The 72,089-nt window shown below is 42.6% G+C and overlaps 1 protein-coding gene across 1 annotated transcript; it reads right to left on the bottom strand.

Moving 5' to 3' along the window:
• Positions 1-22,445: 22,445 nt before the first annotated feature.
• Positions 22,446-69,015, bottom strand: LOC129695535 (trimeric intracellular cation channel type B-B-like). The gene is made up of 6 exons (XM_055632538.1): positions 68,814-69,015; positions 36,600-36,756; positions 31,275-31,459; positions 30,810-30,897; positions 29,532-29,649; positions 22,446-24,527 (listed from the first exon to the last, which is right to left on the bottom strand). Exons 1-6 carry the CDS (start codon positions 68,935-68,937, stop codon positions 24,303-24,305), a joined length of 897 nt encoding a protein of 298 aa, XP_055488513.1. The 5' UTR covers positions 68,938-69,015; the 3' UTR covers positions 22,446-24,302.
• Positions 69,016-72,089: the final 3,074 nt, after the last annotated feature.

The following is a 72,089-nucleotide window of genomic DNA, read 5'->3' as shown; positions in this document are numbered from 1 at the left end:
TTATTACTAACCATAATTTACCTGCATTTTTGCTCCTCCCCTTTTCATTGGTGAATTTTAGAGTGCACCCAGCAGCCTAATGTTTCTTCTACGATTGCTTAATACAAACAATGCAGATTCTGTCTTAATCAGTCTGAAGGGCGTCCTGACCCGAAACATCACCTACCCATGTTCTCCAGGGAAGCTGCCTTATCCGCTGAGTTAATCCTGCATTTTATGTCTTTTCCAGATCCCTGCTCCCTCCTCTCTCCGGAACTGTAAATTTCTCCTCAAATAGTACAGTTACCCCACCTTCTTTCTTTCATTCCCTAACCCTCCTGAACACTTTGTATCCAGAAATGTGTTAATGGTTGTCTGTCCCCGTTTGAGCCATATTTTTGTAACAGCCATATTTCACATTTTCACAGTTATCTGTACCTGTATTTCCTCTTCCTTAGGCCTCAGTCTGCACAGTCATATATACACAAGTAAAACAATACATTTTTACAATAATGGATGCAAATTGCAGTACAGTTAAGAGTGCTGGTTGCAGCAGATATCCCCTTGAATAATACCCTAAGGATTATAATGCCATCAGATCCATTCAGCTGTGGCACAGGCAGCCAGCTACAATTGTCAATGCAATTGGATGATCTTGCAGTTTTGCTGAAATTATTTGATTTGGCCACTGTGAATAACATCTCTGTATGGTAACAGTTGATACCAAAGTGAAACCAGCTTTCACAATAACAAATTAATGTCAGATGAGGCAGTTGCAACTTGTGGCTTATAAATGTCTGACACAACCAATTTAAAAATAATTCTTATCTTTAACTGCAACAGTAGTCACTTACAAAGGACCGTTGATGTAAAACACTTAAAGGTCCCTCCCAGAACCGTTATCAAAGGAAATATTGACAATTTAGTCAAGAAAAGAGGCATTAGTGGAGGTGGCCATAGCTTTAGTTAAAATTGCAGCCCTTTATAGAGAAATTTCAAGAGGCTAAAATTAAGGAAGCTGAAGGCACAGTCCCCAATGGTGACAAGATAAGAAGCCGAGGGCCACAGAAACCCTGAAGGATTCCAGGACTGTCACAGAGCATGGAAACAGGCACAAATCTTACACTAATCCCATTTTATTCTCCCCACCTTCCCATTCATTTACCCCCCATCTCCACCACCCCATTTCACCACTTACTTACACACCAATTAACATATCAATCTACGCATCCTTGGGATGTGGGAGGAAACCAGGACACCCAGTAGAAATCCACGTAGTCACATTGAGAACATGCAAATCCAGGCAGCAGCACCAGGACTGAACCCGAATCACTCTCATGTAATCCCAAGCATGCAACTCCTAGTATGCAAGCCCGAGCTTGCAACCCCGAGCATGCAAATCCTGTTATACTACCTGCCTCAACTATCTCATCTGGCAGCTCATCCCTTATGTCCATCACCCTCAGAGTGAAAAAGTTGCCCAACTGATTCCTATCAAATTCTTCCCCTGTCACCTGAAACCAATGTTCCTTACCTTAGTAAAATGTTCTGAGCATTCACCCTATCAATTCCCCTCATGGTTATACTTCTATAAGATTACCCCTTAGCCTTCTGCGCACCAAGGAATAAAGGCCTGGCCTGCCCAACTCCCTGTAGCTCAAACCCTCCAGTCCTGGCAACATCCTCATCAATCTTCCCTGTACTCTTTCCAGTTTAATGGCATCCTTCCTACAGCAGGGCGACAAAAACTGAACACAATACTCCAAATGCAGCCTCACCAATGTCCTGTACAGCTGTAACATATCATCAAAACATGACTTTCCTTTAATATGTCTGTTTTGATTCTGCCTAATTCTATTATTATTTTTCAAGTGACCTCTTATCATTTCCTTAATAATAAATTCTAGCACTTTTCTTTGTACTGGTGTACGTACAGTGCCGTCCATAATGTTTGGGACAGACCCATCATTTATTTATTTGCCTCTGTACACAATTTGAGATTTGTAATAGAAAAAATTACATGTGGTTAAACTGCCCCATGAGACTCTTTGGGCAGCTTTTAATTTCTTACAGGTCCCAGAGGTCATCACAAAGCTGGTAAAAGCTTACTTCCAGGACCTCCAGTTCTGCGTCACAACACAGGACAACACCACCGCCTGGCAGCACCTTAAGGTAGGCATAATGGCAGGCTGTACCATTTCTCCTCTGGTTTTCACCATGGCAATGGAGCTCATCATTCGAGCATCACGATGGGTGGTCGGAGGGGAACGCTTGAAGAGTGGGCTGTGTCTTCCTCCAATCAGGGCGTACATGGATGACATGACCACAATAACAACAACAAAAGCATGCACCAAACGCCTGCTGGATAAACTCCACGAAACCATCAAATGGGCACGAATGGAGATTAAACCCAGCAAATCCTGCAGTATTTCCATCGTCAAAGGCCGGCTCACTGACGAAAGGTTCCGCATCAATAACGAGACAATACCAACTATCCTGGAAAAGCCTGTCAAAAGCCTCAGGTGATGATACACCACATACCTCAAGAATGCGGAACAGATGGAACAACTCAGGCAGGATACAATCAGTGGCCTCAAGCAAATCAACAACACTGCTCTCCCAGGGAAGCTGAAGCTTTGGTGCCTTCAATTCGGTCTACTGCCCCGACTATTGTGGACAATTACCATCTATGAGGTCACTTTATCCCATGTCAACCAGCTGGAGAGACTGGTGAACTCACAAGTGAGGAAGTGGTTTGGGCTACCGAGATGCCTCAGCAGCATAGGGCTCTATGGGAATGGAGCCCTCTCACTGCCAGTCTCAAGCCTGGTGGAGGAATACAAATGTGCCAAAGTGAGGCTGGACATGACATTAACAGAATCCTGGGACCCAATAATAAGAGGTGTTGCTCCAACCCTAGCAACAGGGAAGAAATGGACTCCAGCAGCAGTGGTACTGGACGCAAAATACGCCCTCCAACACCAGGACATAGTGGGCCATGTCCAACAAGGCCAAGGGGGCTTTGGCCCGGGAGCAATGAAACCTACCTGGCAAAAGGCTACTCTAGCTGAACGTCGGCACCTGGTGGTGGAGGAGGTGCGCCACCAGGAAGAAGCAGCCAAGTGTGCCAAAGCCATATCCCAAGCCAAACAAGGCCGCTGGATGACGTGGGATAGTGTTGAGAGGAGGAAGATCACATGGAGAGAGCTATGGATCATGGAGTCAAATAAGTTCAGCTTCATTATCAGAGCCAGATATGATGTCCTTCCCTCTCCCACAAACCTAAATCTTTGGCTGTGAGAGGATCCAGCCTGCCCCCTGTGTGCAATTCCAGCAAACCTCAAGCACATCCTGGTCGGTTGTATGACCAGCCTAACACAAGGCAGATACACCTGGCAACACAACCAGGTGCTGAGGTGTTTGGCAGCTGAACTCGAGTGCAAGAGAATTACCACCAACGCCATGCCTTTCAATGCCCAGATAACATCCCCGCAAATACCATCCTTCATCCGGGAAGGAGGGAAACGGAGGACTAACCCCTCCCTCTCAACTCATGCCCACTGAATGCAGCCAGGGACTGGGAAATGCGTGTTGACCTAGGCCAGTGGCTTTCGTTCCCAGTTGAAATCGCAGTTACCAACTCCTGTCGGCGTGTTTTCATCATTGAGCTGACGGTCCCATGGGAGGAGGCTGTGGACGAGGCTTATGAAAGGAAAAAGCTTTGATATTCAAACCTTGCAGCAGAGGCAGAGGTGAGAGGTTGGAGTGTAAGGGTGTGTCCAGTGGAGGTGGGGTGCAGGGGCTTTGTAGCCAGTTCCACCGCAAGGCTCCTGAGGGAAGTAGGAGTCAGAGGGCAGGCACAAAGGAGGGCAATAAAAGAACTTGCCAATGCCGCCGAACGGAGCAGTCACTGGCTGTGGCTGAAGAGGAAAGATGCTGTCTGGGCTGCCATGTGACCATCTAGAAGCTAACAATAGGACACACACCCAGGTCTGATCAACCTGCGGTGGGCCTGCCTCGACTGAGGGTGTCTTGTGATAAAAGGCCAAAACACCCAGTGATGTTGAGGTACACAACTGAAGATGTGTCTGATTGTTAGCAAATTCACCTAGTGGTCATACCCAAGAATGTCAATTGTAGTGAAATCTTAGCGATTGTAACACCCAGTCCTACTAATCAATCTGCACATTGTCAGGTTTTTATACATTTTAGTTTCACCATTGCATCAATGTTTATACATAGTCCTCCCATTTCAGGGCACCATAATGTTTGGGACACAGCAATATCATATAAATGAAAATAGTCATGTTTCGTATTTTGTTGTATATCCTTTGCATGCAATGACGGCTTGGTATGCAATTCATGGACATCACCAGTTGCTGGGCGTCTTCTCTGGTGATGCTCTGCTGGGCCTGCATTGCAGCCATCTTTAGCTTATGCTGGTTTTTGGGGCTAGTCCCCTTCAGTTTTCTCTACAGCATATAAAAGGCATGCTCAATTGGGTTTGGATCAGGTGGTTGATTTGGCCACTCAAGAATTGACCATTTTTAGCTTTGAAAAACACCTTTGTTGCTTTAGCAGTATGTTTGGGATCATTGTCTTGCTGTAGAATAAAGCATCGGCCAATGCGTTTTGAGGCATTTGTGTGAACTTGAACAGATAGGATGTGTCTAGACACTTCAGGATTCATTATGCAACTACCATCAGCAGTTGTATCATCAATGAAGATAAGTGAGCCATACATGCCCAGGCCATAACACCCCTACCACCGTGTTTCACAGATGAGGTGGTATACTTTGGATCTTGGGCAGTTCCTTCTCTCCTCCATACTTTGCTCTTGCCATCACTCTGATATGTTAATCTTCGTCTCATCTGTCCACAAGACCTTTTTCACAAACTGTGGTTGCTCTTTTAAGTACTTCTTGGCAAACTGTAACCCGGCCATCCTATTTTTGCGGCTAACCAGTGGTTTGCTTCTTACAGTGCAGCCTCAGTATTTCTGTTCATGGTCTTCTGCGAACAGTGGTAATTGACAAATCCACACCTGAAGAGTGTTTCTGATCTGTTGGACAGGTGTTTGGGGATTTTTCTTTATTATAGAGAGAATTCTTCTATCATCAGCTGTGGAGGTCTTCCTTGGCCTGCCAGTCCCTTTGCGATTAGTAAGCTCACCAGTGCTTTCTTTTTTCTTAATGATATTCCAAACAGTTGATTTTGGTAAGCCTAAGGTTTGGCTGATGTCTCTAACAGTTTTATTCTTGTTTCTCAGTCTCACAACGGCTTCTTTGACTTTCATTGGCACGACTTTGGTCCTCATGGTGATAAACAGCAATACAAATTTCCAAAGGTGGTGGAAAGACTGGATGCAGACTAGGTGCTGAGAGCTCTCTTATAACTGCATTAAGTAAGCATTTAAACACACTTGAGCAATTACAAACACCTGTGAAGCTATGTGTCCCAAACATCACGGTGGCCTGAAATGGGGGAACTATGCTGTAATTTCTACATGGTGAAACCAAAATGTATAAAAATACCCTTTAATAAAATCTAACAATGTGCACTTTAACCACATGTGATTTTTTTTTTCTAATACAAATCTCAAATTGTGGATTACAGAGGCAAATAAATAAATGATGGATCTTTGTCCCAAACATTATGGAGGGCATTTGAGCTCTTTGTCTCTACCTTATTTTCGAAACTTTTGAATTTTGGAAGATAACAACCAATGCATTTACTATCACCATGGAACCTCTTTCTCAACAATGTGTCTCATCTCACTTAGAAAGACAGGGCAACAGATGCAAGGGAAAAAACATCCGTTGCAAGTTGGTTACCAAGTTACACACATCCCAACTTGAATATATGTCATTGTTTCCCCATTGTTAATGGGTCAAATTGCTTGTACTCGCTCCTGAACAATATTGCAGGAGTACCTTCATCACATAGATACATTCAAGAAGATGGCTTGTAAGGTTTTTTTCCTGGATGTCAGCATCCCAGATGGGTAGCTCCGCTCCATAATTAAAGGTTGTGTTCAAGCCGTGCTCTGAAGTTCTCAGTTGAAAAATCCAAAGTGGTATGTCAATGCAATACTAAAAAAAGCACTGTGTCATATGGATATGGATATGAATAATCATCGTTTGGATGATTCCTTAAACCATGACTCTAATTGCTCTCCAGTTGAAAGACTCTATTACAAATTAGAGCGAGGGCTGTTAATTCCTGCATTTCTGGCCACCAATAATCCCTCGACATCTCAAAAGCTGCTTCTCTGTCAAAAGCTTTTTGCTGTTGGCTGTATGTAAATTGACTGCTCCATACTCAGCAGCGACACAGCACATTAAAAATACTGCATTGGCTGCGGAGAACTTAGGGATATCCCCCAAAAGTTGTGAAAATTGATCATTATATTAGACTTTATACTTTTGAGATAAAGCACGGAAACAGGCTCTTCGGCTCACCGAGTCCAAACCGATCAGCGATCCCCACACACTAACACTACCCTACACACTAGGAACAATTTACAAATTTACCGAAGCGATTAACCTCTAAACCTGTACGTCTTTGAAATGTGGGAGGAAACCAGAACACCCAGAGAAAACCCACGCAGTCACAGGGAGAATGTACAAATTCTGTACAGACTTATTTTTCATCTTCTTTTTCAAAGAACTGCATTGTTCTTTGCACCCGTGGTCAGGATCAAACCCAAGTCTCTGGCGCTGTACAGCAGCAACTCTACCACTGCACCACTTTTCTGGTGATGCAATTAATTCCATCAACACCCATTTTTATTTAATAAATGGTTTAAATTGTCAACATGCTGTTAATGCAAGGAATACAAGACTCAAGTGACTATAACAAATAATATAACAACTTTCATGTGGACCTGAAGTATTTTATAATTGCTGCTGTTTATTTAATTGTATCAATTAAAATACAACTTAATAACAGTATTAATATGAAATATTGAAATTGTACTTTTCCTGATTAATTGAATTCATTTGGATAAATGTTACAGTTTGCTGCTTTGCAGCTTGTTTAAACTGGGCTTGTTCATATAGTGTAATGAATCAAAGCCTGGGAATGAAAATGAATGTGATGCCACCCACAGGCATACTTGGAAAAAGACTCAGAGCAAATTCACATGCATCCCTATTTCGGTGTTATGCATCATCCATTGTCTCCGGCATAGTTTTAAATATGGCAGCAGCGTTTGCACTGGGTTAAATCTAAAAATTGTTCCCAAAACAGCTGGATATTGCTCTAGTCAGATTACTGTTCATGTATCTTTATGCACTCACAAAAAATAAACATAAATATGTGTAAGTTGATGATACTTGCACCTGAGAGCCAAAAGGATCTTGGTTAAAATTCCACTCATCAGTTGGAGCACAAAAACTGATAGACCAAAATAGCACTCCTTGGCCCCATTTACAAAGTTCTCCTTTGGAGAAACATTTCTTTAGTAAGAAACAGTGCACCTTGTAGTGGTTGATTATGCTTGCTCCTCTGAACCAAAAGGTTCTTGTTTCAAATTCCATTCTAGAGACAGCGGCACAAAAGCCTTAGCTGAGGTGTTGCAAACAGCACTCTGTGAAATAAGATATTAAGCCATCTGTTCTCTCAAATGGATCGAGAAGATTCTGAGGGACCATATTGGAGAAGGGTACAGAAAATATTTGGCCAATAGTCATTGACACAGCATATTAATTGATCTACCATTTGGCTGTTTGTGAAATTTGTTTAGCTTCGTTTAGTTTAGAGGTATAGTGTGGAACAGGCCCTTTGGCCCACCGACACCGAACTGACCAGCGATTACCCCCTACACTATCCTACACACTAGGGACAATTTACAACGTATCTAAAGCCAATTAACCTGCAAACCTGTAGGTCTTTGGAGTGTGGGAGAAAACCAGAGCACCCAGAGAAAACACATGGTCACAGGGAGAATATACAAACTCCGTATAGACAGCACCCATAGTCAGGATCAAACCTGGGTCTCTAACGCCATAAGGCAGCAAATCTCCCGCTTCACCAGTCTGCCGCCCTAATTTATTGCGTGGAAATTGACGGAATATCCTTATTCCATTATTTATGCTTAGATTCAACCAGTTCTATACAGTTCTTTGGATACGATTAAAAATATCAACCCTTCAAGGTACAATATATACTTTGCATGACACTGGTACCTGCTTGCTGATACAGATATGACCTGTGGCTTGAACTATTATTATCAGGACTTTGAAGTTGGTGCTAGCTTGGAGTGCTCAAATTCGCTGTGACACTTCCCTGCATGAGAGCAGCAACCATCATTCAAAAGTACTAATTAGTTATAAGAAATGCTTGTTTGACATTCAGAGGCCATGGAAAGCAATATGTAAGTGTAGGTTTATTGTTCCTGAAGCAAAAAAAAAAACTGCTGGAAGAACTAGCGGGTTGACCAGCATCTCTGAGAGGGCAAAGGAATTGTTGACCATTTATTAGGACTGCAGATTCTTGCGTATTTTGGATTTTTCTATGTGTGTCCTGTAGCTGCTAACATCAATTTCACCCCACAGAAATGTTCCCAAGTTAGGGAAACCATGAGCAGAAGCTCTTCCCGCATCCTCAACATGTTGGTTACTCTTGAACATTATCAAGGCTATTAGTTCTCCATTAAAGCTGCAAAGATTTAAAATTAAGATTTTAAAATCTTCTCACATGTCCAATGGGATCAGCCGTTGATCTTCACATAACACTAGTTACAGATGTATTGCAGCTGGTGCAAATGCAGAAATGCTGTCAGATTTTGCCTTGAGGTCAAATCATACCACATGTCGAAATTTGATTTGGATAACCTTATAACAGCATTGCATTACATTCGCCTTGATATCTTAAAGTCAAATTAAGAGGTATTATTTTGTGCAATAAGAAAATTCCACCTGAAAAAAGGAAAAACCTATCTTCTCACACAGAAAGATTTGTGCAAAAACATTTAGAGATATTATGCTTTAGGTCAATGGTAATAACATACTTTTTTAAAAAAAATAATGTCTAATATAAATAAATGAAGGATATGAAATTTAATTGATGAAGTAACGATTAAATGCTACTTTAATTAAAAGTATTGAGTATATAGGACCAGAAAATTCCTATAAAGAGGTTGAATATGGGTATACACCCATCATATTCTAATATGTTTTAAAGCAATGCCCTGAAAACAGATTGAAAACATTTGTCATGAAATGGAGATAAACACCAATCATGAGAGGTGACCAACATTTTCAAAAATGTCTGTGTATTTGCAATCAAATAACGTTCTGCCCTTTGAGAATGAAGTAAGCTAAGAGAATGAGTTTCATCACAGGGAGTTTCCTGGAGTGATTAAATTAAGGAACTAACTAGGGGCAGATTATTTTAGATTTTGCACATCAGCCGGTATCTGGGGAGAGAAAAATTGAGTTAATGTTTCACATCAATAAGTTTTCATTAGAGCGGGTAAAGGGTATCAATAAATGTGCCTCATGTTGTAGATAAATAAGAGAGAATGGTGAGGGAGTGAAAGTTGGACAGATTAAATGGCAGAAGTGATGACAGTGCAAGGTAACAATGCTGCCGGCTTTGTTGAACATTTCCACTATTTTGCCGATTTGTTGTTTCACACAGCATCTTGCAATTGGTAATCTCATGGTAAAGACTCCTTTCTGGTAAAAATTATCATTGTATGAATTTTATATTCAATTTGACAAGAATATAATTCAATGGAAAACAAGAAGCACGAATGTAAATAAAACCAATTAAATAGTTACATGGACCAATTGGCCACATTAGATTTGCAGTTTGCAGTTAATTAACAACTAATTTGAAGAAAGATTTCATAATTTTAGATGAAGATATATTCCATTGAGAAAGATAAATCCCATGGGGAAATTAATCCATCCAAAACTAACTGACATTATTGATAGTATTAGAAGAACTTTATTACTCTGACTAAAAAAGCAGTAGGCCTTAGGATCTGGAATTTTTTGGACCAATAACAGAGAAACTAATGTATTGGAATGTTTGGAATGCACAAATGCATTGGATGTCAAACAAACTGAAACATTAACTGTTTCTCTTTTCACAGAGTAGACACAAGGAACTGGAGATGCTGAAATATTGAGCAAAAACAGTGCTGAATAACTCACCAGGTCAGGCAGCATCTCTGGAGAAGACGACATTTCGGGTCGGAACTCTTCTTCAGACCTGTTGTCATAGGCGGAAGAAAGCTAGAACAGAGGTGGGGGTGGTACAAAGCCAAGCAAGTGATGAAGGGGTAACACTGGTGAAGGGGGTTGATTAGCAGATGGGTGACCAAAGGCCAAAGATGAAAAGGAGATAAATGGTTGTGAGATAACGAGAGAAGTGTGAATTTTGTGGATGGAGGAAGGGGACAGGGGATAACGGAAAAGAGGGCAGGATAGTGGCTTAAATGGGTAAGCATCCAGGTGGGGCACAGAGAAGAGGGGAGATAAAAGAGGGGAGGGTGGGTTTGTTTGGAGTTGGAAAATTGGACAATTCAATAGTCAAACCATTAGGTTATAACCTAAGCAGAATGTGAGGGGCTGGTCTTCTAATTTGCATGTGTCCTCACCCTGGCAATGGAGGTGGCCCAGGACAGAAAGCTCAGTAGGGGAATGGGAAGGAGAATTAAAATGGTTAGCAATCGGGAGACCCAGCAGGGCTTGGCTGATGGAACACGTGTGTGGCAGAGAACTTTCCCTCCGCATCTCTTTGGTTCACTTATCCCTTACCACGCAAACCAATCCCAGGTACTTCCCCCTGCAACTGCCGGAGATCTAACACATGTCCTTACAACTCCTCCCTCACATCCACCCAGGGACTGCAACAACCCTTCCAGATATGACAGAGGTTCACATGCACCTCCTCTAACCTCATCTACTGCATTTAGTGCTCCTGTTGTGGCCGCCTTTACATCTGCGAGACCAAGGGTAGACTTGGCGACTGTTTTGCCATACATTTGCACTCAGTTTGCCAAAACCTACTGGATCTCCTATTTACAAAACATTTAAACTCCTATTATGATCTTTTTGTTCTGGACTTCCACCATTGCCAGAGTGGGGCAAACTGATGGCATAGTACCTCATATTCTACTCGGGTAGCTTACACCCAGTGGTATGAACATTGAATTCTCCAATATTAGGTAACCACTAACAAATCCTCCCATCTTTTTCTCCACTCCTCTCTTTCCCGTGTCCCACCTAGATGAACACCCATTTCTCCCACTATCCACCCCAATCCCTCATCTCCTTCAATCCCTTTCTATGGCCTCATAATTCATGCCTCTTCTCTACTTTGTCTCCTTTCCATCTCTGGCCTTTGTCCACCCATCTGCTAATTAGCCCCCTTTCACTGGCATCCACCCATCACTTGCCTAGCTTTGACCCATCCCCACCTCACTTCCAGCTCTCACCCCCAGTACAATCAAACTGAAAAAGGGTCGAAGCCCAAAACATCGCCTATCCATTGTCTCCAGAGATGCTGACCTGCTGAGTTATTCCAACACATTATATCTTTTCATAGATGCTGGCTGACTTGCAGATTATTTCCACCATTTGTTTTGATTCCAGGTTTTTAGATTCTACAGTATTTTATTTCAGAGCTGCCAAATAATGGTGGGCTCTTTAGAATAGTGGTTTTCAAAGTAGGGCAGCATCCCTCATGTGAATCGCAGGATGTTCAAAAAATGGGTTGCTACCTCTGCTTCTTTAAAATAATTCTGGCCCATAACTCAGTGATCTTATTGACAATGAGGAGAACAATTTAGTTAAAGCGGATTGCCTGAAACGTATTGAAAATCGAATAAAGGGTAATAGTGATTGAAGTATTAAACAGATGTTGTTGCCATCAGGACACACCGTGGCAGTCCGTTTTGTCATCCGGCAGTGTGGGGGGACCCCAGTGACAGTCTCCCTTTATATCGGGGACCTGGGGTTGAGAGTGTTGCAGAGTTGTACCGTTGTACCAGAGTCGCTTTTTGAGTCGGTCCTCATCGGCCACCACATATGCAGCCAGAAGTCTTTGTACCACGTCTGCATGAGATGTGTGATGTTGCAGCCCTTCTTTGAATATTTGAAGGAGCTGCTACTCAAATTCTGGGTTCACTTCAGCTCCACTTTGTTGATTTTTGGGCACCTGGCACAGAGGGGGGTGGGTCGGTGAGGGGGAATTTTGGTTGGTTTGAGGCTGGGCATCATGGCAGTGGGCAGCTAGGGGCTCCAACCAGATCGACAGCCTGCCAATCTTTCAGGCTAACACCCGTGTCCAGGTATCCCTGGAAAGGGAGCACATAGTGTCCATGGGTACCTTGGCTGCTGTCCGGGACTGCTGCCACCACAGGGGCTTGAATGTTTCATAGATGAAAGTAACAACGTTTTAATTTGATACATATGCATATTTTAGATAGATGTCTCCTTAATGTTTTCACTGTGGTTTTGTACCTGTAAATAAACTTACTTTTGTATATTAAAAAAACAGATGCAGTATTTTCCTTCGCTGCACTTTTCCGAGGCTCGGACTTTAAAATGGGGTAAATGTTTCAGGGCTGCTGGGAGATTTGGTCATTTTGGAATTGTTCTCAGCAGAACTGGGACAAGCTGCAGAGTGCCAGTGTGTCTAGAGCCTAGGTACAAGTTGCAAGAAAAGAATAAGATAATCTGAAGACCCTGTTAATTAGGTGCAAAATGCAAATCCATTCTCTGGATTGGTTGGCTGCAAACCAGATATACACCTTGTAATTAATTGTAAATAATGTTGCAGAGTTCTACTTTGCTGAGTGTTGATTGGATGAGGTAGTGAGCCTTATCTGGGTTTCTTGCAGATCAGGGTAAATGTTTCTAAGTTGGCTTCCTTGAGAAGTCCTGTTTGAATTCAATGTATTAAGCTGCTGTATTATTGGGTTCGGGAAATGTATATTATGTATGGGATTAATCAATATCTGTAATTGGATTATTAAGAGACCAGCCCCATGTGGTTCGGCCCCTCAAAGTCCCGGGACCTATAAAAGTCTGCTACCATGAGGTCCAGCGTCGATCTTCTGGGAAAAAGGTTGGGATTGCGTGACTTTCTGGAGTGTCTCTGTTCGAGCGAGGCCTAGAGGGCTTGATCAGGCAGATATGAGGATTGACCCCGTGGTAGGATAAGTACAGTAGTTGAACTGTAATTGCGCTTTATCAAAATAAAGATTAGTTGTTCAAGTGCTTGATTCAGTGTATTTGACTGAAACTAGACTGGGGGGAAGCTTAGAACGAGCAATTGGGGGCTCGTCCGTGATCTCAAAGTACCCCCAAACACAAGTTTGCGATCAAGGGTGTTGAGCTGTTTCGATCGCGAGTGCAGAAATTGGGCCCAAGGTGCGGTTTTCCCATTGATTTTCGGCACTTCGTTAGTCGGAGCAGATCCATCATTCGCGGGCTTGGGAATGGGTCTAATCGAGATCATTAGAACAGAGTCTTGCAAGCAGGGGGGGGGGGGGGGGGGTGGTTTAACACTCCTTTGGGTTAGGGGCCCATAAAACCAGGGTGGGGTTAGAGGCCCTGCTGAGGTTGTGTTAGAGGCCCAAAATGTTGGTCGTAGTTGGCAGACTGCAGCTGCTTTAACAAGAACTAAATGCGCCTCATTGGGCGAGGGGTGGCCCAAGATTAGATTTGGTATCCAATTGGTGGGGTATTAAAATACAGGTCTGACCTACGTATAGATCAGATCTTTGCCGGGAGCACGAATTGAAAAGCTGCGCTCTGAAAATCGGCATAGATAACTCACAGCGCGAAGCGGTTAGGCGCTAAATCCTCAGTGCCCAGCAGAGAAGTGTCTGTGTGAAGGTGTCTGAGTCCCTCCCTGAAGTGACGGATAAGGAACCTCGTAAAGGTACTGGGCTTGAGTATAGGTTGGCCGGAATACTCCAGTCCGTTCAACAATTCATCTGGGGCAATTTTAGTTTGATATGGGTGCCCGCGCATGAGGAGAGATACGCACTAAAATTAATAGTTTCAGTCTATATTTGCAAAGCCAAATTTCCAAATACTGAATTTCATATTGAAGTTCTGCCAGTAAGGTGGAATTCAAATTCCTGTATATAGAACTTCGGAGTTGGTGCATGTTCGTGATCGATTCCAAATATCGGCTGATCAACAGTGAATAGTAACCCTCTGGTCGATTGTTGACTAGTACCTGATAGCTAAGAGTACCCCAGAGACGGGAACCTGTTTACTTGATGAAAAGTCATCCAAATAGCAAAGGAAACCCTAATTCTGTTGAACTTAGAGAGGAGGGATAGAGGTCCCCCAATAAAAGTCCAGCAGAGGGATAGTAACATTCGGGAGGAAAAGTAGTCATTTAAGGAGTAGTACCCCTCAGTAAAGAATAACCTAGGAAGGGGAAAATCTTTGGTATCAGAGAGAGAGGTTCAGTGAGTGATAACAGCGTGACGCGGTATCGAGATCGAGTGTTCGTGAACAGTGCACCAGTGCTTTAAATCATTTTGTAAATTGTAAAAATCTAGCTTTTCGTATTGTCATCGGATCTGGATCGTGCAAATATTCTGTGTATGTAAATAAACTTAGAGTATATCAAGATTTAGAAAGTTAAGATTTAGATTGTGTTTAGTCTGCGGACAGTCATTTGTGTTGCTGCTCGTGTGAGTGTTTATGGATTTAGAAACTTGATGTAAGCGTGTGTTTGAATTAAATATTTGTATTTATTTTAGAGCAGTGTTGTAAGAATCTGAATCGGGGTGGTTCGATCAGGGGTTGTACTCTTTTGATCGCTGCATCGAGGGAGGAGTCATCCTGCTTACAGATGGAGCCATGAGGAGGATTTCTTAAGAGTGCGTGATTTATAATAAACAAATGTTTGTGGTTTATTTAGGAGTGTGGTTGTGCCTGAGAGTAATAGGTAGCATGTTATCCTGCTTGTGGACTGTGTTACTTACATGTCTGAAGATCATTTTTGGATGTTTTGATCGAGGATTAAATGAGTGCGAGAGTATGTTTGATTGTGTTTGGATGTGTTTGATTGTTTCCAGGAGTAGTTTGATTCTTCAGTGACTGGGAATTGAGAATTAAGGTTGAAAGGGTGTGGACTTGTGGAAGATAGGAGAAAAATTTGAATAAGAGAGGAGGATTGGTGGAGCAAAGGAGTAACGAGTTGCAAGGCTGCGATCACTTTGAACCATTAGCCATTAGCAAACTTGGTAAATTTAGGGATCAAAAGGAAGGATTTAAGAATTCTGTTTCAGGTGTTCGGAAGCATGGGGAATAATGTAGAGATGTACTAGAATTTACTAGAATGTTGCCTGGGTTTCAACAACTAAAGATTTACTAGAATGTTGCCTGGGTTTCAACAACTAAGTTACAGAGATAGGTTGAATAAGTTAGGTCTTTATTCTCTGGAGCGCAGAAGGTTAAGGGGGGACTTGATAGAGGTCTTTAAAATGATTAGAGGGATAGACAGAGTTGATGTGGACAAGCTTTTCCCTTTGAGAATAGGGAAGATTCAAACAAGAGGACATGACTTCAGAATTAAGGGACAGAAGTTTAGGGGTAACATGAGGGGGAACTTCTTTACTCAGAGAGTGGTAGCGGTGTGGAATGAGCTTCCAGTGGAAGTGGTGGAGGCAGGTTCGTTGGTATCATTTAAAAATAAATTGGATAGGCATATGGATGAGAAGGGAATGGAGGGTTATGGTATGAGTGCAGGCAGGTGGGACTAAGGGAAAAAAGTTGTTCGGCACGGACTTGTAGGGCCGAGATGGCCTGTTTCCGTGCTGTAATTGATATATGGTTATATGGTTATAGATGTAACAGAAGAGGAAAAGAGCCCATTGCAACTAATGTGTAATGAGTTTCTTCACAAGGCAGAGAAATTAAGAAATTTATCAGGAGCGTTAAATAATAAATTAGGAAAAAAACTATTGCCGCCGGGTGGAATTAGAACAGTAAGAGGGATAAAATACATAGAACGGATCATTTGGCAGCATAGTAATAACGAAGGTGCAAAAGAATTAATAGGGTTATGGAGAAAATATTTTGAGGAACGAAAGGCGAATAAGGAGGTTAAGAGAATGGCTAGTTGCGAAAAAGCGATCGCTAAACCTGGATTAGAACTAAAGGAAGGTAAAGTAGATCGACCTCCAGGCAGTGAGAAGGACAGGAGTGGAGATGAAGGGAAACACTCAGAACAAGGGAAAGGTGGATCTCCTGGAAAATTAGTCCCTGTAAAATTAAAGATGAGGAATCCGATGGTTAGTGCTGACTTCGAGGGGGAAGGAGATGAGTATTTAGAAGAGTGGACAAATGTTAACGCCAGTGGAAATTCGCAGCTCCCACCATGTTCCTCTTGCGTTTCCCAGGCTTCACTCGTACCGTGTATGACGTGTCTTTAATAAATATTTCAAGTCGGCAGAATCTATAACAACTCCTGCAGATTCTACATCTGAACAGATACTACCAACAGCAGATACTGAGGTACCAGATCCTTCGATCCTATCCATGCCATTATTGAAAGATCGTCCAGTGGTTTATGGCACCCGGAATAGAACGAAAAGGTTAGCTCCAGTGTTTAAAGAAAAGAAAGGTATGTTAGATATTATCTGAATGGTGGCCGATTAGGAAACGGGGAAGATGCAACGAGACCTGGGTGTCATGGTACACCAGTCATTGAAAGTAGGCATGCAGGTGCAGCAGGCAGTGAAGAAAGCGAATGGTATGTTAGCATTCATAGCAAAAGGATTTGAGCATAGAAGCAGGGAGGTTCTACTGCAGTTGTACAGGGTCTTGGTGAGACCACACCTGGAGTATTGCGTACAGTTTTGGTCTTTTAATCTGAGGAAAGACATTCTTGCCATAGAGGGATTACAGAGAAGGTTCACCAGACTGATTCCTGGGATGTCAGGACTCTCATATGAAGAAAGACTGGATAGACTCGGCTTGTACTCGCTAGAATTTATAAGATTGAGGGGGGATCTTACAGAAAGTTACAAAATTCTTGAGGGGTTGGACAGGCTAGATGCAGGAAGATTGTTCCCGATGTTGGGGAAGTCCAGAACAAGGGGTCACAGTTTAAGGATAAGGGGGAAATCTTTTAGGACCGATATGAGAAAAACATTTTTCACACAGAGAGTGGTGAATTTCTGGAATTCTTTGCCACAGAAGGTAGTTGAGGCCAGTTCATTGGCAATATTTAAGAGGGTTAGATGTGGCCCTTGTGGCTAAAGGTATCAGGGGGTATGGAGAAAACGCTGGTACAGGATACTGACTTGGATGATCAGCCATGATCATATTGAATGGCGGTGCAGGCTCGAAGGGTCGAATGGCCTACTCCTGCAGAACGGTTTCGGCCCGAAACGTTGCCTATTTCCTTCGCTCCATAGATGCTGCTGCACCCGCTGAGTTTCTCCAGCTTTTTTGTGTAACAAGGGATAGACCCTAGCGGATATCAGGAATTAAGACATACCCTGGAATCGTAAGGTGGTAGTATAAAATTATGAGGTAGACTGAAAATTTATGTTCCCCTTGGAAAGTCAATACTAACCATCCAGAAGAGTTACTTAGAGATTAGAAGAACTAGTACAAGCGAGAACCTTCAGACAGAGAATGAAGCCAATAGAGTAAAGAGTCAATATAGTAAAGAGCCAACACAGTAGAGAATCAACACAGTAATGAGTTAACATAGTGAGGAGTCATACATAAATAGGAAGAGGTACTGGAGGAGAGACTTAGTAAGTTAGAGGGGAAAACTTGAATAGGTATTGAGAATAGCTGAACCGATGCATATTTGACCGATGGATTTGAATTGTTTAGCCCTTGATGGTAAAGCAGCTTTTATTATCAAGGTGGAAATTGTCCCTGGATTTGGCATTCTTGATTTATGATAAAATTGATTTATGATTTATGATAAAATTGACAGCATATGGAAATTGATTGCTTAAATTTGAACAGCTGGGAATTCCACAGGAATTGGAATGGAATTGTATTATCGGCTACAATGCTGTGGAATGAGGGATGAAATGGACACTGAAATTTGAAATAGTAAATTGAAGGCTGAGACCAAATTTGATTAAATTGGAACATTTACCATGGTTTGCTTTAAATTAGAGTCACGCCTGTAGGGAAATCTGGACTGAACCCAGCTAAAATTTATATGAGGACCCGTCATCAGATATACATATTATAACATTGTATGAATATGAAGGAGACTGATTGGTGTTGATCCTAGAATAATAGAGTATATTAGGGAACAGAATAGGAATAGGGATACAGAAATATAATAGGTTTGAATAGGGATAGTATTGCAGAACTATAGCGAATGTATGGGAAAGCATGGGTGCATGATGGTAACTTGCTTTGTCCCAATTTTTTCAGGAGTTTTAGGTTTTAGGTTCGACTGTGGAAAGGGATGGAAGAATGGGCAGCAACACGGATGGAGGGAATTCGCGCCCACGAAAACACGGGAGGCGAAGACTCATCAGACGGAAATTGTGAAGTTATGCCCATGAAAATTCGGGACACTTGACAAGATTCTGGAAAGAAACATTATCATCTTGTGTTGCTGATAGATGGAAAATGTAATGTATGCACATATGTATATCTGGTTAGCTGATTATTGGACTATTTGGTTATCATAAATGATGGCCAAATTGGAGAGGCTAGGATTTAAAAATGGGGTAAAAGCTTCAGGGCTGCTGAGAGATTTGGTCAATTTGGAATTGCTCTCTGCAGAACTGGGACAAGCTGTGCAGTGGTGCCAGTGTGTCTAGAGCCTAGATACAAGTTGCAAGGAACGAATAAGAACATCTGCAGACCCTGTCAATTAGGTGCAAAATGCATAGAATGGATTGGATGGCTGCACCTTGTAAATAATGTTGCAGAGTTCTACTTTGCCAAGTCTTGATTGGATGAGGTAGTGAGCCTTGTATGGGTTTCTTGCAGATCAGGGTAAATGTTTCTAAGTTGGCTTCCTTGAGAAGTCCTGTTTGAATACAATGTATTGAGCTGCTGTATTATTGGGTTAGGAAAATGTCTGTTATGTATGGGGTTAATCAATATCTGTAATTAGATTATTGAGCGACCACCCCCATGTGGTTCGCCCATCGAGGTCCCAGGACCTATAAAAGTCTGCTGCCACGAGGTCCTGCGTCGATCTTCTGGGAGAGTGCTTGGGACTGTGTGACCTTCTGGAGTGTCTCTGTTTGAGCGAGGCCTAGGGGGCTTGATCAGGCAGATACGAGGATCAAACCCGCAGTGGGATAGGTACAATAGTTGAACTGTAATTGCTCTTTGTCAAAATAAAGATTAATTCTTCAAGTGTTTGATTGAGTGTTTTTGACTGAAACTAGACTGGGAGGAAGCTTAGAACGAGACCTGACCCCACAGAGTCACTCCAGCACTTTGTGTCTATCTTTAATACTGAAATGAAATGGATTACGTAGAGACACACAACATTCTTAAAAAGAGTTTATTGGCAAGATGGGAATTTGTTTCTGCAGGAATTTCTGAGTGGAGGCCCATTATCTCTGAATAAAGAGATGACTATTTAGGCCTGAGATATTTTTTTTCGTTTTAAGATACAGTTTGGAATCATGCCCTATGGCCCACCGTCCATGCCAACCAACAAACTCATGCACTAGTTCTATATTATCCCACTTTCACAGGTTTGTAGCTTAATTGGCTTCTGTAAATTGCCCCTTGTGTGTAGGGGCAATATGCTTTTGGAAGGCTCCAGTGCCATCAGTGTTGCTTGCCAATTTGCTTAAGCCGTCTTTATATGCCTTGGTATACTATGGTGCTCCAACTCTTTACCGCCTCATTCTACACATTAAGGACAATTTACAGAAGCCCAGTTAACCTACAAACCTGCATGCCTTTGGAATGTAGGAGGAAACTGGAGTTAGCAAAGTATGGTTTGAACCCACAATACACAATACAATTTATTTGTCATTTGAACCTCATAGAGGCTCAAATGAAATGTTGTTTCTGCAGTCATACACACAAGAAAAAAAGACCCAAGACACAACACAATTTACATAGACATCCATCACAGCGCATCTCCTCCTCGCTGTGATGGAAGGCAAAAAAACTTATCTCTCCCCTGCACTCCCCATTCCCCTCCCGATGTCAGAGTCAAAGCCCCCGGCGGGCGATGGCAATTGGCCCGCAGCCATTAACGCCGCGCCGGGTGATGCAAGGATACAGAACAGTAGACATGAAGAACTGTGCAACTCACTCCTATTTTATTGCATATGTCCTTGCTGCAGCAATTTTTAAAATTCACTCGTAGTATGTGGTCATGATTAATAAAACTTAGACCATCCTTAATTAACCTCTAGGTGGCAGCTTTGGGCCTTTTTAAACTGGCACAGTACATGCTGAAGTTATTACTGTGTGAAGTACATACGTACAAGGTTCTTGGATCTTGAAAAAAACAGCAACAAAAGAATGCAAATACAAAATCCAGGAAATTTGGGGCAGTCAATGGCAGTGTCTCAAGGACAGTCAGTATTAAGATACAGGGTGTGCTGAATATCCTAACATATATGGAAGTAGACAAATCTCCTGGACCTGATCAGATATATCTGATCTGTGGGAGGCTAGAGAGGAAATTGCACGGACCTGGACTGAGATTTATGAATCATCATTAAACACAGGTGAGATGCTAGAAGACTGGAGAGTGGCAAATGCTGTGCCTCTAGGGCTGCAAGACAAAGCCTGGAAATTACAAGCCCGTGAGCCTAACATCTGTATTCGGAAAGTTACTAGAATATTTTGAGGGATATAATGTACATGCATTTAGGTAGACAAAGGCTGATTGTGCCTCACAAATCTGATTGAGTTTTTGAAGATGTGACCAAAATGATTGATGAGGGCAGTCATAGATGCTGTATATATAGATTTCAGCAAGGCATTTTACAAGGTTCAGCATGGTAGGCTGCTCTGGATAATTAGATCATTTGGGATCTAAGGAAAGCTGGTGGACTGGATAGATAATTCCTGTTGCTTTTTCTTAGGGTAACCAATTTGTTCGGAAGGATATAGGATATTAGTGTATGTAATGGTGTTGTTTGATCCACACTCCATGCCAGTTGGTGGCGGTAATGCACCAAAAAAGTTGTTTGCCAACCGCCAAAAAACACTATATAGAAGAAGAAAAAGAAGAATGGATAGATAATTGGCTTAATTGGTGGAAGGTTTCCAGACTGGAGGCCTGTGACTAGCGGTGTGCCTCAGGATTCGGTGCTGGCCTATTACTGTTTGTGGCTTATATCATCGATTTAGATGAGAACATACAGTGCACGATTTGTAAGTTTGCATATGACACTAAAGTGGGTGGTAATGTAGATTGTGAAAATGATTATCGAAGGTTACAGCAAGATCTTGATCAGTTGAGCAAGTGGACAGAGGAATGGTTAATAGAATTTAATAGATAAATCTGAGGTGTCTCACTTTGGGAAGTCTAACCAGGGCAGGACCTTCACAGTAAATGGCAGGGTTCCTGAAAATGTTGTAAAGCAGTGCGATCTAGGCATGCACATATATTGTTCCGTGAAAGTGGCATCACAGGTAGATAAAGTGGTCAAGAGGGCCTTCAGCACATTGGCCTTAATCAGTCAGGGTTTTGAGTACAGAATATGTTGGAAGGAGCTGTAGAGGCTGGATAACACCAAAGATAGACACAAAATGCTGGAGTAACTCAATGGGTCAGGCAGCATCTCTGGAGAAAAGAAATAGGTGAAACTTCAGGTAAAGACCTGTGGCTTTGGAAGAAGGGTCTGGACCTGAAACATCACCTCTTCTTTTTCTCCAGGGATGCTGCCTGACCCGCTGAGTCACTCCAGCATTTTGGGTCTATCTTTTGAGTATAGAATGTTATGTTATGTTCAGATGTTATGTTTACAAGGCACTGGTGAGGCCTCAGTCAAAGAATTGTGTTGAGATTTGGTCACCCTGTTATAGGAAAGTTGTTGTTAAGTGCAGATACGATTGGAGGATGTTGCCAGGACTTGTGGGCCTGAGCTATATCAGGAGAGATTGGTCAGGCTAAAAATGTATTATTTGGAGAGTGACCTTTTAGAGCTGTATAAGGTCATGAGGGTAATAGATAGGGTACATGCACAGTCATTTACCCAGCGACTGGGAATCAAGAACCTGAGGACATAAGTTTAAGATGTGTTTATTAGGGGAACATTGAACAGGAATCTGAGTGGCAACTTTTTCGCAGAGGGTGGTGGGTATATGGAATGAGCCGCCGAAGGATGTAGTTAAAGCAGAAACAACATTTAAAAGGCATTTGGACAGGTAAATGGATAGGTAATATTTAGAAGGATATGGGCCAAATACGTGCACGTGGGACTGGTGTAGAGGGGAACCTTGATCGTCATGGACAAGCTGGGACGAATGGGCCTTTTTCTAAATCAACACCATTATACACATAGCTTGAGAAAAAACCCAATTTATTCATAAATTCAGTCAAAGTACACATTATAAAATTCTGCACAAAAGGTTTTTACATTTCAAATCACCATTTATCCAGAAATTATAAAAGTGATCAATTCTGTACAATGCTGATAGTGTGCTCAAACACCAATGAGTGTCAATATGCTCAAATTCATCACACACTCATTATCTTGTTTAGTTAAGGCAAGGATGGTCCCAATAAAAATATTTATGACACATTTAAGCCCAATCGTACACTTTGTAGACTTCACATTGGAAATTATAATCACGTCAAGAGAATAAATTCAGATATAAAACAGAATGCTTGATATGCTCAGTATGACAGGCAACATTGTGGAGGTAAAAAACAAAATTAACATATCAGATCATCTGTACCCATATCTTTCATCTGTTCTGGTGAAAAGGTATCAGCTTGAAATACTAGCTCTGCTCCTCCCTCCATACTTACTGCCTATCATGCTGAGTAATTCCACAATTTGCTGTTTTTATTTCAGATTTCCAGCATCTGCAGTTTTTACACATCAACACCAAGATCCTCTTTCACATCATAGGATTCTAGACAAGTTCCAGATAATATTGTACAGAAATATACTGTAAGGTAATGTTTATACCTCATATAGCTGTCATTGTGTTCTGTAAAGACTGGTTTAAAAAAATGGTTTACAAATTGTTACCTTTAAAAAAAAATGCAAACTAGAATTGCACCATCAAAAATGTGCTTAGGTGATATAAACATGGTTAATTAACAATGGTCAATAAAAGAGGACAAATTCACTTTGCATACAAACAAAACTATTTCATTGTACAGAGAACATTTCAGTTGTGTAAGCAAATCCCAAGTTTATAGTTCTCAAAAACAAAGGTTTATCCTCTATCTTCGAAAAAGTACAAGTGAAAATCTCAACATTCTGGCTATGCCATATAACTTGTACTAATTTAATTTTGTTTTCTGTCAATTAAATTGAGGGGATTACAAACTGGAGCACAATGGTTGGCAGTTTCTTTTGAATGCAATGAACATACCACCGCGAGGAGAAACAGCATGACAAAGTTTAAATCCACAGGTGCAAATTGAAATAATATTTGAAAATGTAATCTACTTGTTTGAATTATATATTCACCAACATCATTTACCCTGCCAAAAATCATTAGATGATATTTTGTAAAATAGTCTCAAGCAATACAAAAAGTAACATTAAAGGTGTATTCATAAACATCTGACTGAGTCTGCCAAAATGCAACTATAACAGAGCTGTTATTCAGATCATCGACTATAAAAGCTAGACTGTTGAAATTTTACTTTCCAGAGTTTAAAAACTTTTTTTTCCATCATTTAGTGATTGATCTTACAGTATTGCTTTTTGTGGAATGTATAATTTTGATATTTACTAGCAGTTGTGGAATTTAAAAAGTGGAATATTTCCTCACATATAAATTTTCCATAAATTCATTTCAATATTTAAACAATATTTAATCTTGATATAAACACAAAATTGCAGCAATATTTATTTTTGCATTAAATAAAGGACACTTGAAAATTGTTCACAGGCTTCTGATATACTTCCTATTTCAACCCCTTAAACTCTAATAAGAATCAACCTTATTCCAATAACTTATTTAGTCTATTTTCTTGAAATAGCCTTCTACTTAAATTCTATGGTACCCATCATTTATCCCCACGTACATTTTATTTTGTAGGTCACTATAATTATGCCACTTATTAATGCTTTTGCTATTAAAATGGTTTCTTAATTTCAAACTTCACATAAAAGGATTTCAATGGAAGAAAGGTCCAACTGAAAAGAAATATTCTGGATTCTCAAGATGAAGAGTTTCTTATTCCGACTTCTTTGTCTTCCTCCTTTTTATCATATCCATTTCTTCAGAAGGGATACCTGAGGGAGCAGGGCATTGTTTCCCCTGTAATTCTTCTTTATTGGAAGCTTCCGTCTTAAAATGGTCTTCAGAGGAACTGGATTGCCAGCTAAAAGCCATATGGTACAAGGCACTTTCCATTGGTGCAAAAGGTGAATGATGAATGTTAAAGAGCACCATTGCAACCTAAAATACAAAATCATATATTGGCCAATTTGTACCGGCCTGATCAAAGCCAAAAGTAAATGAATATTAAAAATATGGCAAGCTGCAAAAAAGATGCAATGTTGTGTAATACTAGTGCTAGCCAGCAGCAATAACAGCATTCTAGTTTTTAAAAAGTCATTAATATTTAGTGAGACTTCTTTCTTTATGAGCAACACTTTAAAACTTTAATCCTCTTCCTGGAACATTCAGTTTTCTCTAACAAAAAAGCCTTAAGAGCAATTTTCTACTATGTCTTAGCCCGGTAAATACAAGACCTCAATATAGATAATATTTATGCAATGTCAACCTAATCGAATTAGCAAAATTAGATCACAACCCTAATCAAAATGTCTTACTGGCAATATCTTGTACTTTAAGGAAAATTCCAAAGGCAAAATGGAGGAATATACTTTTATTCGTACCATAATGTTCAAAGATTGCCGGGGAAAGAAAACCTTGTGCACAATTGAAGTTTCTGAATTTTATTTGTCAACTATGAATATGATGCCCAGCATTAATTAGTTGCACAACCCCGTCCATTACTGGGTAGTTAACTATGCAATTCTATTCTTACAGCTCTGGGTTTTGGTTGAGAATTCAGTTGGCTATATGGGGTTATTGCCCTAATTAACAACCATCTGTGAAAAAGATAAATATAGGTCACATTTCCTCAAAACCATTCCACAAAACAAAAATCCAGTCATATATCTTCTAATTATTTAGTAGCGTTAAGAGCCAGTAGATTCAAACAAGAACGCATGAAAACTATTAGTAAGCAATCGTCAAAAGCTGCATCATACTTTCAATACTTAAAAGTCATGTCAACATTTTTCAAGATTCAAGATTTAAAATTAAATCAAATAGCTAGCTATTTAATCTTCCAACCATAACCCCAATCACAAAAGAGACAATGTACAATAGGATTTAAAAAAATTAAGCAGAAGTTATTACATTTAAATTTTCTGCTCATCCTGAAGAAAGATTGTTACATTGCACCAGGATCATGATGTACATGCTGAAAGTTTATATCTAGCACCAAAGAGCCATTATTTGGGAGGCAATAAAGTTAGAGCACACACCAAAACACATACATGTCCAGGCATTGGGATACGTGTCAAATGTATAAATTTATGGAAGCATCAAAACATACTTAGTTTTCTGCTTGGTTGTCAGGATCCTCCTGTAAATCTTGCATTAAAAAACACACACATTTTCAGAAGATCAAGTGCTTCCCGAGCACAAAATAAAGTTGCACTCCGAACAGAAAGCCCAATACCATAGGGGTCCCATAACAGTCAGAGTTCTGACTTTTTATTCTGTTTGACCGGTTACCAAATCTCGTAGATACGTATCCTGTATTTACTGCCATCACGCCACGATCAAAAATCCCTTTGTTTATAGTGCCCATAATGTATGGAACAAAGACCCATCATTTATATATTTGCCTCTGTACTCCAGTTTGAGATTTGTAACAGAAAAAAAAATCACATGTGGTTAAAGTGCACAGTCAGATTTTAATGAAGGCCATTTTTAATACATTTTGGTTTCACCGTGTAGAAATTACAAGGCGCCATGATGTTTGGGACACAGCAATGCCGTGTAAATGGAAGCAGTATTTTATTGCATATCCTTTGCATGCAATGACTGCTTGAAGTCTGCGATTCATGGACACCACCCGTTGCTGCGTGTTTTCTTTGTTGATGCTGTGCCAGGCCAGAATTGCAGCCATATTTAGCTTATGCTTGTTTTGGGGGCTAGTCCTCGTCAGTTTTCTCTTCAGCATATAAAAGGCATGCTCAATTGGGTTCAGATCGGGTGATTGCCTTGGTCACTCAAGAATTGACCATTATTTAGCTTTGAAAAACTCCTTTGGTAATTTAGCAGTATGTTTGGGATAATTGTCTTGCTGTAGAATAAACTGCCGGCCAATGAGTTTTTAGGCATTTGTTTGAACTTGAGCAGATAGGATGTGTCTATACACTTCAGAATTCATTATGTTGCTACCATCAGCGGTTGTATCATCAATGAAGATAAGCGAGCCAGTACCTTCAGCAGCCATACATGCCCAGGCCATAACACCCCCACCACCGTGTTTCACGTGGGGTGGTATGCTTTGGATTTTGGGCAGTTCCTTCACTTCTCCATACTTTGCCCTAGCTATCACTCTGATACTTTATGTTAATCTTTGTCTCATCTGTCCACAAGACCTTTTTCCAGAACTGTGGTTGCTCTGTTAAGTACCTCTTGGCAAACTATAACCTGGCCATCCTATTTTTGTGGCTAACCAGTGGTTTGCATCTTGCAGTGTAGCTGTATTTCTGTTCATGAAGTCTTCTGCGGATAGTGGTCATTGACAAATCCACATCCGACTCCTGAAGAGCGTTTCTGATCTGTCGGACAGGTGTTTGGGGATTTTTCTTTATTATAGAGAGAATTCTTCTGCCATCAGCTGTGGAGGTCTTCCTTGGCCTGCCCGTTCCTTTGTGATTAGAAAGCTCACCAGTGCTCTCTTCTTAATGATGTTCCAAACAGTTGATTTTCGGAAGCCTAAGGTTGGGCTGTTGTCTCTAACAGTTTTATTTTTGCTTTTCAGTCTCATAATGGCTTCTTGTTTTTCAGTCTCATAATGACTTTCATTGGCACAACTTTGGTCCTCATGTTGATAAACAGCAATAAAAGTTTCCAAAGGTGATGGAAAGACTGGAGGAAAGACTAGGTGCTGAGTGCTCTCTTATACCTGCATTAACAAGGCATTTAAACACAGCTGAGCAATTACAAACACCTGTGAAGCCATGTGTCCCAAACATTATGGTGTCCTGAAATGTAGGGACTATGTATAAACACAGCTGTAATTTCTACATGGTGAAACCAAAATGTATAAAAATACCCTTTAATAAAATCTGACAATGTGCACTTTAACCACGTGATTTTTTTTCCCCATTACAAATGTTAAATTGTGGAGAACAGAGGCAAATCAATAAATAATGGGTCATTGTCCCAAACATTATGGAGGATACTGTGAGTAGATGGAGTTTCTTCTCGTCAGCCTAAGCATTCAATCAATATTAATAAAAACAGAATGTTCGTTATGCTCTAATAAATTTATGTCTTCACCCAGCAGCATTTGAAATTCACAAAATCGAATTGGCAAAATTAGAAACAAAAAACTTCCCTTTGCATATGCTTTTGTCCTACCCAAAGACCACTGTATTCACAGGGAAATAACACAGGAGCCCCTCAGCAGAATGGCAATTCATGGTTAATTATTATGGTCATTTGTTCCGACTGGATTCTAGTAGAACAGCTGATAGCAACAATTTTGCAGTAGCAGACCCAATTTTTCTTTGTTATCTATTCATCATTTAAATGTCATGTTACGTCAGCATGAAAAAAATGTCATGGATCCAAAATATAGATCTGCCTCTTCTTTCAAAAACTCCAAATCATGCACATGCTAAGTTTAATTTGCACTTAAAAATAGAATATACCTGATCACAAAATATTACAATAAGTACTACTTGGAATGCTTTTTCACACATTTTATTTCTGTAACTCACTTGAGAATGGAGGTTACTAATAAATAGAATATATAAAAAATCCAAATGAAAGCATATTTATGTAGTTATGAATAGGCGTATGATTCCAACATTTATCGCATTTGAACCAGGTAGTTCAAGACTGAAATACAGATTGTATATAACATATATTAAAGAATGTGAAAGCGATCCCCATAATAATGCAGTGGCCAGTGTTGTGTCACCACATTTCCCTGAGAAGTCATACGAATAAAGCTATTATATACTTTGCTTTCTGAGGTACAACATTATTTGGATCATGGTGTACATGGTGTACAAAGTGCAAGATTGGCTCAACAAGGAGGGCATGGGTGGTCGGTGTTTCGTGTTGAGACACTTCTTTAGACTGATTGTGGTGAGGGAAGAGGGGGGGTTAGGACAGGGCCTGGTGGATGGAGGATGGATGCAGGTGACAGGGGAATTTTTTGATGAGCAGATGGTTGGACGGAGGCAAGATGTGAGGGAAGAAAAAATGTGGGATAGCGATGAGAGAGGTGCGAGTTATGGGGCCGGAGGGGAATGGAGGTGAAAGGGGAGGGGAGAGTGGGTGCGAATCGAAGTGGGGAGAAGGGTGTAGAAAACTTCAGCAAGATCAATCTTCCCATCCCCATCCTTATTGCCTTCCGCACAGATTGCTCCCTCCGCAACTCCTTGGTTCACACATCCCTTCCCACCTAAACCATCTCCTCCTCAGGTACTCTCTCCTGCAGAGATGTAACACCTGTCCTTATAACTATCCCTCCCATCCATCCAGGTGAGACAAAGGTTTATGTGCACCTCCACTAACCTCATCTACTGCATCCAGTTGTCAATGTGGTCTCCTGTACATCGGGAAGACGGCAACCATTTCGCTGAATGTTTACGCTGGGTCCACCAAGGCCTGCTGGATCTCCCAGTTGCTACCATTAACTCCCCTTCCCATGCTGACCTTTCTGTCCTAGATCTCATCGCTTGCCAGAGTAATGTCACATGCAAGCTGGAGGAGCAGCACCTCATATTCCACTTGGGTAGCTTATAACATAACAGACAAGCAATCAAATCCAACCCAACACAGTAAAACTTTGATAATCCACTATCCTTGCAGATGGTCTCCTGCTGTTTGAAGCAAAGATAAATTCAGTTCAATGTTTCCATATGCATTAAATATTATTTGTAGGGCAATTCAAAAATATTTCAGCACCAATCTGACATCATAGTTTGTTCATTTTTTATTCCTAGCACCAAAAATAGAAAAAAAGTATAACCTGGACTCACAATGAACTTGCTAGTTCTGCTGACACAAAAATGTTAAATTGTCCCACAAAAGTTAAATATACAGCAAGGAATCAGCAACAGCTCCATTACCACATCTTTATTCTTGAACTTCTGCATCAGTATCATTATAACATATTTTACAACATTCACGTACCTTTGTTGAAACTACAAACATAGTGTACAAAAAGATCAGGTTGTGTCTGGTAATAGGCAGATGATTCATCTCTTGCAAAGTAAAGAGAACAGCACCTATAAGAGTTACTTTTGTTGCACTGAAACAGAAACAGGATAATTAATCCTTCATTGGACATGGCCAATGTTAAACAAGACATTATGCAATACATAATGATTAGACAGCAAAAACAATCTAAAATAAACCCAAAGGTATAGCTACCTACTGCACCCACGATTTGCACCACTCTGACTGAGGCTCATTGTCAATAATTTCAATTTGTAAGCGAACATCAGAAAATAGATGAAATGAAACAGAAAAGAGAGACATTCAGCTGGAAAAAAAAGCTACTTAAGAGGATGTTATATGCCCATGTAGTCATCTTTCTCATTCTATTATTTATAATACTGGAACATAATCGTAACTTTGGAAACGGACTAGATCGGTGAAGGATAGACCGGAACTCTGTAAATGACTATTCAACTTCCCAAAAAGTTTAGTGTTTTTCTTCACCCAAGATGCCAAGCAACCTGCTGAATATTTCAGCATTTTATGTTTTTATTTCAGGTTTCCAGCACCCATTGTATTTTATTCTATACAGGGTAGTTACTGCTTTTAAAATCAAAACAAGGAAAGCAACATGACTAGTTTTTTTTTTTTAACATTGGCAAACATTTTATTACCATAATCGCAGAGAATAACTTTTTCATATTGAACGGGGAAATGACCAGAGTCTAAAAAGCAATTATTTTTTGAAATGGTCTCTATGCTTTGTTCTCCCTGCAAGATGACAGGATAGTCTACTTACACAAGGACAATAAAACATGGGTAAGAATATATTATTTTCCTTCAGGTGGAAAAAATAATTGCAACCATATCAAAGATCTTTCCTATACCAGTCTTGGCATTGGTTGTCTGGCTGTTTGATGAATTTAGGATATTTTCACTGGTACATTAATCTTTACTATAATCATTATGAAATCCTATAAGCAATAACATTTCCAATATACCGTGCTGCCACAATTTCTAATCTTTATTCAATGTTTTATTTTCATTTCGGAAACACAATTATATTACCAAGTATTTATCATCAGGGGGAGAGAGGGTGTGTGGAGAGGGGGGGTAACTAATAGGGACTAAGAGCATTAAGAGCCAAGGCCATTTGTTTTATGGAAGGCTACACAAAAATTGGAAATGTTAGAGATTTTCTCATTGTTCACTTTAAAACAAATTAAATGCAATTTCAAAGCCATTACGTACTAGGACATTTTCAGCAACTCATTTCTCTCAGGCATCCATACACCACGCACCAATTGTTCAAAGTTGGATATCAACCCAGAACCAGCACCTGGACAGATACAACAAAAAATTAACTTCTAATAGGGTAATATCTGTATCACTATACAAGGAAAACTCTATAATTAAATGCACTCCATAATTATATTTTGCAGAATAGGCATAAATTTCTCCCTGCCACCCAATCATATTGAACCATGCTTTCATGGCACAGGTGGAAAGAAAGAAGAAGAAATAAAAGTAGCCCAATTTGCTTCTCCTGATTGCTAGCCAGGTAGCGAAGGTCAGCCAATACTAATGTGACAAGATTCCTCTCTCTGACAACAGGAATTAATGCTTTCTAAACTGCAGGCACAAATAAATGCCCAAAAAGAAACGCGTTCTTAAAAAAAGAATATCATGTACATTCTGAATGAAACGGCCTCATACCTTTAGCCCATCCAACAGCAATTACAGCAAGCCACCCATTTCTGTAACGACTGTGTGCATCAACTACACCTGCGACAATTTTGCGGGCTCTTGTTACTTCTTTCATACCAGCTATAAATAATTTGGATGGCAAAAAGTTGCAGCATTTGTAGAACTTGTCAAATGGACAGTAGAATATCAAATACCTAAAAATATAAATGAAATAGATGACCATGAAATGAATGAAATACCATGAATAAATTTAACAAGTTGACAATGAAAATGAAAGCTAATTAAATTCCTCCCCCCTCCCCAACTTACCCCCTTGAAAAATAATACCCATGTTTTGGTCTAAGCTAATCAACAGGGAATTTTGAAACAGATCCTGTCATTTCACTTAATGAAACCTACATTTCCCTCCAAATGCACTGTACAACAAGCAGCAGTAAAATTACTGCCAAGACACATCATGCACCCCTTCCCCCACTCTACCTAAACACCCCCACCACCACCACACCAACCTCACCATTAGTCTCCACCGCTTTTCATTGTCGTACATTGTGGTCGGTAAACATCTATAAGTTTACCCCTCAACCTCACACACTGCAAGGAATAAAGTTCTAGTCTGCCCAACCTGTCCCTATAGTTCAAGCCCTTAAGTCCTGGCAACATCCTCTTATGTCTTCTCTGAACGCTTTACTGACAGTTTACGGACATCTTTCCTATAGCAGGGTGAACAAAACTGGACACAGTACTCCAAATGCAGCCTCACCAATGTCTTGTACACTGTAACATTATGCCCCAACTTCTGTATTCAATACCCTGCCAATGCACCAAGAGCCTTCTTCACCAGCCTATCTAACTGTGATGCCACTTTCAGGGAACTATGTACTCATCCTCATAGATATCTCTGCTCCACAACACTCCCTCAGGTCCTGCCATTCAGAGTGAAGGTCCTGCCCAACTTCCCAAAATTCACACCATACACTTATCTGCATTAAACTCCATGAGGCATTCTTCAGCCCACTTGTCCAGATGATCAAGATCCAGGTGTAATGTTTGAAAAGCATCTTCACTATCTACAATTCCACCTACTTTAGTGTCGTCTGCAAGCATACAAAATATGCCTTCTCATCCAAATTGTTGATATAACTCCAAATGGGGCCAGCACAGACCATTGAGACACACCACAAGTCACAGGCTTCCAGTCCGATAAACAACCTTCCACTACTACCCTCTGCTTCCTTCCATGAATCCAATTCTCTATCCAGTTGGCCAATTCTCCCTTAATCCCATGCAATCTGACCTTCCAGAGCAGCCTACCATGCAGTAACCTATCAAAGGCCTTGCTGAAGTCTGTAAAGATAACGTCTTTGGCCTTGCGATCGTCAATCTTTTTGGTTACTTCTTCAATCAATCAAATTCATTAGACTCGATCTCCCACGTAGAAAGCCACTATCGAAATGCATGAAATTCTTATCCTCAGAAACCTCTTCAGAAACCAGTAACTTCCATACCAAAGATGTTAGGCTCACAGATCAAGGGTTCCCAAGCTTTCCTCGCAGCCCTTCTTAAACAGAGCCGCCCTCCAGTCATCTGTCACCTCACCTGCATCTAACGATGATTCATATATCTCAGCTAGGCCTCCTACAATTTCTTCTCTCGCTATCCCAATAGTACCCACTCCTCTTGGGAACATATTTCATACCTCGGATATCAACACTGCATCAAGGAAGCAAGAAATTTGCTATTTTTATGAATTAACAGGAGACGATTATAAGGTAAAGAGGAATCAATTGAGGGCAGAAATTAAAAACTAAACCCATGACCAAAGCCAAGTCTGGGAGTAAATAATACAAAATAAAAATAAATTAAGCACACAGTGGTATAAGGATGGAATATAAAGGAACTTGCAAGTAATGAAACCATTTTGCAATATGGTTATCAGGCGTAGCCTCTAATTGTGCACAATATTTTGCAGTACTGTAAAAATTAACCAGAGACCCCACATGCATTATTGAACCAGGCCACTATTTGAGGAAGATCAGTAAACTCTTCAGTCACAACTTGTTAATGGGAATAATTCACAAATGCAGGAGATTAACAAGTTGTGGCTTCACTGAAGTTTTTCAATTGGATTCATCAACAGGAGCATAACAGAACTATAATGAAAAACACAATCAAAATTGGCTGCAATTCATAAGCTACCATTTAATCCTCAGTTTTCATTTGTTATTTTTGATCTTAGCCCGTCAAGAAAGCGTTAACCCTCAGTCTGCTAGCACAATAAAGTGACGAGGTTTACCGCAAGAGAATGAAAAGGACAGAAATATCTGTTTTTGATTCAACCAAATGCAGTAAATTACATTGAGATCAATGCATCCATTATAATCAGTGGAGACTTCATTAAAAGGGAAATGGAAGAAAAAAATTGTAGAAACCAAATTTACAAGAGGAAGGAACAGCAGCAAAACTAATTGAGTAATTTGCTTACATTTTTTGTGAAGAGTGTACCAAAGATAATAACAAAAACAAGAAAAAATGGCAGACAAATCAGAAAGAACACGAACAGGAAGGTATAGAATACTGAAAGTTTTTGGAAAAAGCATCAATCTCTGACAAAGTCTGCAAATAAAGAGTAGTCACAAAGGAATTGCAAGGCCATTTCTGTAATCTTTCAAGCATCCTTTGATATAGAAATTGTTCCAAAAGACTGAAGAGTTCCCCAGGAGCTACATTGCAAGTAAAAGGGTTAAACCGGCCAAATGGTCATGTACACTTTTGTTGGTACTAAATAAAATTCCTCATTCACTTGGTATTGGGAGTCATTTGATCTCTTCGACTGAATGGTCAGCAACTCAAGACATGGGAATAAACAGTTAGGCTGGCTTTTTTAAAGACACTACCGAAACAATCAAATGAATAAGAATTGTAAGAAAGCAGGCAAGATTCAGAACAGAAATGTGTCTCATTTGTCCAAAAGGTATTAAAATTATCCTCCTTTTCAGGAAAAGCCTGGTTATTACTGACTTGCGAGCCTAACATCAGTGGTAAGGTAGTTATTGGTAAAAATTCTGGAGAGTAATGATCACCTGGAAAGACAGACGAATCAGAGATAGCTTTGTCAGAGGCAGATCCAGTTGGACCAATCTGATTGTTCGGCGAAATGGTCACCTAGTCTATGTTTGGCGACTTGCGCTTGGTCCACCAAAGCCTGCTAGCTCTCCTGGTTGCTCACTATTTTACCTCCCCTCCCCATATTGACCTTTCTATCCTGGGCCTCCTCCATTATTAGATTAAACTGGAGGAGCAGCACCTCACCGCTTGGGTACCTTACAACTTAACAGTGTGAACAATGAATTTTCCAATTACAGTTAACTAACCTACTAACAACCCCACCCCAACCTTCCTCCATGTGCCCCACCTGGACTCGCACCCCTTTCCCTTCATTCATTCCTCTGGCTTCACAATTTGCAGAACTTCTTTTCTTATCTCACACATCTTGTCTCTTCACGTCTGGCCTTTGCCCAACCAATCTGCATACCAAAATACACCCTAACCTGTATCCATCCATCACTTGCCAGGCATTGCCCTGCCATCACCCTTCTCCCAGCTTTCTCTCAAAATTGGCTTGGCAATCAATCAGAAACAGAGGGTGATCGTAGAGGTTTGATTTTGTAATAGACTCCTTTAACTAGTGGTGTTTGATAGGGATCAGTGCTGGAGTCATTGCTCTTTGTAATATATATGCATGATTTGGATGTGAATGGAGAGGCATGATCAGTAAGTCTTGCTGTCATCTGTAGAGTTGCTGATAATGTGAAGAATAGTCTTAAGCAACGGCGATACTGATATGTTGCTGAAAATGTGCCAAGAAATGGCAGATGCACTTTAACCAGGTAAATGCATTTAAGTGTCTCGGTGAGCACCTTAACATCATATATGCAGAAGGCTCCGAACCTAGTGCTGGAAGATGAAATTAATATAAACGGTGTCCATTGGTTGGCATGGACATAGTGAGCTGAATGTCCCATTTGCATGCTGTATGACTCTATAACATAAAGTGTACATTAATTTATATTTTTACACAACGACTTCATTTAGACAGAAAACAAGCTATTAGTTTACTTACAGCTGACAAAAGAATACTAACTAATGAAGGGATAGCAGTGGGTGCAACAATTAGCACCAGCATGTTGAAGGGAAAGGCAGAATCTAGAAGTAACCCGAGCCTGTGACAGATTGTTAAGTGATGCAGTATATGGTCAGGCTAACTTACAAGCAAAAAATAGTGATTTAAGTCATCTCCGTATGTGTTAACCATGTCTGAGCAACCATGTCTCTAAATCAACAACAAACCACAATTTAAGTCAAGATAACTTTTCCTAATTAGCCCATTCTCTTAAAAATAAAAGTAAATCCTATCCCAAAGAATTCTCTCCAATAGCTTCCCTGTTATTGATTCGAGCATCAACGGACTAATTTTTCCTGGATTATCCCCATTATCCTTATTTACACCGGCTACTTTATAGTCCTCCAGAACCTCGCCTGTGGCTAGGGAGGATGTAAAAATCTTTGTCAAGGCCCCAGCAATCTCCTCTCTTGCCCCGCTCAATAACCTGATATACATTCCATTAGGTCCTAGGGATGTATCCACCTTAATGCACTTCAAAAGATCTTACGCAAACTCCCTTGTAACTTCAAAATTTCCTACTGGTATACCACACACTGATCCCATTATGCTCCATGCCCTTCTTTGTGTGAATACCAATTCAAAGTACTCATTTAGAATCCCATATACTTCCTCTTCCTCCTTTATCCTTGATTGGTTCTATCCTGTCCATAATTTTTAATACATGAATAAAAAAAATCCAAGGATTAACTTTAATCCCACTTTCCCAATGTCAATTCATGACCTTCCTATTTCCCCACGAGATATTTATTGCTTTTCCTCAAAATGCCCTATCTTATTTCATCTTCCTAAAAACATATACTTCCCTTTCCCTTTTGATCAAATTTATAACTTCTCTCATCATCCAAGGTTCCCTTACTTTGCTATTCTTGTTCAGACATGTTACTGGAACATGCGGGTCCTGAACTTTTTAAACTACTTCCATGTCAGCCATGAATTTCCCAAAAACAGCTGCTTCCAGTTCATAAAACTAAATAGCCCGCCAGAAACATTTGCAGATGCAAAACCCACAATCTATAAAAGTATTTAACGAAGAATAGTTTCAGAACAGCTAATGGTAGGAATTAAACTGCAATAGTGAAACACTTGAGGACAGAGTTTTTTTAAACTGAAAGTTGCTCAAATTCAGTAATATATTAATTTTCCACACTTACCAAATTACAGAAGCCAGTATTATATTTCTGTTGTTTGTGAAGGGTTCAATGGGAGGTTCACCTAGAAGCAGAGATGCCAGAATAGCACCACCAAAGCAGCAAAGCATACCACTGAACCAACATGCAATTGGACTGTCATGTGCTACATCTATCGCGCCTGCAATAGGAAAATTAAAAACAATTGGGGTTTTTTTAGGAAAAAAGCAGCACAATATTTAAATCAAGATGGCACATCTCTAATGATTATAGATCATGAATCAATTTGCACTATTTGCATATTTACAATCATTAAGAAATATTATAAATTCTATAGATCTGAAAATATTTCAATATTTCAATATCCACATATATGAATTGCACAAGTATGGTACTGTACAGGGCTCGAAATTAACGGTTGCCCGGGTGCCAATGACCACCCAAAGTGCCGCCGGGCAACCTAAACACCGAGTCATTTTGCCCAGCTTGGCACTGCAGTTACTGGTTTATACTGAAGATAGACACAAAAAAATGGAGTAACTCAGCGGGTCAGGCAGTATCTCTAGAGTAAAGGAACGTGACGTTTCGTGTCGGCGACGGCTGTATTGCGGGGCAAAGATATTAGGTGCGAAGTGACGAAGGGTCGGAGCGAATGAGCGAATGAGCAGCGGCCGCGACAACGGCTCCATCTCCTCCTCCTCCTCCCGCACACTGCCCGCCCGCCCTGAGAGCGGCTGCTGCCTGCCACTGTGCCAACGGCGCTTTTAAAACAAACCCTCACGCACGCTGAGGCCGGGAGGAGGGATGGAGGGAGGGAGGGGGAGGCCTCCTTCCGCCGCCTGAAGCAGCTGCACCAAAGATCCTATAGCTATAGAATCTTTGAGCTGCACCGCTCGGCCCCGCACCTTGCTGTTGGCTGGCGGAGGAGGGGAGGTGGTGGCTAGGAGATCCCAACCGCCTCCCCCTTTGGCGGCGGCACTTGGCGGTGGACAGGGACGGCCAAGGCAGCGGGGCACTGTCATCCGAGGAGCGCTGATCTTCCTTCCTCCCCACCTCCTCTGCCCTCTCTCTCTCTCTCTCTCTCTCTCTCTCGTACGCCCCCCTCCACCCCCCCTATCCTGAGACCCCTCCTCTCCATCCCGCACTGATCCCCATTTCCGCCTCTATTCAGTCCTCACTGACACCCCCCCATCTATTCATCCTGCACTGATCACCCTATCCACCTCGCATTGATTCATCTGCCCCCCCCCCCCCCCCCCATCCATCCTACACTGGTCCCCCAATTTATCCTGCACCAATCCCCCCCCCCATCCATCCTGTAGTGATCTACTCATTCATCTTTTACTGATCTACCATTCATCCTGTACTGATCCCCTCATCCATCCTGCACCGATCCCCTCATTCATCCTGTACTGACCCCCCCCCCCCCCCCCCCCCATTCATCCTGCGCTGACTACCACCCCCCCCCCCCCCCCCACCCCCCATCTTGTACTGATCCCCCATTCAAGAAGAATGGGGGGGGGACACGCTGAAGAAGGGTATCGACCCGTAACATTGCCCATTTCCTTCGCTCAGATGCTGCCTCACCCGCTGAGTTTCTCCAGCACTTTTGTCTACCCCCATTCATCCTGTATTGATCTGCCCCCCATTCATCCTGTACTGATCCCCCCATTCATCCTGTACTGATCCCACCCATTCATCCCGTAGCTGATCCCTCCCCCCCATTCAACACCACTGACATCCCCCGTGCTCTCCCCTCACAATTTTACATACTGCAACCAACACGTACTAATTCACCTGCCTCAATCCATCCATTCCGCACCGATTGCCTTCTCAACCCCCCCCCCCCCCCCACCCGACATCTATCCACCCTGCACTGACCCTCCCATTCATCCTGTACTGATCTCCCCCCATCCATCCCGTACTGATCCCCCCATTCAACACCACTGACATCCCCCGTGCTCTCCCCTCACAATTTTACATACTCCAACCAACACGTACTAATTCACCTGCCTCAATCCATCCATTCTGCACCGATTGCCCCCCCCCCCCCCCCCCCCCCCCCCCCCCCCCCCCCCCCCGACCCCATTGTGCTGGAAATGTCTTCAGAGCGGACATTGACTATGTTTGATAATGGAATGTTTGATAACGAAAGCATTAAAACCATAGTGCTCGATTGTCACTGCTATCATTGACACGTTATTACTGAATTCATTTTAACGACAAATCAATGCTCTTAATATGGAGTATCAGTACTGTAGTTATTTAATGAGCAATATTCACAACTATACGTTGGATTTATCCAGGTTTTACTTCTACAGTCGGTCATATACATCATAAATTTGGTCAGGAGATATTTCAGTTGAAATTTTAACGTTAATTCTGAAGTGGGAATGATGGAAACAGCGTTTATCAATAATTTTTTTTTAATCTAGGTGCGTACAAACTGGGTATCTTCATGCTGTTCACAACATCTAATCTGGATGTACGGTAATGTGGCAATTTGACACATTTAAACATATTACCAAAAGAACATATGCTCCAGTTAGGTCCTTTGGCCATCTCTTGTCAGTTAGTGTAATGTTTAACCTGTCAGATGGGTACAGTCTGTTTTAACTAATTATATAATTATAGAGATAGAGAGATAAGATAGATATCTCACAGTACAATCATGAGAAATACGTGAGAAATGTTTAAAAAAACTCTTTTGCTAGTGTACAATAGCAAAATAAATATTGCAGTGTCCACCTTGCCTCCTGACATCATTAAGTTGGCTTCATATCCTGTCCAACAGCTCTGCTGCTATGGATTACACTGTACAAACTGCTTAAGATTTTCATCGCTCCAACTGGTGATTAAATACCAAATTCCAAGTATAACTACTGCGGGACTAAGACTGTGTTTCTGAGGTGATTATGTTGCTTTTTAAATTTGCCTGGTTGTGTTTCAATGAGTGGTTTACAGAGCCACTTACCAGGAAAATACTCATCTCTGACAAGTACCCAGAGTCCCTTGTCTGGCGCATCCGAGTAGCAAGTGTCACCTTGCTATTCAGATGGGCCAAATCAGTAAGGCCTACATTGATCATAGTATGTGCTCTGCAAGGGTGCAAAAGCTAGTAGTTTGAAATAAGATTCAGCTGTATAGAGAACAACCAAGGATTTGGAAGATCAGCCCTCCAGCCTTAAGAGTAGATTTAACTCATAAGTGCTGGCAGTCATGGTGTAGTCACAAACACACTTTGGAACATCTGTCTTCACTTTGTTTCTTAACTGTCGAGGGTCAAAATACTGAAACTCTGCTCTGAATTTAGTAGTAACTGGACTAAGTGGAACCCGTTGGGTCCCACGTTCACATGGGAAGGCTGGTCCCCCGACGCAATATACCACCTCTCCACCAATTCAAATATTGGTGGCCAGTGGGAGGGGGGGGGGCTTTCTGGAGCGCTGGTATGAGTGTTGTTGGCTGCAGGGACTACTGGTCTCCAGAGGGCTAGTTTGGACATTGTGGGCCAAATGGATTCTTGGGGTGGCAGCTCAGTCCCTCAAGCCTGATGTGCTGGCAGCTCACTCACGGCTGGTGGGCTGGCAGTTGACTCACAGCTATTCTTTGAAATTCAATTTCAAGCAGGGTGCAAGGCCACCAAATTCAAGTGCAGTTTCCTACCTCTTCGAGCAGGGTGCAAGGCCACAAAATTCAAGTGCCGTTTTATACCACTTCAAGCAGGGTGCAAAGGCCACCAAATTCAAGTTCAGTTTCCTACCACTTCAAGCAGGGTGCAAGGTCACCAAATTCAAGTGCAGTTTCATACCACTTCAAGCAGGGTGCAAGGGCACCAAATTCAAATACAGTTTCATACCATTTTGTGCAAGGCCACCACATTCAAATGCAGTTTCATACTATTTCAAGCAGGGTGAAACCACCATAAAAACCACCATAAAACCACACAAAACACCACACTCACAGTTCAGTAGACATTTAGTGTGTTCAGTTGATTCACAGCCCAGACCTCTCCCTCCCGCATCATGCAGAGACTGAGCCACACCCACACTTCTGGATTTTATAATCCCTCACCCACCCACCGGAAAAGGTGTGGCCTTCATGGCGTGATTGACAGGAGAGAGATTCCCAACATTTTTTAAACAATAATACCACTTTTGGTTTTCATTGATGGGAAGAATCCTCTGCACCTGATGAGCAGAGGGGGACTGAGTAAGATGGCCAAAAATCACAGCCGTAAGTGGTAGCATTTTATCTAAAATCAATATAGTGCAAACAGGAAGTTGTCAAGTTTAGACAAACAACCATTTGCATGCAGTGCCTTTTCACTACAACCCAAACCTCCCAAACAACCATTTGCATGCAGTGCCTTTTCACTTCAACCTAAACCCCCAAACAACCATTTGCATGCAGTGCCTTTTCACTTCATCCCAAACCCCCTAAACAACCATTTGCATGCAGTGCCTTTTCACTTCATCCCAAACCCCCCAAACAACCATTTGCATGCAGTGTCTTTTCACTTCAACCCAAACCCCCCAAACAACCATTTGCATGCAGTGCCTTTTTACTTCAACCCAAACCCCCCCAAACAACCATTTGCATGCAGTGCCTTTTTACTTCAACCCAACCCCCCCAAACAACCATTTACATGCAGAGCCTTTTTACTTCAACCCAAACCCCCCAAACAGCCATTTGCATGCAGTGCTTGTTTACTGCAAACCAACCATATTCTCATTTTCAAACCACATTAAGGGCACTCAGTCGAGTAGATATGTGTTCAGTGTTATTCAGAGCTCAGAGACACGTGACCCTCTGGCTTCCTCCATCTTGCAGAGACTGAGTGAGGCACACCACTTCCGGGTTTTATAGTCCCTCCCCCCTCCCACCAGCAGGGGCAGCAGAGAGAATGGCACATTTCTTAAAAACATTAATATCTCTCTGATTATTCATCGATGGGAAGAATCCTCTGGTCCAGGAAGGCGGAGGGGGGCTCTGAGTGGGGTGGCCAAAAATGACGGCCATAGGTGGCGGCGTTCTCTCGGAAATTACAGCACAGTGAGCCAAAAGCGGTCAAGATCAGACTTTTAGTAATATAGACTAGACTACGTGGGCCCAGCTTCACACGGGATGGCTGGTCCCCCAACGCAATATTCCACCTCTGCACCACTTCCAATTTGCTGACCAGTGGGGGGGGGGGGGGGGGGGGGGGGGGGGGGGGGCTTTCTGGAGCGCTAGTATGAACCATTTTAGAACCAATAGACATTTTTTTGCAAGCTTTAGAACCAATAGACATTTTTTGCAAGCTTTAGAACCAATAGAGACATTTTTTTTTTGCAAGCTTTAGAACCAATAGACATTTTTTGCAAGCTTTAGAACCAATAGACATTTTTTTTGCAAGCTTTAGAACCAATACATTTTTTGCAAGCTTTAGAACCGCTTTTTGCAAGCTTTAGAACCAATAGATACACTTTTTGCAAGCTTTAGAACCAATAGACATTTTTTTGCAAGCTTTAGAACCAATAGACACTTTTTTTTTTGCAAGCTTTAGAACCAATAGACTTTTTTTGCAAGCTTTAGAACCAATAGAGACACTTTTTGCAAGCTTTAGAACCAATAGACATTTTTTGCAAGCTTTAGAACCAATATACATTTTTTTGCAAGCTTTAGAACCAATAGACATGTTTTGCAAGCTTTGGAACCAATAGACACTTTTTGCAAGCTTTAGAACCAATAGACACATTCTGCAAGCATTTTAGAACCACTAAGGGCACTTACATTTAAGTAGACATGTGTTCAATGTTATTCACAGCTCAGAGAAACGTGACCCTCTGCCTTCCTCCATCTTGAAGAGACTGTGAGGTACACCACTTCCTAGTTTTATAGTCCCTCCCCCCTGCCGCCAGCGGGGGCAGTAGAGAGAATGGGGAATTTTGTAAAAACATTAATATCTCTGTCATTTTTCATCGACGGGAAAAATCCTCGGCACACATACGGCGGAGGGGAGCTCTGAGCAAGCTGGCCAAAACGACAGCCGTAGGTGCCGGCGTTCTCTAGGAAATAGCAGCACAGATGGCCAAAACCGGTCAAGAACAGACTTTTAGTAATATGTAGCAATGTTACAACATTTTGAGATTTAAAAAATCAAGTCTGCAATTTATCCCATCAGATAAAGCATAACAATAAGTTTAATTTGACACCTAATTCACTTTCATATCTCAAGTAATAAAAAAGTTATGGCCATTTTCATACTCGGAAATTAGCATCTTGTTCCCTATTGATTTTCTATGGACATAACAAAAAAGCTGTGATCGTGGATAGTCAAAAGCCCATAACCTTCTTAAAAATTAAGAGAACTGAATGAAATTTTCAGTTATCATAGATTGAAGCATTCTGAAACAAATATAAAATAATCTTACTTGGATGACCTGAAATTAAAGCATATAATTAGTTAGTTACCCAATTGTAGCTAATTTCAAACTTCATTTACTAGATCTAAACATCTATCCATTTCTTAATAAATGATTAACATTTTTAAATAGCCCAAGTGTCCAAATAATATTCACAAATAATTCACAATAAAACATGATTTTTAAATCTCATTTACTTCAATTTATAGGCCAAATGGAAGGAATTTAGTGTTCAATTGCTGTAAATTAAAGTCAATTTAAATCAGCTTTCTAGTGGGATCCTGTGAACGCGCTGGTTTAGAACGTTCACATTGCGCTGGATTTGTGCCCTCAAATGCCCAGAAAAATACTGCGGGATATAAAGAGCCCAAAATGAACTACTCGCTATAGAAAACTTTATATACAGGGTTCTTAAGAAGCCCCATTTAATGTAAAAATAAGGTACATACCTTTAATTGTTTGCTTTATAAAACCCTGGGGCTGCGAGAGGTTGCGAGTTTAGAGAGTGATTTTTAAACTACTATAACTATTATACAAGGCCATAAAAACTAATAATACCTTTTGCGACGGGGTCTTTCAGCGATTTTCCGTTAATGATTTACTAGGCTGAACATTTTCGATTGCAACAGCCTAGTAAAAATCGCGTTTTAAACCCGCCCCCTCTAAACAGCGCCAAAATTGCGCACACGGGGTAGGGCAGATGCTCAGCCACGATTCAGGTAGGTTTTGTAACATACCTATAATATGGATAGATATGAGAATGGATTGCAACAATTCAAGGCACCACCAATTTTTCATGGGCAATAAATGACGAGCAATACATTCATTGGTGTTATAGATCCAACCAAGACCTCAACGGTGGAACAGGCGTTGGATGATGGCTGACCTTAGTCAGGGCTGCCAACTCTCACGCATTGAGCATGAGAATCACGCATTTGATGAAATTCTCACGCTCTCACGCTGATGACAGAAGGTCTCACGCTTTACACACATATATATATATATATATATATAAATAAAGTCACATTCCTCCACACTCACCAATGAGAATAGTTTTCTGTCGGCGGGTTTCCCGTGAAGAACAAGCAATTATAGTGCCTGTTTCCATGCTGTAAGACTATGACACATTGTAGAAAGGGTGCAATCGCTCCGGAGAGGATCCAGGAGCGATTTATGAACATATTGGCAGGGCTGGAATTTTTTTTTTCACTTTGAAGAAAGATTTGATAACTGGGATTGAATTCTCTGCAGCAACAAAGGCTTCTTGCTGCGACCTTACCTTACGGAGCGTCCTGGTGGAGCTGAGACTTTTGCGTCGCGTAGGCCCACGGAGGTGCGCAGGCCCACGGAGGCGCGCAGGCCCATGGAGAGCCGCTGCACCCGCACCCGCACCTGGAACAACGCTGGTGGGGAAACATCGCAAGCGGTGTAGTAGAGGGCAGAAGCGGGGGAAACGCGCAGGAGCCTACGCTAGGCTAAACGCGAACCCACACAAACCGGCAGTGCCTACAGTCATGCTGGCAAATGTCCGCTCCCTCGACAACAAGATGGACTACCTCAGAGCGTGGAGAGCCTCCCAACGAAGCGTGAAGAACTGCTGTGTTTACATCCTAACGGAGACCTGGCTGAATCAGAACATCACAGACGCTGCGATCTAGTTGGAGGGACTTATGCTATACAGAGCTGATAGAGTAGCTTCGCTAGCTGGTAAGGCAAGGGGAGGGGGGCTGGCTGTGTATGTGAACAGATCATGGTGCCGGGATGCTGTGGTGATTTCCACCTACTGCTCACCCCACGTGGAGCTAGTGACTGTGAAATGCCGACCCTTCTACTTACCCAGAGAACTAACAGCTGTCTTCATAACCGCTGTCTATGTACCACCGAGCGCGGACGTGAAGGATGCTATGACAGTGCTCTACAACAACATCAGTGAGCAGCAGAGGGAACATCCAGATGCTTTCTTCATGGCAGCTGGGGATTTCAACCAGGCAAGTCTTAAATCTGTTCTGCCTAAATTCTACCAGCATGTGAACATTGCAACCAGGGGGAAGAACAAACTAGACCTGGTGTACACCAACATTAAAGATGCATATAAAGCAGCCCCCCTCCCCCATATCGGCAACTCTGACCACTTAGCGGTCATGCTCACACCTGCATACAGACCCAGGGTGAAACAGGACAGGCCAACGGTCAAAGAAGTCAGAACATGGCCACAGGGAGCTACAGCAGCACTACAAGACTGTTTTGAAACCACACAGTGGGCCATTTTCAGAGAGGCAGCAACAGATGACAGTGGCATCAACCTCCAAGAATATACAGAATCCGTCATCGCATACATCAATAAATGTATTGAGGATGTAACGGTGGTAAAAACCATCAGGAGGCGTGCCAATCAGAAACCTTGGCTAACTGGGGAAGTGTGTTCCCTACTGAGAATCCGGAATGCTGCATTCAAATCTGGGGACAACGAAGCATACAAACTGGCAAGGGGTAACCTATCCCGGGGGATCAGGGAAGCGAAGAGGCTGTACGGACAAAAACTCAATAGCCACTTCGCAAATGACAAAGACACACGTCGCTTGTGGCAGGGATTTCAGACCATCACTGACTACAAGCCCCCCCCGCTGCGGATATGCCAAAACAACCCCTCCCTACCAGATGAACTGAACGAGTTCTACGCACGGTTTGAGGTTAAAAACAGCACCCAGACACGTGCACTACTGCCATCTCCCAGTGACCAGTCGCTCAGGCTGTCCGCAGCCAGAGTTAAAAAGGCCTTTGTACCGTCTTATTCTTGAGTCTGCTATCCCAGTCAACTTTGATCAGCTCAGTCCTCATACCTTCATAATCCCCCTTATTTAGACTAAGCACCCTAGCCTGAGTTTCAACCTGCTCCCCTTCTATTTGAATATGGAATTCGACCATATTGTGGTCACTTGTTCCCAACGAGTCCCTAACTATGACATTTTTAATTAATCCTGCTTCATTACACAGGACCAGATCCAAGATTGCCTCCCCCCTTGTCGGTTCTGTGACATACTGTTCTAGGAACCCGTCTCTAATACTTTCTATAAACTCTTCCTCTAGTCTACCCTGCCCAGTTTGGTTTGCCCAATTAATATGAAAATTGAAGTCCCCCATGATTACAGCAGTTCCCTTTTTACATGCGTCAACTATTTGCAGATTTATGTTCTGACTAACAGCGTCACAGCTATTTGGAGGTCTATAAATTACACCCACTAGTGTTTTTTTCCCCTTATTATTCTCTATCTGTACCCAAGCTGTTTCACTATCCTGATCCTTCAACGCAATATCCTTCCTCTCTATTGCCGTTATTCCCTCCCTTATTAAAAGGGCCACCCCTCCTCCCTTTCTTTCCTGTCTATCTTTCCTAATTGTCGAGTACCCCTCTATATTTAACTCCCAGTCCTGATCCCCTTGCAGCCATGTCTCCGTAATGGCCACGATATCATAACTATATATACTTAATTGCACCGTTAATTCATTTATCTTATTACGAATACTCCGTGCATTTAGATAAAGCACTTTCAGATGATTTTTACTACCCTTCCTTTCCGTTTTTGCCCCTTTTACATCTAAAGCTTTATCTTCACACATTCTGTCTCCTGTCACATTTTGACTTTCCGCTTCCCCACTGATACCCTGCTCTATTTCCTCTACCCCTGCCGTTATTACCCCCCTTGATACCTCCCCCCCGCTACTTAGTTTAAAGACCTCTCTACTGCCCTAGTTATATGATTTGCCAGGACCCCAGTCCCAGCACCGTTCAGGTGAAGTCCGTCCTTACAGAACAGATCCCCCCTGTCCCAGTACTGGTGCCAGTGGCCCAAGAAACCAAACCCATTATTCCCACACCAGTCTTTGAGCCACGCATTTAGCTTCTTAATTTTACGTATCCTCGCCGATTTGGCCCGTGGCTCAGGTAGCAATCCGGAGATCAGTACCCTCGAGGTTCTGCTTTTTAATTTATTCCCTAACTGCTCAAACTCCTTCAGCAGATCCTCCTTCCTCGTCCTTCCTATGTCATTGGTCCCCACATGGACCACGACCACTGGATCCTCCCCCTCCCACTGCAAATTTCTCTCCAGCATCGCAGAGATATCCTTAACCCTAGCACCGGGTAGGCAACACAGCCTTCGGGTCATCGGACAGAACCAACATGGTTTTGTGAAGGGGAAGTCCTGTTTAACGAATCTGCTCGAATTCTTTGAGGAAGTAACAACCCGGGTGGATAAAGGGGAACCGGTGGATGTGGTATACTTGGACTTCCAAAAGGCTTTTGACAAGGTGCCACATAAGAGACTATTGCTAAAAATAAAAAATTATGGGATTGGGGGTAATATATTAGCATGGGTAGAGGATTGGCTAACAAATAGGAAGCAGAGAGTGGGGATAAATGGTTCATACTCGGGATGGCAACCGGTAACTAGCGGGGTTCCGCAAGGGTCGGTGCTGGGACCCCAGTTGTTCACAATTTATATAAATGATTTGGAGGAGGGAACCAAGTGTAATATATCAAAATTTGCGGACGATACAAAAATGGGAGGAAAAGTAGGGGATGAGGAGGATAGGAAGAGTCTGCAAAAGGATATAGATAAGCTAGGTGAGTGGGCAACAACTTGGCAGATGAAATTTAATACTAATAAATGTGAAGTCATTCACTTTGGGAAAAAAAATGATAGGGCAAGTTATTTTCTAAATGAGGAGGAGCTGCGTTGTAATGCAACGCAAAGGGATCTAGGGGTATTAGTACATGAATCACTGAAAGTTAGTATGCAGGTGCAGCAAGCAATCAGGAAGGCCAATGGAGTTCTGGCCTTTATTGCTAGGGGGATTGAGTATAAAAACACGGAGGTCTTGCTGCAGCTGTACACAGTATTAGTGAGACCACATTTGGAATACTGTGTACAGTTCTGGGGTCCATATTTAAGAAAGGATGTACTAGCCCTGGAGGCAGTGCAGCGAAGGTTTACAAGATTAATTCCTGCAATGAGGGGATTGACATATGAGGAAAGGTTAAGTAGGCTGGAACTCTACTCTTTGGAGTTTAGAAGAATGAGAGGCGATCTCATTGAAACATATAAGATCGTGAGGGGCCTTGATCGGGTGGATGCACCGAGGATGTTCCCAATGATCGGGGAAACTAGAACTAGGGGACATAGTTGCAGAATAAGGGGGGGCTCTTTTAAAACTGAGATGAGGAAGAACTTCTTCACCCAGAGGGTGGTTAATTTATGGAATTCACTGCCCCAGGGAGCAGTGGAAGCAGAAACTTTAAATATATTTAAGACTAAAATAGATGGTTTTTTAGCTGCCAAGGGGATAAGGGGCTACGGGGAGAGGGCAGGGATATGGACCTAGGTATGGTTAGTATAGTAAGACCTGAGTGATCTCCTGGACAAGTGTCGATCGCCTAGATTGGGGTCGGAGAGGAATTTCCCGGATTTTTTTCCCGAATTGGACCTGGGTTTTTATCCGGTTTTTTGCCTCCCCCAGGAGATCACGAGGTTCTTGGGGTGGAGAGGGGTGATAGCGGTATAAAGGGGAGGGTAGTGTCTTGTGTTCTGTGTCTTGTGTCTACTGTTTGTGGGTAAGTGTGTCTGTTTAGTGTTCAGCCATGAGCGAATGGCGGTGCGGGCTCGATGGACCTGGTGGTCTGCTCTCGCACCTACTTTCTATGTTTCTATGTTTCTATGTTTGCCAGCGTCAATCCACGCAAAGCTGCAGGGCCGGACAACATTCCTGGATGCGTTCTAAGAGACTGTGCCGAGCAACTGAAAGATGTCTTCACAGACATTTTTAACATCTCACTCAGCCAGGCAGTAGTGCCCAACTGTCTTAAGAGTGCCACCATCGTCCCTGTCCCGAAGAAACCAAACCCAGCCTGCCATAATGACTTTCGACCAGTGGCCCTAACACCCATTGTAATGAAGTGTTTTGAGCGACTAGTTATGCAGCACATCAAAAATAGTCTACCTGCCGACCTAGACCCACTGCAGTTCGCCTACAGAGCCAACCGATCCACAGAGGACGCAGTCTCAACAACACTGAACCTCGTATTGTCACATCTCGATCGGAAAAATACCTATGCCAGGATCCTCTTCATAGACTTCAGCTCTGCTTTCAATACAATCATTCCGCAGCAGCTGGTGGAGAAGTTGGAGCTGTTGGGGGTTGATGCTGGCACATGTAGCTGGGTCCTGAACTTTCTGTCGCAACGGCAGCAGACAGTCAGGGTGGGCAGTAGGACATCAAAAACCATAGCCGTGAGCACTGGCTCACCCCAAGGCTGTGTCCTAAGCCCCCTTCTGTTTAGTCTGCTGACACACGACTGTACTGCCAGACTCAATAACAACTTCATCAACAAGTTCGCTGATGACACAATAGTGGTGGGTCTCATCAGTGACAATGATGAATCGGCGTACAGGATGGAGGTGGAGCTGCTCACAGGTTGGTGCAAATCCCACAACCTCATTCTTAACGTGGGAAAAACTAAGGAGATGGTGGTTGACTTCAGGAGGGCGGGGAAACAACACCATACACCTCTGCACATCGACGGAGCTGATGTGGAAAGGGTCAGCAGCATGAAGTTCTTAGGACTACATCTGTCTGATGACCTGACGTCCACGGCCAACACCACAGCTCTGGTCAAGAGAGCCCAGCAGCGACTTCACCCTCTCCGAAGACTATGTAAAGCAGGCCTCCCCACCACACACCTACGGACTTTTTATAGGGGGACTGTCGAGAGCACACTGACATACGGCATCACTTCCTGGTTCGGGAGCTGCAAGGCGTACGAACGGCACCAACTGGACAGGATAGTGAAGACCGCAAGCAGGATTATTGGTGCTCCACTCCCCTTCCTGCTGGACATATACAGGAAGAGATGTATCAACAGAGCCATCTCCATCATCAAAGACCCTTACCACCCATCGCATGACATTTTCTCCATCCTCCCATCTGGGAAGAGGTACAGGAGCATTAGCTGCAAAACCAGCAGGATGCTCCTCAGCTTCTTCCCACAGGCTATAAGACTGTTAAATGGACTTTGCCCCCTGCCAAGTATCGCGCACAAACCCCCACACTGCAGCAGAGCCACTGTTGTGCCGCTGCCGGTCGGAAAGGCTGTTGAATGTTTAGTAGAGTGTTAAATTTGTTCATGACATGTATTTTTTAATTTTAATTCCTATTTATTTTTTAATGCAAACTGAATGGACACTGGTTGAGCAACGTTTTTTTGTTTCCTCTGGGTATGCGAATACTCAGGAAATGACAATAAAGATTTACAATTACAACAGAGGTGAAGAAAAGACTTAGTTGAAATGCATACTATTATGAGAATAGGACCTGTTTGGCTTAACAAAGAGTGTAGGAAGGAGTGTAGTTGGTGGATTAAACTGAAGATAATAATAATAATAATAATAATAATAATAATAATAATAATAATAATAATACATTTTATTTATGGGCGCCTTTCAAGAGTCTCAAGGACACCTTACAAACATTTAGCAAGTAGAGGAAAAACATGTAAGCGGAATGAAATAAATAGTAGACATGACTAGTACACAAAGTAAAGACAGAATTCAATTCAAAACACAATACGAGGCAATTCAAGCACAGATGAAAAGGGAGGGGGACGTGGGGCTAAGGATAGACAGAGGTGAAGAGATGGGTCTTGAGGCGGGACTGGAAGATGGTGAGGGACACGGAATTGCGGATCAGTTGGGGGAGGGAGTTCCAGAGCCTGGGAGTTGCCCTGGAGAAGGCTCTGTCCCCAAAACTGCAGAGGTTGGACTTGTGGATGGAGAGGAGACCGGCTGATGTGGATCTGAGGGACCGTGAGGGTTGGTAGGGGGAGAGGAGGTCAGTGAGATATGGGGGGGCCAGATGGTGGAGGGCTTTGTAGGTGAGGACCAGGATTTTGTAGGTGATCCGGTGGGAGATAGGAAGCCAGTGAAGTTGTTTGAGGACTGGAGTGATGTGATGCCAGGATTTAGTGTGGCTAATGAGTCGGGCGGCTGTGTTCTGGACCAGTTGGAGTCGGTTGATGTAGGTGGAGCTGATGCCAAGGAGAAGTGAGTTGCAGTAGTCCAGTCGGGAGGAGATGAAGGCATGGATGAGTCTTTCAGCAGCGGGAGGTGTGAGAGAGGGTCTGATTTTGGCGATGTTGCGGAGGTGAAAGGAGGTTTTAATGACATGGCGGATGTGAGGCTCAAGGGAGAGGGTGGAATCAAAGATCACACCAAGGTTGCAGGCCTTGGGAGATGGGGAGACAGTGGTGCCGTCGATGGTGAGAGTGGTGAGAGTGGGGTTATTGATTTTGCTGAGTGTGGATTTGGAGCCTATGAGGAGGAATTCTGTTTTATCGCTGTTGAGTTTGAGGAAGTTATGTTGCATCCAGGTTTTTATAGCTGACAAACAGGTGTTGATATGGGAGAGAGGGGGGTTGTGGGGGGGATTTGGTGCCGAGGTAGATCTGGGTGTCATCTGCGTAACAGTGGAAGTCCAGGTTGAAGTGGCGGAGTATCTGACCAAGGGGGAAGATGTAGATGATAAAGAGGAGGGGGCCGAGTACGGAGCCTTGGGGAACGCCTTGAGTGACTGTGGCTGTAGCAGAGGTGTGGTTATGGAGAGAGATGGTGGGATCTGTTGGAAAGGTAGGAACGGAGCCAGCTGAGTGCAGAACCTTCAATGCCGAGATCTTTGAGTCTGGTGAGCAAGATGTTATGGTTCACTGTATCGAAGGCTGCGCTCAGGTCGAGGAGGATGAGGTTGTTGAGGGAACCAGTGTCAGCAGAGGTGAGGAGGTCGTTGAGGACTTTGAGGAGAGCAGTTTCTGTGCTATGGAGGGGGCGAAAGCCAGATTGGAGGGGTTCAAATAGGTTATACGCAAGGAGGTGGGAATGAAGTTGTGACGCAACGATACGCTCCAGGGTTTTTGAAAGAAAGGGGAGGTTTGAGATTGGGCGGTAGTTAATGAGAGAGGAGGGATCAAGACCAGGTTTCTTTAAGATTGGTGTGACAGCAGCAGTTTTGAAAGCGGAGGGGACAATTCCTTGGGACAATGAGGAGTTGAAGAGATTAGTGAGGTAGGGGCAGAGAACGGGGAGGCAGGACTTCAGCAGGGGAGTGGGGAGAGGGTCGAGGGAGCAGGTAGTGGGATTGGAAGAGCTGATGAGTTTGGAGATTTCAGTAGGGGTGACCAGGTCAAACTGGGAGAGGAAGCAGTGTGGAGGAGGGGTAAGGAGGTCAGTGGAGATGTTGAAAGGAGGGGCCTTGGTAGGTGGTGGAGTAGATGCTGGGGAGTCGGGTACAGGGGATAAAGATTGATAACCGGTGCTGATTTTATCAGCGAAAAAGTGGAGGAATGAGTTGCAGAGATCCGGAGTAGAGGTAGGGAGAGTGTTGGCTCGAGGCTTGAGGAGGTTGCCCACTGTGGAGAAGAGGGTTCTGTGGTTTAGGCAGGGGTCGGTGAATATGGAGATAGACGGTGAATGTGAAGATAGACACTAAAAGCTGGAATAACAGCAGGACCGGCAGCATCTCTGGAGAGAAAGAATAGGTGGTGTTTCGGGTCGAGACCTTCAGAGTGAAGAGGTTGAAAACCAGCCATAAAACACAATGACTGGAGATGTGTGTTAAGGGCAGAAATCAGAATCATGTGTTCATCTTTATTGACGTGATAAATATATTACAGAAAAAAGAATTTAATGGGGTGGCACGGTGGCGCAGCGGTAGAGTTGCTGCCTTGCAGCACCACAGACCCAGATTTGATCCTGACTATGGGTGCTGACTATGGGTGCTGTCTGTACAGTACTTGTACATTCTCCTGATGACCACATGGTTTTCTCTGGATATTCCGGTTTCTCCCACATCCGAAAGAAGTGCAGGTTTGTAGGTTAATTGGCTTCTGTAAATTGTCCCTGGCTTAAGGATACAACTGGTATATGGTAGATTGCTGGTCAGTGTGGACTTGGTGGGCCGAAGGGCCTGTTTATATATATATATATATATATAAATATAATATATACATATAAAAATTACATTATATCTTAATTTGAACCATAAACGGTTAAATATGTGGTATTATTTTCATCTTGTTTCTATAGTCAAAGGGTATGGTTGATTGATTTATTTGTGCAGAACAGTGATGGAAGTCTGACTCCTCTTGCCTTGTTTCTATGTTTTTGTTTCTCTCTATATATAATCTGAATATACTATAAATATAATATAACTATATCTGAATATAATATGAATATACTAAGGTCGTTCATGTGCTGCACCTGTTGATCAGAGCCTGGCTCTACTGTGGAATGTTATTACGAATGTAATTTAGCCTAACCTTATTCATACTTAATCCAATTTGAAGCATAAATGTTGCATTCAAATGTAAGTTAAAAGACTCGCTGCAGTATGCACCAGATTGCACAATTTCAAGCTGAAAAATGCAAAAGCTCACTACTGTCGGAGGGGGCACACCCCCCCTCCCACACCCTCCCCCCCTCCCCCACCCCCCCCCATCCCACGACCCCCCCCCCCCATCCCACACCCTCCCCCCCCCCCCCCCCATCCCTCCCCCCCCATCCCACACCCTCCCACCCCCCCCACCACACCCTCTCTCTCCCCCCCCCCCCCCCTCAGTCGTTACGCTCCCTCGCAATTTATCACTCTCAACTCTCACCCAATGTTGGCAGCCCTGCCTTAGTGGAGCGTCACATCGGCTGGGAACACGGATGAAGGCTGCAGCATAAAAGGGGCTCCGGTCGTCCTGGACTCCATGCCATTGGATCCTGACCCACATCTGTCAAGGACCATGTGGTTGCTGTCTGTGCACCAGTCTCCCCACTTTAAACAAAGTCACGCACAGGCGTCCTCCAACCCCGGAGACACCCATGATCAGCCACGACAGGGGGGGGGGGGGGGGGGGGGGGGGGGGGGGGCTAAGACTAGATTTAAGGATCCATCATTGTTCTTATAATGGAGTCACAACCAAGTTCCTCTATAGCACAGAGAACAGCAGAGTTGAACTTTGAGGCAAGACTAAAATTTAACCAAGGTAGTGGCGCGGTTGCTGCCGCTGCGAGAGTTCAGAGATACAGTAAAAGGGATAATTGGGCCAAAGGCTCCTGTTGCAGCAGTCATTTTGGCAGCATAAACAATACCACCAAAGATGCTGGCAATCAGTTTTTACAGCATCTGGAATCTGAAGGAACATTAACTTTTAGACTGAAGCCAAAAGAAATATCAATATAGCAAAAAATAAATACAATTGGTAACCTTTCTGCACACCTCTGAGCGGAAGCTCAGAGGGGATAGAGCCTTCTCTAGTGCTGCTCCGACATTATGGAACATTCTACCTTTGCACATTAGACAGGCCCCTTCACTGTCCGTTTTCAAAACTAGTCTTAAAACCCTTTTCTATTCCTTGGCTTTCGCCCCTGCATGAGACTTTACTCTTGTTTTAGTGTTTCTATTATTGTTTTTTTATTGTTTTTACTGTCTTTTAATTTTTTTATTGTTTTGTTTTGTTTATGATTAATCATGTACAGCACTTTGTTGCAACAGTGGTTGTTTTTAAAGTGCTCTATAAATAAAGTTCTGTTCAGTTCAGATCTCACATAAAATCATGTTATTGCTACTGATTTAACCAATTCCTCACCCCCTCCAATACCTTCATATAATGCTCTTTTTCCTCAAAAATCATTTAAAATTATACACTAGACCAAGTGTGAAACTGTTGGGCCCGTTCCCCCAATGCAATATTCCACCACTCACCCATAGCCCCCAAATACACAGGCGCGGCTGATGCTTTTAAAGTTTAAAATGGCAATAACGTAAAATATAAGATCAATGTGAACGCATCTCACTCTCCCTCTTCAGTCCCCTATCCCCCTCCTCCATTATCCTCCTTCTCCACACTATCCACCTTGCTTCCTCCCCTCCTCCATTACCTCGCCATCCCTCTTCCTATCCGTATGCTCCATTCCCCTTCATCCCCAGTACTCCCTACCCCTCTTCACCCTCCCTCTCCCACTCCCTCCCTCCCCTCTCCCATTTCCCCTACCCTCAGTCATTCCCTCCCTAACTCCTCTCCCCTCCCTAACTCCTCTCCCCTCCCTAGCCTCCTTCTCTCCCTCTAACCGCATGCTCCCCAATACCTCACCTCACCCCTACCGACCTCCACACAATGAAAATCACAATGACATTCTCAACGAAAATGGCATTATTTCTTTAAAATAACGTAAACACAATGTTAGCTGTAAATGAAAACGGACGAATTTGATTAAAACTGATTTTTCTTTTTAAATCATGATTTTTTATGTAAATGAGATTCGGGATCCCATTGTGACGTCGAACGCTGCTGACGGGCAGGGCAAGGGAAAGGTGTTTTTTGTAAAGTTTAGAATGTCAATAACTTGTAAAATATAACATCAATCCGAACGAAACTTATTTCATTTACATCTCAGGACAATGGTGAGTAAGTGGGCCAAAAATCGTAGTGCTATCGTGTTCCTTTTTCAAGAGGTGGGGGGGGGCTGGTCCCCGAAAGCAATATTTCACCACTCACCCACAGCCCCCAACTGCGCAGGCGTGACTGACGGGAAGGGCAGGGCCGAGTGGTGGGGGTGAAGGGAGGAGGGGGCATTAGGGGCGTCACAACGGGAACCCGTCAGCTGCATCTGCGCAGTTGGGGGCAATGCGTGAGTGGTGGAATGTTGTAATTGGTGGAGAGGTGGAATATTGTGTTGGGGGACCAGGCCTCCCGTGTGAGAATGTATATATTACTAAAACTCTCATCTTGTTTGTGATTCTATGTGCGTGCACGCTCCCAGAACTACGCCAAAACGGTACACAATTGCATTACAATATTTGGCCACCTTATAATTGCCCTGTGGTGTGTTTTTATCAAGTTTTGTTCAGATTGATGTTATATTTTACAAGTTATTCACATTTTTAACTTTACAAAATCCAGTTTGGCAAAGAATCACTTGAACTTGCAGTAGCAGTTGCAGTGGTATTTACAGCTATGACGTCAGAATAGGATCTAATTTACATAAACTGAAGGGAGGGAGTGAGATTTAAAAAAAAAAAAATGTAATCAAATTCTTGGGGGGGAGGTTTCATTTACAAGAAAACATTGCGGTTTTCAATGTGGGGGTGAAATGGGGAGAGGTTTCATTTACAAAAAAAAAATCAAAGAGCGGGGGTGGGATGGGTCCCACTTAGTCTAGTACATCATAAATTTGGTCAGGAGATATTTCAGTTGAAATTTTAACGTTAATTCTGAAGTGGGAATGATGGAAACAGCGTTTATCAATAATTTTTTTTAAATCTGGTGCGTACAAACTGGGTATCTTCATTGCTGTTCACAACACATACATCTAATCTGAATGTCTGTTAGTGTGGCGTTTTGACACCTTTAAATATTTTGCCAAAAGATTTGCTGCAGTTATGTCGTTTGGCCATCTCTTGTCAGTTAGTGTAGTGTTTAACCTGTCAGATAGGTATAGTCAGTTTTAACAGCTATTATCAAAAAATGCCTTTAGAAATTTCCTTGCAACATGTATATTTTGTTGTGGATAAATTATGTTGGATGCGCGAGTGTTTATGTACCAATAGCAATAATGACCCATGCTAATGACCATGTCATAATTTTCAGTCCTTCACTGAAAACATGCTTGCTTCAATCTGTAGTGTGCATGGTTAAGCATATATGTTACCATGGTCCAGGATTTATTAACACAGGTTGATCATACGCTGAATAATCCAACCACATTTTGTTTGGAAGTGGAAAGAAATAATAGAAATTGCATTCTTTGCAACGTGTGAAAAGAGTTGAGATACTGTATTATAATTTAGCTGCATGTCATTGTGGTATATATCATGTCTTGATTGGTGAATATGTTTAGTTTTTGACTTTATTTGAAGAAGAAATAATATGTGAAAGCTTCATTGAGCATAATTGCGACTGGTAACTACGCACGTCGTCTGAGTACATTATCACATGCGTCATGCAAGCCGTCTTAAATGCCCACCTAAATTGTCATTTGGCAACCTAAAAAGCTGCCCGGCTGACAAGAGAAAAAAAGTTATGTGAGAGCCCTGCGCTATCGTGTACTGTTTTGGCGTAGTTCCGGATTCATGCACGCACACAGAATCACAAACAAGAGAGTTTTAGTAATATATACTAGACCAGGTGGGACTTCGGCAGTCACCTCCCACCCCCGCTAGGAAAAATCTTGATTTTTTTTTTGTAAATGAAACCTCTCCCCTATTCCCCCCCCCCCCCCCCCCCCCAATGAAAACCGCAATGTTTTCTTGTAAATGAAACCTCCCCCCAAGAATTTGATTAAAACTGTTTTTTTTTTTAAATCTCACTTACTCCCTTCCTCCATAACCACTCTCCTCTTCCTATCCCCCTTGAGGTGGAAGCTGCTGATGCCATTGTGATGTAATTGTGGGCTGGAACACTGCTCACGAGCAGTTTATGTAAATGAGATCCCATTGTGATGTAATTGTCAGGTGGAGCACTGCTCACGGCAGTTTATGTAAATTAGATCCTATTCTGACGTCATAGTTGTAAATACCACTGCAAATGCTACTGCAAGTTCAAGTGATTCTTTGCCAAACTGGATTTTGTAAAGTTAAAAATGTGAATAACTTGTAAAATATAACATCAATCTGAACGAAATTTGATAAAAACACACCATAGGGCAATTGTGAGTAAGGTGGTCCAAAAATTGTAATGCAACTGTGTACCGATTTGGCGTAGTTCTGGTAGCACGCACGCACACAGAATCATAAACAAGATGAGTTTAATAACATACACTAGAGTAAGTGGGACCCGTTGGGTCCCATTCGCACACGGGAGGCCTGGTCCCCCAACGCAATATTCCACCTCTCCACCAATTCCAATATTCCACCACTCACGCATAGCCCCTAACTGCGCAGGTGCTGTTGTGACGCCCCTGATGCCCCCTCCTCCCCTCACACCCACCACTCGGCCCTTGCCCTTCCCCCCCCCCCCCCCAACGCGCTCACTCCATCCCTCCCTCAAAACAACCCCCCCCATACACTCTTTGCAGCTCTCTGGAGGCGCAGCCATTCCCTCCCATTGGGTTCCCATTGTGACGTAGAATATGCATGTATTACTGCGTAGGTGCAGCTGACGGGCTTAAAATGTGAATAACTCTTAAAATATAACAACAATTTAAACATTAAAGAGGGGATTTATTCAGTCCATTCTTTCTTGTTGCGTTCTGCAGCCGGGGGATGGGGTCGGCTTCAGGTGGGGGCTGTCGGGGGGAACATCCTGCAGCCTAGGGTGCCGCACGGCTTAAGGTGCAGCTGTCGGGGGCCGGTCGGGGAGTTCACTCAGCCGCAGCTTGCGGACTTCACAGTTCACTCAGCCACGGCTTGCGGACTTCACAGTTCACTCAGCCACGGCTTGCGGACCCACAGTTCACTCACGGCTTGCGGACACCCAGTTCAGTCACTCACGGCTTGTGGACCTCTGGACTCAGGGGGTGGTGGGGGTAGGCGGCTGGTGGGGGTAGGGGCAGGGTTTTGTGGGGGGGGGGGGGGGTGTGGGAGGGGGGAGAGGTGTGTGTAGGGGAGTTCTGTTCTGCACATCGTCTGTAAGGAATGTTTCTTGAATACAAATATCTCAACCTGATGCTTGGCTAACGAAAATGACAGTTTCCTTAATAGACTCCAGATGTTCGCAATGAGAATGTTGACTGATGAAGTTGGCTGGGAACAATTATACCATGCTTGAATTTAGTGCCAAGAGTGACATTGTGTGCTCCATCGGTTTTATCCTCTGTCCATCAACACAATCTTAACCAATTCTTGACCTCAGCTCCGCTTTCTTGCTCTATTCCCTCAAAGTTTGACTTTGGTTTTAAACATCATCTGATAGCAAATGCAATATTTCCATTATTTTAAATAAAAACCAAGAGTATCAAGAAAAAGCATTTGTTCCAGTAATGTTAAGCATGATATGACCAGAACATCCAACAAATTTATATGATTTTCTATGTCTTTCGGGAAGGAAATCTATGGCATCTACCGGGTCGGATGTGAAGACTATTCCAGGACTATCAATATGGTTGATTCAACTGTGTCCTCGGTTCAGGGGCAATTAGGGAGGGACAATAAATGTTGTTTCTAGCTACCAGCAACCTATGAACAAATGAGTAAAAGGGATCCATAGTGGAAATATAACCGATGCATCCTTATCACAATTTCCTTTTCTTTGACTGTAACTGTGCCCGAGCCAAGTAACTTTAGTTAAAAGATATTCATAAATCAAAAAATAATTGACAATGTAGATAACCAGTTTGAGTTATGACTAGTACAATGTGACAAGGAAGACGTGGATGGAAGGAATGCGTTTGGTTTGAGAAATATTGGTTACAAAAGAATTTAAAGCAAACTTAAAATATTAATGTCAGGACTTGTCAGGTGTAGAACATGATAAATGTTTCAAAGTGCAAGGCTGACCATACATCTTTCCATTTAACTGCTCATGTTTTCAGCAGGTTTCATTTATAACCTTTATATCTTACTGACAATCAGAATATATCTTGATGCCTTTGCAAAGGAAGCTCCTCCCCATCATAATCAGTCAACAACGATAAATAAATCCAGAAGGTATAACCTATGTGTTTATGATAGTCACATAATGCCTTGCAGAAGCCTTAGTGTTCAGACAAATTTCACATTTTCTGACAGTATCTCAGAATGCAGCAAATGCATTATTTTTCCACAATGCAATACAGAACAATAGGCTAGGAGCAATGCTACTAGCCAACAAACTAAAAAAAAAAAGCTGCTCGCAAAACTTGTGATCTTTATTGGTGAGACTCACTATAATTCAGCTTAAATCAGTAATCAGCTCTTGGTGAATTCCTGTCAGTTCTAAATTGAACGCTGATTGATCTATTACTCATGGGAATTGAAGCATTCTCAAATAGTAAAGCACAAAATGAAAAACACTCATCTTTACAAATAGCAAAATAAAAGATTATAAATACAAGTTTAACTTGGTCTGAAATGTTACAAATTAAAATTTATTACGATTTCAATTATCTGAGGAAATGGGACATAAAATAAATTGGGATTAGCGGTGACCACCTGCACTTTGCCGCAGTGGTAGAGTTGCTTCCTTTCAGTGCCAGAGAACCGGGTCCAATCCTGACTACGGGTGCTGTCTGCACGGAGTTTATACATTCCCCATGACCTCTGGCTTTTCTATGGGTGCTCCGGTTTCCTCCCACATTCCAAAGATCTGCAGGTTTGTTGGTTAATTAGGTTCTGTAAATTGACCTAGAGTGTAGGATAGAGCTGGTGAACGGGTGATCATTCGTCGGCGTGGACTCGGTGGGCAGAAGAGCTTGTTTCCATTCTGTATCCCTAAACTAAACTAATCTGTAATTATAATTTTGTATGTCACTAGAAACTCAATTGGTATACCCCATTAAACAAAGTAAAATATTTTCAGGACTTCTTAAAATTAAAGAAAAGCAATTTAGTTTGGAAATAATCACAATCCTCAACAATTCGTTAGTGGACTACAGGTGAAAAAGAACCCAAAAAGAAAAAACAAAAACTACATTTAACCACATATGTAAGACTTGGACATTTTCTCAGTTATGAAGGTGTCAGTCACAAATTTTATTTTCCTCGCAGTGTAAATGCTTGCAAACATCCCTTTTCTCCAATGGTGTAGTATAACGTCTTACATACACACACAGTATATTTAAACGCATCCAAATATGCCAAATGGTTTATCTGAGCTCCTTTTCTTGAAAACCTAACATAAAACTCAATTCAGAAAGATGAATCTCATTAATCCTAGCCTAAACTTTTCATAAGATTTTGTGTGACTGCACAAACCCAAAATAGATACAAGTCTTAATTATCTTCAAATTAAATGAGATTAAGTTACGTATTAAATCTACTGGTCCTGTTGTATACATCACTAAGCTTTGTTCTGCTATCTATAGTATATAGGGGGGTTGCACGTAAGGTCACTGGGTCATAGGGCTTGACGCACGGAACCGGTCAATCCATCTGGAGGACAAGGCAGCTTCCGGTATATGTTGTTAATACACGAAAACGCGTACTTTCCTACCTGTTAAAAACCGCCAAAATGTTGAATTTTTGCGCTGTAAAAAATTGTAGAAATCGGGGTAAGCGTGAGAGACATGTATCCAACTTCAGAATTCCAAAAATGAAGCGAAATGAACGTGAAGAGAAGCGAGAGCTGAAGGGACAACAACAGCTAAAGTGCTTGGCGAACATTGGCCGTGCAGATATCTAAATTGAAAATATTGGGAAATATCGCGTTTGCTCACTGCATTTCATCAACAGTAAGGCATTATTTGTGTTTTTTCTTGATTCCTTTGGTATCTAAAAAGTCTCAGAAGTGATAAATCTGGCTGTAAATTTTGCTTCAGAGGCGTTTTCTTTTTGTATGTAAAAACCCACGAGAACCATGGGAGATTTAAAAATTTTACAGCCAGATTTATCACTTCTAATAATAATAATAAATTTTATTTATGGGCGCCTTTCAAGAGTCTCAAGGACACCTTACAAAAATTTAACAGGTAGAGGAAAAACATGTAAGGGGGATTAAATAAATAGTAGAGACATGACTAGTACACAAAGTAAAGACAGAATTCAATTCAAAACACAATATGAGGCAATTAATGCACAGATGAAAAGGGAGGGAGACGTGGGGCTAAGGATAGGCAGAGGTGAAGAGATGGGTCTTGAGGCGGGACTCGAAGATGGTGAGGGACACGGAATTGCGGATCGGGGGAGGGAGTTCCAGAGCCTGGGAGCTGCCCTGGAGAAGGCTCTGTCCCCAAAACTGCGGAGGTTTTTAGAAACTTCTGAAACTTTTTAAGGAATAAAAAAAAAACACAAATAATGTCTTACTGTTGATGATAAGGAGTGAGCAAATGGGTAATGTTCGCCAAGCACTTTGGCTGTTGTTGTCCCTTCAGCTCTCGCTTCTATCTACCGTAATTTCTCCTCACTTTTGGAATTTTGAAGTAGGCTAAATGTCTCTCACGCTTATCCCGATTTTCATAATTATTTACAGCGCAAAAATTGACAATTTCGATGAGTTTTAACGGGCCCACTACGCTGGAAACAATGGTCAGTGCTTACCTGCAGTTCATCGCGTGTACTCCAGTTGGCGTAGCCTAGCAACAGTACGGGTCATGGGTAGTAACCCGACTACCGTGCAACCTCCCTATTCTGCAAAACACTTCCATAGCAACAATCGCACAGAAGCAACAAATGTCAGCATGAACCAGAGACAAACATTTCCTAACTAGTCTCTGGGGTTTTCTAATGTGCTGTTAAAATTAGCTTTGTATTTCAGGTTTCTTTCAGAAGTTGGAAGTCAAACTGTGGACACAAAATACTCAAACCGCAAGACATTTCTCTGAGGAATCTTGAAAGAATCGGAGTATTACTAGCACAGCTTTTTGAGAAGGATTTTCACAACCACTGGTTTCAGCCAAGACATCAGCCTATCAACTGGACTTCCTAATGCCTGTACCAGCTTGTGCATTGGATATAAGTAAAATAAAAGGTTCCTACTTCCCAATATGCCATCAGACCATCTTGGTCAAACCAGGTGCAGCACTTTGAGGTAAGAGCTGACAGAATCTTAATAAACATTAAAGGAATGAAAAGTCCTAAATACAGTATGTTTTTACTGTACATCACCCAAAATGAAAATAGAGGGCATGAAGCCTTGTTGCACTGAGAATTGTAATGTATAGGAAACAGAATAACCACCATCTTTCATCCTATCTTTCTCTTTCCAGTACAGTCGCCCAAAAATAATGTAATCACAGGTAAATATTTTGTAAGAGAGCAAATGGAGAACCTGAAATGCTACATTTGGCATTTTATATACTCAGTTCTCCCACCCAATCACCAAACTTCGAGACTAGAGTTAAGAATATTTAATTGTCATATGCACAGAAATGGAACAATGAAATTCTTACTTGCAAAAGCAGCACCACCGGTTGGTAAACACAGCACTCAACAGATGTAATAAACAAATAATACAATATCTAAAAAAAAATCAACATGGAAAATCAAAACAAAATGCCAAAGTCACTAGTGCAACCAAGAGAGTTCATATTTCAGAGTTTAGTTGGCATTTGTAGTGTTCAGTAGCCTGATGGCTGTTGGGAAAAAGCCATGCTGAGTCCAGGACAGATCTGCAGAATATGCACACCCAGGAATTGAAGCTGTTGACAGCCACCGACCTGTCGATGAACAGGTTTGTAGATCCTCTGCTTTCCTCTACTGAAGCCAACAATCAATTCCAAGATTGTTCTTCTGGCACCATTCAATTAGATGATCGATCTCCCTCCTATACACGGACTCATCAATCACTGTAATTCATCCAACAACGATGGCATCGTCGGTGAATTTAAAGATGGTGTTGCAACTGTGTCGAGCTACACAGTCATGGGAAAAGAGTGAGTAGAGAAGGGGACTTAGCACTCAGCCTTGAGTCATAACCTCTTATAAAAAAGTAGTTTTTAATAAGATCCCAGCCAGTATTAATCAGCTGCACTGTTACAATAGTTTCTATAAATAAATCTAAACCATGCCCCTTAAGACCTCGACATTTTCCCTCAAAGACAATGAAGTACAGGTAGTTTTGCTGCAACTCAAGTTTCCATCACACAAATTGGATACAATGCAAATTGGTTATAACATGATCTCAATCAGGAACTGGAGAACCACTTAACAGTTAGTTCAGAAATTGACAAGCATGGAAAAAAAACTCTAATCACAGTAATCTCTAAGCAGTTATCGGACACAATGTTTCTTGAGAATATAACTGCTACTTTAACCGCAGGTGGCCATTGAAATTAAGCAGCATTCACTTCTATTAACACAAAATTAAAACAAAATTTAACAAAAATAACAAAATACTATTGAAAAAAACTTTTTTTGAAAATCCTGGAGAAGTAATTTTGTTATTGCGAGTCTGAAATTCCCTAGCCCCGAACCTCCTTTCCACCATTAACATAATTGCCATTACAACGCAATTTTCTATAACACAAGGTTTCTTAGGATTGTGACTATCCTTTTATATCAGAATTATGAGAAAGGCAGCATGCAATTGACACAGATACATAACAAATTAGAATAACAAATAGATCACTCGACTACTTTTCCGAGAACGTGCCCCACCATTCAATATGCCCAGGGCCTCGCTTTTCTGCGGCACTTCCCCTGTAGGCCCCAATTCTCTGATCTTTCAAAAATGTATCTACTTCCTCTCAAAACACCTAACACCCACTGGGATAGAGAATTCCAGAAATTCACCACCTTTTGCAAGAAAATATTCCTAAGTACCCCCGTTTTTAATTATTGCTGTTTAACCTTGTAACTCAGTCCCATTGTTCAAAATTCTCCCACTAGTGGAAACATCTTGATAGTTACCCTGTCATTTTTCCTACATAAGATCAGCACTTATTCATATATATTCCAAAGAATATAGAACAATCCTATCATCCCAGGAATTAGCCAGAGGAATCTCTTTTGGACTGTCTCCGATGCTAGTATATCTGATCTTTAATTAAAATTGTGCGCAATACCCTAGCACCCTGCACAATTTGAACTATATTTCCCAAGCTTCAAATTTCAACCTTCATGCAATTAATAGGCTGTTAATCTTCCCAACCACATCAAGCTCCATAAACATTAATTTAATAACATCAGGGTAATTTGCTTCAGTGATGTTCATTGAGAAAAATAAAATGCTGGTCCCGAGTAAGAATTAAAAGACATATGAAATAGCTACAAGAATACACCATAAGGCTCGTGAGCAATATTACAACAGCAGTATACCAATATCTTAACGCTTCATGGGATACTGCAGTATCCTAAAATTAACATGTTCAGAAACTGGAAATGTGAAATAAAACTAGAAAATTGTGGAAAAACAGCATGTCAGGCAGAAGCTGTAGAGGGTGAATACATCCATATTCTGGGTCTACAACCCTTAGTTGACCGTGTATCTTTCCACAAATGCTGCCTAATCTGCTGAAATATTCCCACATTTTCTGTTTTTAACCACATATTTTTGATGTGCACCAAATAAAGCGCACAAAGCTTGATTTAGTATCGCATCTGACACATTGCACACCTCCCCCTCTGTATAGGGACTATTCACAACCAGTATTGAAACTGCAGATTCTGGAATCTGAAACAAAAAACATAACCAAAAACACACAAACTCAGCTGCAGCTGCAGATAGATAAATCAGTTAATGTTTTGGGACAATTATCTTTCTTAGAACTGGGGGAAGAGTGGGGGGTTTAAACTTTTCAAAGGAGAACTGGGGAGAGGATTGAGGTGCAAGAGAGACTATATGGATATAGGTCGATATATCAGGTAATGAGGAGTACGGGTATTGTCCGTTAGCAAGACATTTTAAAGAAATTGGTTGAGAAAGAAATAGAAGCATTATAAAGGCAAACAATGAGAGTTTACTTTAACTTGGAAAATTCAATATTCATTCCAGAAGATTGCAACGTGCACGGATGGAAGACAAGATGTTGTTATTTTCATTTACGTTTGGCTTCACTACAGCAGTGGAGGAGAGATCAGACAGACAAGTCAGAATGGGAGTGGGATTGCTAAGGACTTCTACAAAACTATCTGCAATGTAGAGGAAGCCACATTGTGAAAACAGAATTCAGTAGACTAGAGTGAAAAAAGTACAAACCTGCTTCACATGAGATGATTGTTTGTGTCCTTTGTTGATAGAAAGAGATGAATGGACAAGTATTGCGGTTTTATGGGAAGGTGTCGTGGGACAGGGAGTGATGGATTGGTGGCACAGAGGTAGAGTTGCTGCCCTGCAGCACCAGAGACCCAGGTTCGATCGTGACTACAGGTGATGTCTGTATGGAGTTTGTACGATCTGCCATGTGGGATTTCTCCGAGTGCTCTGGTTTCCTCCCAAACTACAAAGACGTAGAGGCTTGTAGGTTAATTGGCTGCAGTAAAATTGTAAATTGTCCCTAGTGTGTTGGATTGTGCTAGTATACCAGGCGATTGCTAGTTGGTGCGGTCTCCGTTGGCTGAAAGGCCAATTTCTGCACGGTATCGCTAGTCTAAAAATCGAAAGTGCACTGTAGCTGGTGGAATTTGCAACAAATAATATGTTCATTGTGAAGGCTGATGGATGAAAGGCAACTACCACAGGAACACTATCATTGTTCAGTGCCAGGGAAAAGAGCAGTTGCAAGGAAAACAGAGGAAACACTACAGAGCACTCCGTCCATTCTGACAGAGGGAAGTCAAGTTTCAAGAGGACGACGAGGACTTTCCATAGACACCAGAGTGGAAGGCCTTATCATCAGAACAAATGCAACTGAAACACTGTTTTCTCTTTCCCCCAATGCTGCTTGACTGGCTGAGATCATCCAGCATCTTTATTTTTACATCACTTTAGATTGTTTGCACTCAACTCCCTAGAGTAAGGATCAACCCATCGGCATAGCTGTTTCCTACACATTGTTTGACCATGTACTCATGGAACCTAGGAAGGAAGCAAATGCTGGAGTAGCTGAGCAGTCAAGCAGGATCCCTGGAGAACATGGATAGGTGACATTTTGAGTCAGGACCCTTATTTAAAATTCAGTCTGAAGAAGGCTCCCGACTGAAAACATCACCTATCCATGTTCTCCAAGGATGCTGCCTGACGTGCCGAGTTACTCCAGCAATTTGCGCCTTTCCATGGTAAGCCAACATCAAAATTTCCTTGCTTCTACCTCCGGACTCTTTGTAACTTTGTCAGTGCAATGTATGTGGCGTCTCTTTGCCTACCTTGTGTATGCAAAACAAAGAATCTCACTGTGACATGTCATAGAATATAGGTGCAGTAGGCCATTCGGCTCTTCGAGCCAGAACCGCCATTCAATATGATCATGGCTGATCATCCAAAATAGGTACCACAATAGCAAGAATGTCTTTCCTCAAATTAGGAGACCAAAACTGCACACAATACTCCAGGTGTAGTCTCACCAGGGCCCTGTATAACTGCAGTAGGACCTCCTTGCTCCTATACTCAAATCCTCTTGCTATGAAGACCAACATGCCATTAACTTTCTTCACTACCTGCTGTACCTGCATGATTACTTTCAGTGACTGATGTACAAGGATACCAAAGTCTCATTACACCTCCCCTTTTCCTAATCTGACACTATTCAGATAATAATTTGCCTTCTTGTTCTTGCCACCAAAGCGGTTAACTTCACATTTATCCACATTATAACCATATATAACCATATAACAATTACAGCACGGAAACAGGCCATCTCAACCCTTCTAGTCCGTGCCGAACACGCATTCTCCCCTAGTCCCATACACCTGCATTCAGACCATAACCCTCCATACCTTTCCCGTCCATATAACTATCCAATTTATTTTTAAATGATAAAAACGAACCTGCCTCCACCACCTCCACTGGAAGCTCATTCCACACAGCCACCACTCTCTGAGTAAAGAAGTTCCCTCTCATGTTACCCCTAAACCTCTGTCCCTTAATTCTCCAGTCATGTCCCCTTGTTTGAATCTTCCCTACTCTCAGTGGGAAAAGCTTATCCACGTCAACTCTGTCTATCCCTCTCATCATTTTAAAGACCTCTATCAAGTCCCCCCTTAACCTTCTGCGCTCCAAAGAATAAAGCCCTAACTTGTTCAACCTTTCTCTGTAACTTAGTTGCTGAAACCCAGGCAACATTCTAGTAAATCCCCTCTGTACTCTCTCTATTTTGTTGACATCCTTCCTATAATTAGGCGACCAAAATTGTACACCATACTCCAAAATTGGCTTCACCAATGCCTTGTACAATTTTAACATTACATCCCAACTTCTATACTCAATGCTCTGATTTATAAAGGCCAGCACACCAAAAGCTTTCTTTACCACCCTATCTACATGAGATTCCACTTTCAGGGAACTGTGCACAGTTATTCCCAGATCCCTCTGTTCACCTGCATTCTTCGATTCCCTACCATTTACCATGTACGTCCTATTTTGATTTGTCCTGCTGTGGTATCAGATGTGAACAAAAGGAGGAGCCGGCGTGCTTTGTAACTTAGTGAGTGCCGTAGGTGACTGCTATTTGTTTACGTTGGGTATGCAAGCAAATAATTTCACTGTGCCTAGTCACATATGACAATAAAGTATTCCATTCTATTATAAATTAGCATTCATTCAACTCAAGAGAATCTGCTGGTACGGCCCAAAAACAAAGCAATGTGCAGGAGGCAGATTTAAAAAACTGCTGGAAAAACTGAGCGGGTCAGGGAGCATCTCTGGCAGGAAATGGAGGAAGGTCTGGGTGTGGACTCTTCTCGACTCAGGTGAACCAAAGAACAGAGGCACAGGTGAGGTCACCTGAGCAGCGTGAGCCACGCCCCCTCTCACCGCCCACGTGACCAATGCACGCGCCTACCTAAATGTCGCCCATTCCTACTCGATACTAAAGACCCGATAGTTCCGCTATCGGATCTTTGCTAGATACTGCCCATCCCGCTGAGTTACTTCGGGATTTTGTGTCTTCAGTGTAAACCACCATCTGCACTTTCCTTCCAACACACGCACCGACCGCACAGGGCTGGCGACCGAACTCACCTGCCCTTCCCCTCCCTCGCCCGTATCACAGCAACTTCACCCTCCATCACACCTCGCCCTCCTCATCAGATCAGCTGTTCACCCTCACATCCTCCTCCACGCCCGCCTCACCTGGCTGGTTCTTCAGGTTCATGATGGACATCGTGTAATGGGCCATGTCGAAGAAAGGATACAGGGAAATCCGCGAGAACTGCACGACGAAGTTGCTCAAGCCCAGCGTCGACACGATGTCCATCCTTGGGGCCGTTGACTCCGCGGACGGGTGAGAATTTCCCGGCGGGAGGGAGGTGAGGGAGAGAGGGAGGTGAGGGAGAGAGGGAGAGAGGGAGAGAGGGAGGTGAGGGAGGGAGGATGACAGCGGCCGCTGCGATGCGAGCTGAGGATGAAGGCAAGGCGAGAGACTCGGCTCAGCTCAGCTCAGCGCGGCCCTGCCAGCCGGGTGTCGGGTTGCAGGCGATAATCCCCGAGTTGACACAGGAGGGTGTCGGGTGTCGGCTGAGGAGCGATGCAGCGGGCGGGCGGGCGGGCAGGCGGACAGGCTGCGGGCTGCGGGCTGATGTAAAGTGGAGCGAGCGTCTCCTCTCTCCTGCCGCTCGGCGATTTCAAAGCGGCGCCGCGCGCCCTCGACACTAACGGAAAAGGCGGAAGAGCGCGCATGCGCGCCGCCTCTACCTACCATCGCTTATGTATGATGCTGTTGTGCAGGAAGCGACTGCAGGCGCTGGTTTACACAACAGATACACACAGAATGCTGGAGTAACTCAGCGGGACAGGCGGCATGTCTGGAGAGAAGGAATGGCCGACGTTTCAGGTCGAGACCCTTCAGACTGGCTAGGGATAAAGGAAACGAGTGATCTGGATAGACGATGATGTTGAGAGATAAAGTTTTATAAAGAACAACGAATGAAAGGTATACAAAAAAGTGACAATGATAAAGGAAACAGTTTGTTGGGTGAAATGAGAAGCTAGTGAGACTTGAGTGGGGGAGGGAAAGGGGGAGAGAGAGAGGGAATGCCGGGGCTACCTGAAGTGAGAGTAATCAATATTCATACCACTGGGCTGTAAGCTGCCCAAGCGAAATATGAGATGCTGTTCCTCTAATTTGCGTTTAATGGAGGAGACCAAGGACAGAAAGGTCTGTGTAGGAATGACAAGGATAATTAAAGTGTTTAGCAGCGACCCCGGCACTGGGGACACAACACCATCAACAGTTTAGACACAAAATGTTGGAGTAGCTCAGCAGGACAGGCAGCATCTCTGGAGAGAAGGAATGGGTAACGTTTCGGGTCGACCCTTCTTCAGACCTGACGTGAAGACTCAACCTCATCAGATCAGCTTCACCCCTACTTCCTTCCCCCCCATCACCCCTCGCTCACCCCTCTCAATCCTCATCAGATCAGCTTCACCCTACACGTTGTAGACCTTTTGTGTCTAAGATAAACACAAAAAGCTGGAGTAACTCAGCGGGACAGGCAGCATCTCTGGAGGAAAGAAATGGGTTATTCCAGCGTACTGTTACTCCAGCTTTTTATGTCTATCTTCAGTTAAACCAACATCTGCAGTTCCTCATCACACATTACCTATCCCTTCTCTCCAGAGCCTGTCCCGCTGAGTTACTCTAGCATTTTGTGTGTATCTTCGGTTTAAACCAGCATCTGCAGTTCCTTCCTACACAACAACAGTTTAGTTTATGTCCACATGCTCCAAGGTACAGTGAAAAGCTTTTGTTGCGTGCTATCCAGTCAGCAGAAAGACAATACATGATTACAATTAAGCCATTTACGGTGTATGGATACATGATAAGGGAATAGCGTTTAGTGCAAGGTGAAGTCAGCAAAGTCTGATCAAGGATGGTCCAAGGGTCACTTAAGAGATAGACAGTAGTTCAGTAACAACAAGTCAGAACCAAAGATAGACACAACATCATCAGCAAATGCAACTTTCTGCTGAAATGTGTGTGCAAGGACTAATAAGGACAAGCCATAAGTGATGAATGATAGGGCCCTATGGAACTGTTTTTTCCCCAAAAATAAACATTAGTATTTAAAAAAATATGTAAAACAAGAACCATGCAAAAACTCTTCCAACATTCTCAGCGTTTTTACATTAATTAGTGTTATATTCGGTGGCATTCACAAACTATCCTTATACCAAGCACCCTTGCCACTCATGGCCCCCCTCCACCCCTGGGTTGATATCCCTTCCCTTATTTGACAAGTGGCTTCACTAAACCCTGCCCCTCAATGTCCCGCTAGACTGTGGTCCTCCACCACAGAGCCTTGGCATACTCCTGCAGTCTGGAATGGGCCAGTCAGCAGCATTCCCTGATGGGCATCTTACCGAGCCCAAGGTGGTGCTGAAGCCAGGCAACTCTCTACGTGCTGGTCCCAGATGTGGATCTGCAATCATTCATTATGATGGCTACACATCTTGCTCCACTGGGAAATCAACAAGTTTTGGGCAGAACATAGAAAGTCTTTTACCGAGTTGATGACCTTTTAGCAGCTCTTGATATCCATCTCCAAATGTGTCCCTGGGAACAGTCCATAAATCAGAGGATGTTTGGGTCTGTTCAGGATAAACCATTGCATCATTCTCCAGATTCAGGTGGGCAACTGTCCCCTCTCTGCAGTAACCATCCCGAGGGCAGTGGGTACTGGTAGTAAGATTCCGACAGGGCAGAAAGGATCTGACTGGGAGGGACCTTCTCACTGCCAGCCAAGCCAGCTCTTGGATCATTGACAACGCCCAGAGGATTGTCGGCTGCCCTCTCCTTACCTTGGAGGACTTACACAGTTCCCGCTGCACCAAAAAAACCCCAGAATATCATAAAGGACATTTCCCACCCCGGACACTCCCTGTTTGAACTGTTGCCGTCAGGCAGACGGTACAAATCGACAAGGACAAACAGACTCAAAAACAGTTTTTACCCCACTGCTATAAAGGCACTAAATGTAGCCGCCAAGGAACGCAGGGGCGATACAGACTAAGGGACTGTGGTAACTGTGAAATCGACAGAAGGATGGAGGGTGGGTGTGCATGCGTGCTGTGTTCGTGATATTTATTTAGTTGTTTATCTTTATTATTTTACCGTGTATGTATCGTTAGCTTTTAGAAATGTTTGAATGCTGCACTGACTGGCTGACATTTTAAATTTTGTTGTACATGGTCCATGTTACAATGACAATAAAGAAACTATTCTATTCTATTCTCTTGGTGCTTGTTGGAGAGTTGTGGTGATTAGTCAATTTGCAGACAAGCTGGGCAGTCTGCTCAGGGAACCACGCCACATTATCCATTGAGTCCTTGTCCCGCAGTGCCTGCAGGATGTTCTGGGCTGACTGTTGCCCGATGGATATGGTCCAAGGTGTTGGTACGGAAGAACCT

Source organism: Leucoraja erinacea, chromosome 3 (genome assembly GCF_028641065.1).
Source record: "Leucoraja erinacea ecotype New England chromosome 3, Leri_hhj_1, whole genome shotgun sequence".
Lineage (NCBI taxonomy): Eukaryota > Metazoa > Chordata > Chondrichthyes > Rajiformes > Rajidae > Leucoraja > Leucoraja erinaceus.
Note: the sequence above shows the minus strand (reverse complement) of the source record. Positions and strands in the feature narration are given on the sequence as shown.

Excerpts from the sequence above, each read along its gene's own strand:
- LOC129695535 (XM_055632538.1), bottom strand. The coding sequence starts at position 68,937 with ATGGACATCGTGTCGACGCTGGGCTTGAGCAACTTCGTCGTGCAGTTC. Across the intron at positions 31,460-36,599 it reads ATACTGGCTTCTGTAATTTG|GTATTTGATATTCTACTGTC; the intron begins GTAAGTGTGGAA and ends TTATATTTTTAG. Across the intron at positions 29,650-30,809 it reads GAGTTGCTGAAAATGTCCTA|TGCAACAAAAGTAACTCTTA; the intron begins GTACGTAATGGC and ends TTTCTGTTTCAG.